We start from the raw sequence: 72,089 nt of genomic DNA on the forward strand, positions 1-72,089 counted from the left end.
GCTCCACTAGTGAGGAGAGTAAGGAGAAATTATAGACCATATAGTATGATTAAGAAGGAAGGGTAATTGAATAGATTAGGGAAGACTCTAAACCTTGAGAGATAGCATGCTCACAAGATAGACCCCAACTAATCTCATCAAGTGTAAGAGTTGCGACCAACACAAAGCTTGAGGATGTAGATGAGGAAGTAGTAGCACTAGCCTACTTGTGGATCATTGTGACCTCCCACACAACATGCACACTTGATGGAGGGAGCTGACACCAATATCTTGATGCATGAATATTGGACTGCATTGGTTCAACCCCAATTGCAACCAACCAATGTGCAAAATTGTGCCCATTTGGGGGGGCAATCCTACCCACTCTTAGGAAAATGCAAATTGATGGTTTCTAACTAAGAATCTGCCACTATATCTATGTGTGACCAAACAAGTAAAGTGTTGGCAAGGAAACCTTGTTGGGATGAGAGTTCGAAAAACAAGTTCATTACAGTGTAGACTATGACTTGTAGCACATCCACCTTGCCATCGGGCATGTTAAAATTGTAACAACTTTTAGCAAGAGCACCACGGTTATCCAAAATCTTATAGTGCTACTGATAGCTAAACCTATTGACCACCTTAAGGAGGGGAGTGGTGTGTTTTGACATGCTTCCATAGTGCCTAACTTATCACATCAAAGGACCATGGGCCGAACACGCAAGTGGATTCCCAAGCATAAACCACAATTTCACAAATATGAAGCATCACGTGTAGGTAATTTCCATATCTCTTACTCTAGGCCTAAACGGTGGAGTTGGAACTCCCATAGTGCACATGCGATTAAGCAATGCTGGGTTCTGAAGGCCTTGTTGCGAGCCCAAGGATACTATGAGGGTAACAACTCACTGTGGTTGGCCAAACTCGCGAATGCTAACTTGGATCCCTGATCTCAGGCCCCCAATTGAAACAAGGGAGGGGAGGAATTGAGACAGAAGTTGCTCAATCCTTGAGCACTCGAATGGTTTACTGACCTAGAGTCCAAGTGCAACCAAACATCATCTTGCCTAAAGGCTCTAAGATAATCACCAAGACCCTAGGCACCTATGCATCAATAGAGTTGCAACCCTCACAATCCAAGCCTAGCACACCCACTATGGATCTTCCCTAGTGGAAGGGCCCCAAGCCAACCTATCCCGCCCAACTAAACCCAAACCACCAAAACACCTTAAGCCGCTGCCACCATGATGGTCTATCCTTGAAGTGGCATCCAACATGGACATGGCCATAGGGGATGATTTGGCCACATGCATTTGACAGAGGGATTCAACTTTTAGACTGTTTGCTAGAAGTTATGAATGTTTAGACCTAGGTCTACTTGACGAGCCTATAGCAATCGAGGTATGTTCCTTATTGTGTTCTTGGGAAGACTATGAATTCATCGTGTTCCTTATCGTGTTCTTGGGAAGATTATGAATTCATCTTCACTAAAACTTCTGCTATTGCAAATGAGATGATTAGAGATGAAATTTCACGAGAGAAGGCCAAAAGCCAATGTCTAATCACATCTTATAAAAAAAGAGAAATTCCCATGCCACTCCAGGAACTCTCTAAACTTCAATGGCTCATTCCAATTTCATGCGAAAGTGGTATACTTTGCACCTTTCATGGGCCCAAAAGGGACATCAAATCATGACCAATGCAGAGCAAAGATATGCCATCAAGACCTCAGAGTACAACCCAACCTATGTGGCCTCCACCTCCTTTAGGGTGTTGGCCATAACTAAGAATTAGCCCTTAGAAGACCATGTCATCCTTCACCCATGTTTGGATAAGTTCTAATAGAGGAGGAACTCCACCTTGCAAGTTGACTCAACTCAAGTGACCTCTTAATTGACGTATTGACGTACATCACACAAGTAGGGATTTGTCCACAGGATTTGGACCATTATGCAACCCTTGAATATAACCCTAAGTTTTACAACTGGTTCTTGAGATAGTAAGACACACCATACATACATTGAATTCCCATACACCTTGATTCCCACAATCCTAGGAAGGATTTTCATCTTTCCAGGGGGAAGGGGGGTAATGGATGAAACTCAAATGATGAAAACTCAAAATGAGTATTGAATTTTTATAAAATGAAAGAATGAAGGTATGGTTGACTTATGTGTGAATTCTTAACTTGCAGGTTATATTCCTCATTATATGAGAGTTTTTACTTTCAAACACTCATCTGTCTAGTCAGCTTATTTTTTGTGCAAGAGTCACCCTTTAAAGAGAACTAATGGTGAATGTCGTGTGGTGACATGAACTTAAATGGTAGGACAAGAAGGTAAAGCCAACAGGTTTCCCTTTTCGGAGGAGGAGCATAGAAGATATGGGCTAGGCATGGAAGTTAGGGCATTCAACCAATTAAAGTATCATAGCATCCACAACCTTGAAGGAGTGGTGATAGAGTTGAAGAGGCGGTGGCCCAAATGGTGGAACAATGCAACTTTACCAAGTACATGGAGAAGATGGGACAAAAAATAGACCACAATAAGTGCACTGAATTCGGAAGGACCTTCGATGTCCAAAGGAACAGTGGCATAGTGATCATTAGGCAGGGTGAGACTTCTAGAAGTGTGGTAGTCCTCCTTAGCCCAAAAATTGTAGAAAAGGCACTAGGGTTAGTAGAGAAGCCAAAAAGAAGACCCAAGAGGGATGTGTATGGAATGTTAGGAATGAACAAGAAAAGGGTCTACACCAATGATGGCATCAGCCTAGTAGATATCTCAAATGTCACCATTTGGCTGACAGCCAAGATGATCCATACACTCTTTTCAAGCCAAAGATACAATGCTCTAATGAGTGGAATCAGGGTGCCCTTAAACCTTTAACGATTTGAGAATCTTTCAATAATTGAATCTTTGGTTTCCCTGCTTCTCCTTGTGTGGTCACTTGTTGTCCTACAAGATTCAAGAATGTGACTTGGCCCTTTTCACAATGAATATGAGTGTCATTGGGAATTAACCAGTTCATTCATAACAAGCACTCATAGGTTACTAGATTTATCACTCTGAATTGCATGTTGGTCGAATTTCCACCCAGATTAAACTCCACCTTACTCATTTATTTTGTTGAGGAAACTTCTTTTCCATCAACTAACTCAACTATTAGCCTAGGTGCATGCATTGTGTCTATGCCTAGTTTTCTAGTACACCTTGGTGATATGAATGAATGTGTGCTTCCACAGTCAATCAAAATTTTAAAGGGTTTACTATTATAGGTTTATGGTGTTTGAATCACTAAGAACTGTCAATTTGGTCCCTTCTTGTTGAGAGAGGTGTGAATTCTCGCTCTCTCCATGTCAGTTTCCAAAGTGGAACCTTTATCATCTTCTACTTCCTTGAGGGTTATGCCGACAACTCTTCCTCTAGCTGTGCCTGTTCGTGGCTCTGGTTGTTTTACAAAACTCGCATTGACATTCATTCTATTCGAGTTTTGGGCATCACCTTTGGATGTGGCCAGGTTCATTACAATAATAACACTTGAAATTATCTTTATTACTGCTAGTAGAAGGAATAAAGTTTCCCACCATAGATGTTTTAGCCTTCTTGCTATTAAGAGATTGGAAGTGACCTTGGGCTATTTTGCATAGCCCCTAGAGATATTTCTATTTTGAAACTTATTATTCCAAGGCTTATTGTTTCTTGGTTTGGAATGGAGTTCCTGTACAATTGGTCTTGCTCTTATCAATGCGTCTTGGAGGTCAGATGGATGCATTGCTTCTTCAAGCTGTGTGTTCAGGGGATCATCCAATCTGTGGCAAAACTTGGATACTTGTTGCACAATATCCATAGATAGTGCATCCTTGAGAAGTGTTACAAACTTTGAGTAATAGGCTTCCAATGTCATTCCAAGTTGCTTTAGACCAAAGAATTCATTTATGTTTTGCGTGCAGTATGCTGGCGAGAGATACTGGCCTCACACAACATCCTTTAATATGCCCCAACTAACACGTGCTTCAGAGATTCCTTGGTCTTTACACCATTGTTTCCACCAAATTCGGGCTTCTCCTGTTGATTTTAACTTGCTGATCATTGCTTGATTATTTGGGGTAATTCCAGTAGTAATGAAATAATCTTCCATGGACTCGACCCATATTTCTGCTTCAACCTCGACGTATTTGCATTGTCCATCAAACTCAGGTGGTTTGATTTTCTTAAGCACGAACTTCTTTTCTTGGATCTCAGTAGCATTAAGGGTAGGAACAATTTCCTGTGTGGTATCATAAGATTTTCTCTAGTCAGCTCTACGAATGTTATCATACAATTTGGTCATATATTTTCAAAAAGAGAAATCATTTCAAAAGGATAGAAATACTTTATATTAAATTTTCAAAGAAGATTACATCATGATAGAGTTTTTCGAATTAACTTAAGGAATCTAACCATGGACTTCACATATATCTACTGACTCGTAATTTTTAATTGCTAGAATGGTAACCAATTTCATATTCAATGGATAGAAAAAATAATTTCTTTTTCGGTAGGGGAAAAAATACATGGTTTATTTGGGATGACTAGTTATTTGGGAGAGATAATTTTCCTAATGCAATCTAAGCATGGCATTTGGATACATCCATTGGGTAATAATCGAGCTTTGAAGAATGGATATCTAAAAATCGATACTTTAAAGGAAGATCAGGAAGTCCATCTTTGACGTAGTTGCGACGTTTAGAGCAACCAACAACTATAATTCGGTCCGCTGGGATGACCTTTGTTGCTTCCTCCTAAGTATATCGATTTAGTTTAACCTCCTTGCCTCTACTGAGTTGTATTCACTCTGGCTTCTTGGAATAAATAAACCTTCATGACTTTAAGGTTTTCCATCCATCTTATTCCCTTTAAATTGGTCTGAAGGAAGGCAAAATGGTTTGCATCAATATAACAATACCCAATCTTTGTCTCTCTGGGTAAGATTAAAAAAACACATATCAACAAGAGAAAGGGGAAAACATTTCACATCTTAGGCTACAATTACCTAGTTTTTTATTTCTTTTGGCTCTGATACTAGTTGTAACATACCTACCTTGATTACGTGGCGAGTAACGTTTTACTAGTTGCCCAAAGTTTACCTTCGAGCCGTCGCCATCCGAACTCTAACTAGAATGATCGGATTTTGTTTGGCTGTTAATCCTAGGTCTACCCTGCAGGGGAAGCGTCCTGTCGTTAACCATGGAGAACTGACTTGAAGATTTGTAATTGACCTAATAGTCAACTATCACCAACTAACTTGCATCCAGAGGTGTCCTTTGAGAGGGTTCTTGTCTAGAAGGAGTGACTGTCATTACCCTTGGTTCATGGAATACAACACTTTTTTCCAATAGAAGACTAATAATCTATGAAATCCCAAGCAATGCTCTGGCACAGCTGCCGTACCTTTCCCCTAAGATAATTTACAATTTGGTTCTAAGAATAAACCCTAGGTAAGTCAGCGGCCCTCCCTAGAGTTTCTTCCTAGCTTTTTTTTTTGGGAAACCTCTCGGCCAGCCAATCGAGACCACCCTACCATAGGACTGGATTTGTCGAGAATCCATCCTCCCGCTTCCCTCTATGAAGTTTCTTAGTTATCTAATTACCTACCACATTATGTGAAACATATAAAAACAACTTATTTAATTGAAAATCCCTTTATGCACAATTTTTCGTTTGCATAATTTACTCACGGACATACAATCACAATAAAATAATTTCATTTATTATATTCCATAATGTGTGTTCTCTTACCCATATAGGAGAAAAATTACAATTTCAAGTGCTACCTCATCCGACACATTTGGACGCCACCAAGATCAAATCCACCTATAGCTAGCATTTTTAGGTGTCCCAAGTAGAACTCGAGCCATACAGGAGACCAAATAGTTCCTAGGTGTGTAAAGGATTTACTAGTCAGAGCCCCCCTGGCACCTGTCCACCTCCTACTTAATGTGATCCCTGTTGGGAGACCTCTTGCCATCGGAGTCGGTCCATGCTTCCACGACAGTAAAAACATCCCTTCTTGGTATGGAGATTCAGCACCTATCCTTGGGGGAGGTATAAGACTCCTCAATTTTTATCTGTTCCAATGCTTAATTCAATTAGGATCTAATCTAGAAAATCGTAAACAAGATTGATGTCTTTAAGTAATTATAACTTCAAACAATCATGCAACTTTCAAGTGATGATTAATCTCATAGCAATCAACCTTTGAAATTCACGTAGTGAGCTGTTCCCCTTGGAATTTAACTAGGGTATGTAGATTTTGGGGTCTCTAAATTCTCAGTTTAAGGTTTATGATGACATTCTTGTAACCCAAGTTTCTTGGCGTTAAGTTAGTTTCTTCAACTTAGATATATTTCTGATCTTTAAAATCTTCTATCAAAACTTCTAGATTAAAACTATATCCTTGATTAATTTCTTCAGGGTTTCATTCTTAATAAATTCGTCTTGAAAAATTCCTCATGATTTCTCTTTTCTAGAATTTCGTAGTTTTTCTAATAGTTTCTAGCCTATAAGTTGTTCTAATAATTTACCAAGTGAATACTCTAAGATCGTAGTATTTCTTAAGAGACTTATCTTATTTCTATTTAGTTCGAATAGAAATTTTTAGAAAAACCTGTGGTATTGCAATTGGTAAAGGGTTATTATCCACGCTTGTGACTCCATTTTAGTGATTCTCATGCTTGCAACTCCAACCGTTGTTTCCATGTTAGTAGGTTCACTCGCGATTCCCGATTTTGAATTTTTTTTCTTCGGGGCCATGATGGATATATGATTCATAGAAGAAGAAGAACACAACAGTAATACTGGCTAGCAAATGTGTAAGACTCTTGATGATGATGATGGCTATTGCGGGATTCGATTATGTAGGCCTTGTGCATGGTTCTTCTTGCCTCATGGAGAGCAATACTTCTCTCTCTCTCTCTCACCTTGGAAAGTAAGGTTAAGGACAAGAGTAGCTCTTTTTCTAGTATAGAGCAAGAGCGAGAGAATAGGTACGATCTCTCTCTCTCTAGTAGATGGAGTAGGGATGAGAGTAGAGGTATGACTTCTAACCAGACTGATAGAGTAGGATAGAGTTCTTCAGTGTCTTCTCTTCTCGGATTAGAGTAGAAGAGGAAGAGAGGCCTTCAACATATCCCCTCCTTGGGTTGAATGGAATGATGTCTCCTCGTCTCACGGAATAGAGTCCTCCTTCTTGATCAACATCTCATCCTTGTCAAGATTGCTCTTTTCCATCTCCCTGGTCATCCCCATGCCCTCAATTTATAGTTTTGCAGGGGGGGTTGTTGATCAAAAGCATGATTATTTTTTTATGTGTGATTTTTCTTTTTGGGGGGGTGTTATTACCACGATGAGGAGGATGCTGTTGATATTCACAATGATGTTATTGTCGTCGTTCGGCCGTTTTTCATGAAAAAGAAAAAAAAAGCTTACGTAATATGCAAAAATGTATTATGTAAGAACATTACAAGGCCTTTCTTCTAATTGATTTGCTTTATGGGGAATTAGTACGTCAAGGCCATTTTCACTCTTTAAGTGTGAAACTAACTGTAAGAGAGGGGGACTTAATAACGGGGAAATACTAGCTACACTGGCTGGTATATAAGGTGAGAGAGACTTAATTTTTCATTATCAAATAATTAATACAAGTCTTCTTTCTCCTTCACCTTGCTCTCCAAGCTTCCATGTCTTCTCTCTCTCTCTTCCTATCTTTCTCTCTCCATTTATAGTCTTTCTCTCTCCTCGTACTTGTCTTTCTCTCTCTTCTGCTCTTCTTCTTCTTCTTCTCTGCAGTATTCCCTCTCTTCTTTCTCTCTCCCACTCCCTCTCCTTGACAATTGGTATCAGAGCTTAGGTTCTTGGTCCCAGTTAGTCCTTCATTTTACCTAGTTACAACTTTGGCAGCTTGGACCAAGTTTGGAGGAAGGAAGACCGACTTTGGCAGCTCGTTGGTCATTTTTGGCTCATTTTGAAGGTAAACTCTTAGTAACTGTGGTCACAGGAGTTAGAAGAAAGTCTAGTTCGGTTACTTTTCAGGGAGACTCTTCTCTCCCCCCCTTTCTCAAGCTTCTTGCAAGCTCCCATGGAGGAAATCAGCCCCAAACTTTGCTCTTCCTCTTCCATGGAGTTTACCTTTCTTTCCTGGGGTTCCTTAAGCCTTTGATCTACAGGGCAAGTGGTGGACGTGCTGTGTGATACCTCCTCTCCCCTCCAAGCAGCTCCCTGCATTTCACGGTGCAAAATGTGGGCTGATTCCAGGGCCAAAATGAAAGCACAACAAGCTTCCTCTCCTTCTTGGCTCTCATTCCCAGCTTCTTGCAGGTCATTTGGGCAAGATTGAAACCTCCTTTCTCATCTTCTTGGACTTCTCTTCCATCTCAGAAACCCTAATCATATGCAGTCCATGGCAGCCATGAAAGCTTGGCATCAAGCTCAAGAATCTTGAAGATTTTGGTCTCTTCTTGGTCCCGGGGGTTCACTCTTCAAGCCTAGCTCAAGATTTGGCCATCAAGAAGCACAGAAAGAAGATTAGAAGCAAGATTTGAAGACATGCATTTGTGGGCAGCCATGGCTATGGAAGTAGAGCTTCAATTTCATCAAGAGCTCTTCATGGTAAGGTCTTGAGTCATCCTATCTCCAAGCTACAGCCACATTGGAGCTCATTCTCAAGATTTGAAGGCTTGCAAGAAGGCATTATGGAGTGCTCATTTGGGAGGAATCCTTCTCTTGATTGGTCTATGCAATCAATGCCCTTCCCCCATTGAATAATCCTTCTCCCCCAAGCTTGAATTCATCTCTTCTTGATGGAGCACAACCATTTTGGAGCTATGGAGCATGCGGGATCAAATTGGAGATCTCATGAAGGACTGAACTCGCATTAATGGCTGCAATCTTCATCAAACAACACAAGGTAACCAATTCTTGGCTCTCATTCTCTCCCATTAAGCCTCTTATTGAATTCTATCCACTTGTTTGAGAGGATGCATGAGTCCAAGTACGTAATAGGAGTCCCAAACATTGTATGCATACTGAATGTTAATCTCAGTCATTCTCATTTGATCCTATGGCATTGGAATGGATTTTATTCATACTGAAGCTTCATTGAGATTATACTTTTGCTTACCCATAACCCGTTTGACTTCTTGTGAATTGGTTGAGCCAAGAATTGATTAATAAATCCATTGTATAAGAGTGAGTTGGCAGTGAGTCACTGCCGGTAAGCTCTCTATCCCTATTCCCAATTCCAATTCCATGCACTTCATGAAAAGCGAAAATTTCCATTCCTAAAATGCATCTCATGCTGGGTGTTTAATAATAAATGTGTGCCATGTTCAAGAGCCAGGCGAGTCGAAAGCAAAAGAGGGTACCCTTAAACCCCCTTCCGATTATGACCCTGAAGGGGTGCACAACCCAGCCCGGGGGGAACTTTGCCCACCTCCCAGTGATCTGGAGCCCAAAAATCATTTGCAGGTGCAGGTATTTCTTGGGAAATTGAGAAATTGACTTGGCATGATGGAAATTTTGATGACTATGGCATGACACACTCTTGTGTGCATGGGATGCATGATTGTACTTCAGCAAATGTATCAACAAATGTATCTTTAGATACACATGCAGCTATGAATGTAGTGATTTATGGGAATGTATTGCTTCACTTGGATTGAAGATGGATATATGTATCATGGGATACACCTATGCAGTCATATATGCAGTAAGGGCAGTGGTTATGCATGTATGAGAGCCTATTTTGTTGGATATGGTCATGGGAATGCTTAGTCTTATGCTCAGTAATGCTGAAGTGATACCAAACATGCTAAGGGATGCTAAAGTGATGTATGACGCCAAGCAAATAGTGAATCCCACAGTGCAATAGAAGGGGAACCCAATTTCAGCCCTCTTGTGACTATTTCAAGGTGCTGTAGAGAAATTGCTTGCATTTGCAAAGGTGTTGCCACTCCCAAGAATTGAGGTGCTGACCTTGGAGAGTACCCTCAGGCCTTTCCAAGAACCCCGCTTAGTTCTGGATACCCACTTGGAGCATACCAAATACCTACAGCCCAAAACAGGCCTTTCCTAGGTGTAGACAGGGTGCTGGAATGCACAGAACAGTCCCACATTTCTGATTACAAATTTTTTTGTATAAAACTTGAGAATGCGTGCCTATGCACATCTCAAAGAAGGCATTGTTTCCTCTGTTTTGAACCAAAAATTAGGTCAATCGAAGTTGTCTAGCTCTAGTTATAGACAAAATAGTGACAGGTGGTCTCACGGGACTGCACCTAGACATGGCGGGTAACAGGGGGAAAAACAAAGCAAATGAAGATGTTTAGCAACAAATAAGGGATGCACACACCCCAAGGGATGACACCAACTTTGAGGTTGAAGAGGAAGACCTCTCTCATGCCATGGGAAGTCTTAGTGCACTCAATCATACCCTCAGTTCATACGAGACTAGACATGTGGAGAGGCATAGGGAAGTAATGAAAGGTCAAGCTCAAATGGTGACAAAGATGTGCCAAATGACCTCTACCATGGAAGCACTTGTAGCCAAGTTTTCAATGTGGATGGATTCCCAAATGAAAGTAAAGGCAAAAGAGGATAGACCAAGCATGCAAGCTGAAAGAGTGACCATCCCATCTGTGAATGCAGCATATGCAAGTACCCAAGGTATTTTGGGAAGAACGGGCATTCCCAACATCAGCTTTGAGCAAGGAGAGCCCTCACAAAGGCATGAGGAGCCCATAAACAATGGGATGAGGAGTAACATTCAGCCACCACCCGTGCCCATGCCACCTATGCGTGCTCAGCCATCATTTGGAAGGAATCACTTAAACAATGGGTCATTTCTTGGCAACCCAATGGATCAGCCCCACTTTGGGTATATGGGACAGTCCCTCAACCATGAAAGGGAGTTGAGAGAAAAAACCATTTTCTCAAAGCTTAATGGCCAATCGTCCTCCCCGGCTGAATTATAAGAATGGCTCTCAAAGCTTGAAGACTACTTTGACATAATGCTAAGAAATGACGATCAAAAGATACACTTTGCCATGATACACTTAGAGCGCTTTGCCCACACGTGGTGGCGGTACATAAAGAGGGACAATTAGCAGCTTGTTGAAACTTGGGATGCATTCAAAGCTCTTATGATTCAAGTCTTTGTATCTCTGGTTGAGAAGGAGAAGCTTGCAAGGGAATGGTATGGCTTGGAGCAACGTGGGATGATGGTGCGTAACTACACAAACCAATTCCTCAATCTCACAATGTATGTTGAGTCCATTAGTGATGATGCAAAGCTTCACAAGTACATTTATGGTTTGGATCCATAAACTCTCGGCTGATGTTTCAGCCCAAAGTCCATCAGATTTGTTCAAAGCTATTGAGTTGGTTGAGAGGTACTCTCGTAAGTAATGCTGAGATGCTTCATTTCAGCATGGATAGCAAAGAGGGGCATCTCAGCCACTGTTTGGGCAGCAAAGAGGACCTATGCAGTCACATTTTGGGTAGCAAAGAAGTGATGTAAGGCTCGGGCAGTTTGGGGCAGGTTATGTGGTGGAAATATGCCATTCAGCACCCCGAAGATCCCCACATAACCCACCTTTAATGCCTCTAGGCAAAACAGTAATTTCAGGATTGCAAATCAAGGAAGAGTTGAAGATAGACAAGGGGACAGTAGGGGTAAAAATGCTTCAGCTTTTGGTGGTCAATGCTCTATCCCAATGGACCTCTACAAAGAGAGGAAAGAAAAAGGACTTTGCTTTAAATGCAGGGAAAAGTATACAGCCGAGCATGCATCTAAATGTGCTTATAGGAATGCAAAAGCAAGGGTACATAGCATGTTAGTCTTTGATGAATTTGATGAGGATCATGAGGATGCAAGTGCCTTTGCAATCACTGCCGAAAATGATGAGGTTGAAGAGGAATGTGGGCAAGAAGAATTCTTTGACCTAGCTGACACCTTTCCATTTGACCCCGACGGTCATGTAGATGTAAACTTGGGTGATAAGAATGGTTCACATGCTATTGCCACTATTTTTACTATCTCCCTGGATGCTTGGACAGGATCTAACAGCCCCAACACTCTTCGTCTTCAAGGCAAGATTCACGGGAAAGATGTATTTGCCTTGGTAGATAGTGGTAGCACACACAGTTTCATAAATAGAGCAATCATGGACATGCTGAAATGTTTTGTCTCTGATTTACAGCAACCAATGAGGATGCAAATGGCCAATGGGAGTGAGGAAATTAGTACTCATGTATGCCCAGCTGTACCTATTTAGCTTGCTGAAAATTATGAGCAAAAAGTGGATTTGATTGCACTCAATATGGGGCCGATAGACATTGTGTTGGGCTATGATTGGCTAAAAACTTTGGGCACCATTTCCATGGATTTTTCAGTGCTATATATGCGGTTTTTCAGGGCTGGACAGCTTGTTCACCTGCAAGGAATTAAAAACAGCAGTGAATTTCAGCTTATTACAGTCAAACAGCTCAAGAAAGAGTTCAAGAAATGCTCCCAGATTTTTGTGCTGCAATTAAATAAGAAAAATGTAGATCAGTCCCGAAAAATGCACGATAATTCAGCCCTTAAGGCTCTACTTGCAGAGTATGGTGACTTGTTTTAGTTACCTACAGCATTATCTCCCAAGAGAGCGGTTGATCATCCCATTGATTTGGAGCCCCACTCCAAGCCGGTCAATAAACCCCCTTACAATTTGTCCAAATGTGAAAGAGAAGAAGTGGCCAAGCAGGTCAAGGATTTAGTAGATATGGGACTCATTGAGCCTAGCTCATCCCCTTTTGCATCACTTGTCTTGCTCGTAAAAAACAAAGATGGTACTTTCAAGATGTGCATAGATTACAAAGATCTGAATAAGATCACTATAAAGAATAGATACCCTATTCCTAGGGTGGACGACCTGTTAGATGAGTTGAAGGGAGCTAAGTATTTCACAAAGATTGATTTGAGATCCGGCTACCATCAGATACGGATGCGTGAAGGGGATGAGATAAAGACTGCATTCAGGACTGATCGTGGGCTCTATCACTTCTTGATCATGCCCTTTGGCTTGACTAATGCACCAGCCACATTTCAGAGCCTCATGAACAAAATACTTCAGCCTTACTTATTCAAATTTGTATTGGTATTTTTCAATGGCATCCTCATTTATAGTTGCTCAAAGGAAGCTCACCTTATGCACATGAGGCAGATATTTGATATACTTAGACAGCATAGACTCTTTGCTAAGGCAACAAAGTGTCCATTCATGCAGACTAAGGTTGAGTACTTGGGACACATTGACAGTGAGGCAAGCATTAGAGTTGACCCAAAGAAAGTACAGTGTGTCAAAGATTGGCCCACACTTGCAAATACTACCTCTTTGACAGGATTCTTGGGTCTCTCCTCATTTTACCACAGATTCATTTAGTACTATGCCGCTATTGCAGCCCCTCTCACTGTTAGAATGAAGAAAGAAGCATTTTTCTGGGATGCATTAGTAGATAGAAGCTTTAATCAGCTGAAAGATTTGCTTATTTCAGCCCCTATCTTGGTATGCCCTGATTTTTCTAGGGAATTCACCATTCAGTGTGATGCCAGTGGGAGAGAAATTGGTGCAATCTTGCTGCAAGAACATGGGATCATAGCTTTTGAGAGCCGAAAGCTAGCTGAAAATGAGAGGGTTATGAATGTCTATGATCAGGAAATGCTGGCCATCCTTCATGCCATCAAGAAATGGCATCATTATTTGTATGGCAGCAGGTTTAGAGCAAAAAGCGACCATAGAGTACTCAAGTACTTCTTGTCTCAGTCAAATCTGACTCCGAAGCAGAGGAGATGGGTAGCCACCTTACAGAACTATGACTTTGACATCACCCACACTCGTGGGAAGGACAATGTAGTGGCTGATTCCTTGTCTAGGATGTGGGCGTGTAAAGTCTCTGCTATCATGAAGTTACACAATACATGAGCTTCAAGAGGCTTACCTATTAGACACTGATTTTAGCAATGTATTCCAGAAATTAAAACAAGGACAATGTGTGGAAAACTCTTCGTATTAGCTGAAAAATGGGCTTTTATGGTATAATGGCCGAATTGCCATCCCTCATGCTTCCCCATTCAAGTAGAAAATCATGCAGGAGATTCATTCAGCCCCTATAGCTAGTCATTTGGAAGTCTTTAAGACCTATGACAAAATTGTTAAAAGCTTTTACTGGAAGGGCCTTTGGAGAGATGTGAAAGACTTTGTCTTGGGCTACATGCCTTGTTAGCAAAACAAGGACACCACCTTAAAACCAGCTGGTTTACTTCAGCCATTGCCTATGCCTGAAGGCAAGTGGACACACATCACTATGGACTTCATTATCGGCCTACCAATGACCAAGAAAGGTTGGGACAATATCTATGTAGTGGAGCCCCGAGAGGAACACCAAGGAAAAGGGAATTCTCTTGCAAGAAAATCTATCTTGTAACATCAACAAGCTTGTTTATCATATTTCATATGATCACAATGAAGAAAAGAACACCAGGCACAACAAATCTTCATACAGCATCATGTAGATCTCCCACAGTTTTTAATAGAATCAACCATATTCTTCAACATCTTCATAAAATCCATCAATAGAACAAAGAAAGAAAAGGAATACACCATCTTGGAATGGAAATACATCACATAGTATTCATCTTCAATATCTTCATAGTCTTCTCTCTCAATCTCTCATATACAATCACTCTGTTTGAGTAAAATTGGCTATCTCTGACTCTCTCTCTCTCTCCATCAATAATACATCATGTCCTCACTACAATCTCTCAAAAATTACCCTCAATAATCCCTCTTAGGTCGTGGATACCCCTCCCAAGAGGTATGTCTGATATGAAGAGTCACCAGAGCCACTACAGTGTCTTTTCATAGCTCACTACTGTCACTTCACTCTAGTCTTCACTTGAGTCTTCAGCAGCTACTTCTTCCACTTCTTTAAGCTCTTTTGCACTTGTATTCACCTCTTTCCAAGGCTAGAAAACTTTCCCAAAGTTGCACATACATTCCACAGAACACTTACAGAAGCATACAGAACAGTCTACAGAACAGTACCAGAACAGCTACAGTACAGAACAGAACAGAAACAGAACAGAAGCAGAAGCTCTACAGAAGACCTACAGAAGGTTACAGAAGGTCATCAAAACCACATAACTCATTCTCAAATCATTCCAAACTCTCACAAACCATTCAATAAGCTTTCTCAATATCTCAATCTTCATCAATCAATACTCCATCCCTCTTTACAGAAGATAATCAGAACAAAACAGACCAAAACAGAGCAAAACAGAAGGTATACAGAACCAATCAGAACCTATCAGAACATCACAGAACCACCAATAAACATCTTGATCTTCCAAAACACAATCATTATCATCCAAAACATTCTCAAACCACTTCTAAATCAATCAATCATCTCATAAAATCACCCATTCAGCTCTCAAAAACAACAAAAATCAGCCAAAAAACAAGTCATTTCAACACTCAACATATCCCCACACTTAATAAGGAAGCGTCCTCGCGACCCAGGAAAAAGGGAATACAAGCTCATGGAAAAGCTCAACTTTGATCTTCAATAGCTTGTCACAAAGAATCCATCCACCACGACCCCAACTTATAACCTGTTTCTAATATAAAAATACAAAGAAAGGAAAACTCTTTATACATTAATACCTCTTATCAAACTAAAAAAAATCACAATAAATTTTGTAAAGGATATAAAAGTTTGCTTCTTCTTCATCGGCATCTGCTTCAATTCTCCATCCACGAACCCAACACCACAATTTTCCAAAACGTAGCTCGTGCACGAAATCCCATAGGAAACCACCACGTTCGTTTGACATAAATGAACTCACAACACAAACACTAATATACAACACAACCATCTGAATGACTCCTTCAAAAAGAGAGTTTTTCATTAAAAGCTTCCACCATACATTGGAAAGGTATCAATGAAGATGATCCCTCTTAAAAGATTGACGTTGTCGGAAACGATCCATAGATAAGGATTCATCTACAAAGTTTTTAGGAGGATTTTGAAAAAATTGGAGACAGCACATCCTTTCCAACAGGACCAGGTATCTGCTAGGCAAACAAAGGGCATGAAAATACAATATCTCCAGCTGCTGGGAATCAATGCTAACATTGACATTCATGCACAACTTTGGAATAGGCTTTGAATCATTATGAGAGTGCCTATGCATATACGCCAGGTACCAAGCAAAGTGAGCAGTTAATCTCACTGAGGGATCTGCAGACTGTGAATACTGTTGGGCAAAATGAACATAGTTTTGATAAGCTTGACTGGAAGCTGTCCATTCTCCTGGAATTACTGGCCAATTAATCTGCGGTCCTGTAAGGCAATCATCCGAACTCCATCCCCTTCTTCTGGAAATCTGATTATCAAACCCGTCACAGTCACTAACCAACTGAGGTGGTTGAGATATGGAAGTGCTAGGAGAGGGTAGTGGAATAAGGGAAAGTGGATGTAGGGAAGGATAGGAAAAATCATAAAAGGAAGAAAAGGTTAAAGAAGGAGTGGTAGAAATTTGTAAGGAATCACTAAGGAATGGTGTTAACTGATAAATAGGAAATGTGGAGGGTACATTAATGGAGGGAGAAGGACAGGGTGGAGAAGGGGAAAATACCCTATCCTCAATAAAGGAACAGTAAGTGAAAATAGAAATTTGAGGGAAAGGTGAAGGTGGAAAAAGAAGTGGTAAAATAATTGTGGAATTAGACTGACAAAGGGAAAGATATATAGTATAGCGGTGAGCCATTTGTTGGTAATAGAGGAGGGTAGGAACAGAAGGTCCTAAGAGAGATCGTCTATGATAGGCATCAAAGAAGGTAGCATCAAATGGATTATGTTTGGAAAGATAGGTTAAGAGATCCATCCTCAGTTGGTTAGTACTCTGGGCAAAGGTAGGAGCTGTGTTTTGTCTTTGATTTAGGACCACCGAATCAATCATGGGATGCCACGAATTATCCTGACAATCAGCTACTTTGGAGGAATAACTTTGGAACATATCAGCTATGCGCAACTCCAAATGATTGACATACAAAACAGCCTGTAAGACCACATCCCCCACATACCATGCCATATCTACCTCATCTGGAATTAACAAATCTCCTCGGAGATACATGTATGACATCAACATGGTATCTGGCGTGACAGAATCTTCAAAGACCATTCTGACTACCTCTGTCAACAACTCAGCAGACCAAGCCCCACTCCAGCCATCCTCTGGAAAAGGTAAATCCATCGTGGAAAGCTTCATGTAGAAGACCAACTTCTGTAAGTGGTAGTGGACAAAGAAAGAATGGTCTGGTAAGACATATTCCTGAAACTGCTCAAAGTTAGACCATAACAAGTCCATTTTGGACTGCAATCTTTCCACTTTATCTTGGAATAGAGGGCACAAAGTAGCCTGTCTCTGAAGAGCAGCCAAGTCCTGCTATGAAAGAGAAGGAATCAATGAAACAGGAGGGCTTGGAGGAACAGAGCGGGACTTTGCCAGTTGATCTTGCAACTGCTGGATTTGGGAGGCTTGGTTGGCCACTGTGTCATTAGCAGTCTGTAAAGCTGAAAGCTTGTCATCTAAGATAGCTTGGAACTCCGTCGCTTCCCTGGACATCCTCTCCTTCTCCTCTAAAAGGCTAGTAACTCGTGACTGAGCCTCGAGTAACTAGGTCTTCAATGAAGAAATCTCATCGCTTTGGGTGGCAACCAGTTGGGTTTGCTGTTCCATTTGCTTAAATAAATCTGCTAGGGTATCCTTAGCAGAAGCTAACTCAGATGTTGCCTTATGCAACTGGTCTTTAGACTGCATGAGCTCTTCATAGAAAGATGCGTACAGCTGTTGAACACAGGCTGTCTCACTGACAACTCAATGGAACTTTGAATATCCTTGCAGAGGAAAGGAATGGCATCTCCTGAGACGAGACTGTTCAGGGAAGGAACTGAGATCTCCAAGGATCCTTCTCGATGTGCTCTGAACAGGTTATTATAAGTGAGATACCCAGGGAGTTCACTGCCAGAGGTAGCAGGGATAGGAACTGAGGGAAGTACAGAAGGGGCTTTATCCGCTACCCTCTTCAAGCGTTTGCGCTGGATGACCAGGGGAGGCGGAGAATCATCATCCTCTATGTCAATGGGTTCTGACTCTTCTAAAGGTGGAGGAGGAGGTACTGGATCTGATGGAGGAGGTGGAGGCACAGTCTTCTGTAAACCTGAATAGGTCAAGAAGGCAGACAAATATGATCCATATGTAACATTGGTAACATTACCCCTGGTGACTTTAACAAAATGCTGATCCATTTTAGTGAGGAGGTAAGTGCTCCAATCAATAGCAACTCCTTTCAGCACCATCCTGGAAGCTATGAAAAGCTCCTTGGACAAATAATGGGATGGCGTTTTGGCAGGCATAAACCTGTCCTGAAGGAACTGACACATCGTCTTCCATACGGGATCAGTGATCATAGAAAAGGAAACTCCTGAAGAGTTTATCACCTTCTTAACATCAAGGATTTCCCTTGTCTGCTTCTGCAACAGCTTGAGAATCTCTTCATTAGAGAAGAGCTGATGAGTGGTCACAAAGGTTCTCCTTTGGAGGGAAGAGACAGAGCCTTCCCTAAGCCTCGAGATGTCAAAGTCATAGACATTCCTTGGACTAATCCTGTCTTCTTGCTGTAAGAGGCCAGGAACTCATCACATAACGACGGATCCTCTAGAAGCAGTGGAAAAGGAGTGGCCACAAAAGTAGCAAGTCCCGCCTTCGTGAGAGGCTCAAAAGTAAGTAGGGAAGAGTAATCCCTACTAACTAATGGGACGTACTGGATAGGGGGAGGAGCATGAGAAGGCGCCATTCAGATGGTTACACACACACCACAAACACAGACAATCAAGGAGAATGCTTGCAAAGCAACAGACAAAAACCAAGGATAAGAGAATAACCAAATAAGAAAACGTGACTCGACCAACTAACCCCAAGCAAACCACATCCTAGAAAAAATTTGACATGACCTTGAGACATATGCGACCGAAAGCTTCATGCGATGCATCAGACAAACACCCAGAACCCCGTATCAGGCAACAAAATAAAAAAAAAACTGCATACCGTACCCGTAACCGTAACAAAGACAGGAAACCAAAATAAGACCACATCCGACACATATCAATACTACATCTGTGATAAACCAAAACTGGACCATGGAAAATAACTCTAATGACTGCGCATACCCATCCCACGAAACGGTTCATTAAAAAGGGGAATTAAGTGCAGTGAGGGGGGAATTAATTTAATGAAGGGTTGATTTTGATAAATTATTAAAAATGGGTGAATTTTTATTAGGTGATAAACCTTAGCAAGAAAACGGCGGTTCCTTATTATAAATTAAATTACCAATTATTAGGTGAAGCGATGCTTTTATTCGATTCCCGGACTGCGATTCTCGACTGGGTCTCTAAATGCAATTCATTGATTACAAATTAAGGTGATGTGGAGCACTTTTTTGCCAGCGCGTGCTCATGTGACGGATGGTTTATTTTAATTAAAAAAATTAAAGTGCCTCTTTAGCGCACGTAGCGCGTGCTAAGTGAACAGCGGGTTTATTTTAATTTAAAAAAAATATGTGTGTGTTGAGCGCGAATGCGCGTGGAAACTGGGGTGAATAAAGAATTCATTTTAACAATTAATTTGTGATTAAGGGGGAAATGAAAATAAATAAAGCACATAAAATAAATACCTAGAATGGGTGTGTATGTAATGCAGAAATGCGCACGGAAGAGTCCCCCAAAAGAAGTGAATCTAGTAAAGGAAAAGTAAAGATCACTGATGAAACAACAACGACCACACCTTAGCGGATGGGTTAATTTGGTTTTTGTGGGATTTTGATTTTTATTCGTAGTTTTATGTTTATTTTTTATTTTTTTATGTTTTTTTGTGTGTTAATTTAGGATTATTTAGGATTGAATAAATGGAAAATGAGCAAGGGAGGTGAGGGGAATTTTTGAGAATTTTTTTTAGAATTTTGTACTATTTGTAAATGAATTTTCTACATTTATTGGCAATTTGGGGGTTAAATGAGAAAATATTGAATTTTCAGAAATTTTAGGGTGAGTAATTTCCAGCGGAAAAATTCCCAAAAATGGGCAAAAAGCAAAAGGAATTTTTTGAATTTTTTTGAATTTTTTTAATGGAAAAATTAAGTGAGAAATTAATTAAATCACATAAATCATGTTAATCAAAGAAGTCAGTTAGAAATAAGTCAGTTAAGTCTGGTTAGTGTGGGTAAGTCATGTTAGGCTAGCTAAATCAAGTCAAGTTAGGTTAGTCAAGGGAGGTTAGTCAACTAGGTTAGTCAACTAGGGGTGGGGTTAGGGTTAGTAACTAGGGTTAGTAAACTAACCTGACTATGATTAGTTAAAACTAACCTAGCTAGGGTTAATGTAGGGTTAGGGGGTGGGGTTAGGTTAGTTAACTAGGGTTAGGGTTAGTAAACCTAGTTAGGGTTAATTTAGGGTTAGGGGGTGGGGTTAGGTTAGTTAACTAGGGTTAGGGTTAGTAAACCTAGTTAGGGTTAATTTAGGATTAGGGGGTGGGGTTAGGTTAGTTAATTAGGGTTAGTAAACTAGGTTAGTCAACTAGGGGTGGGGTTAGGGTTAGTAACTAGGGTTAGTAAACTAACCTGACTATGGTTAGTTAAAACTAACCTAGCTAGGGTTAATGTAGGGTTAGGGGGTGGGGTTAGGTTAGGAACTAGGGTTAGTAAACTAACCTGACTATGGTTAGTTAAAACTAACCTAGCTAGGGTTAATTTAGGGTTAGTTGAACCTAGTTAGGTTTAGGTTAAACTAGTTAGTCCTAGTTAGGTTAGTGATTAACTAACCAAGGTTAGTGACTAACCGTAGTAGGGTTAGTGGAGGAGGTGGTTAGAGGAAGTGGTGGTGGTGGTGGTGGTGGCGGCCCGACTGTGGCATAACTGGCGGCGGCGGGAGGGAGGCCGCAGGCGGTAGCGCAAGGAGGTCGGCAGGGAGGGAGTCCGCAGGCACGACGGCGACTGGCTGGGGCGCGACGACGGCGATGCGGCGACGGCGGCAGTCCGGGGGGCGTCCGAACAGGCGGGCACGGCCGAACGGGCGGCGCGGCGGCTGGGGCGCTTCCGGCGGCAGTCCGGGGCAGGAGGGCGGCAACCGACGACCAGAGGCGACGGCGAGGAGGGCTGGAGGCGGTCCGGCGGCGTCTGACAGCGCCTGGGCGTGGAGACGACGGCTGACGGCTTTTGACGGCGGCGACCTCACTGCGATGGCGGCGACCTGCACGGGAGGGAGAGGAAGGAGGGGAAGGAGAGGGGAGGAAGGAGGAGAAAAGGAGGAGGGGGGGAAGAAGGAGAAGCGGGTGGGAGATGGAGGAGGACGCAGGGAGAAGGGGGAGAGGGAGGGGGTTGGAGGGAAGGGGTGGGCGGTTGGGGGGAAGGGGTGGGCAGTTGGGGGGAAGAGGTGGGCAGGGTAGGTGGTCAGGGCCCAAGGGGGGTGGGCAGGGCCAAGGGGGGGTAGAGGGTGGGCCAAGGGGGTTAGGCAGGGCCAAGGGGTTTAGGCAGGGCCCAAGGGCGCATACCCCCGTCCCGCGCACGTGCGCGGGGCGGGGTAAAAACATTTGCCGTGACGGAATTGAAATGACGCTGGGATGACAGGACGGGTCATGCGGACACGACCGGGGCGCGTGGAGATGCGTAAAATCGAAAAAAGGGCGCGTTCACGTGCAAAACGGACGCGCGAATACACGTAAAAATAAAGAAAAATTAATAACTCCCAATCCGGACATCAAAACGAAATAGTGTAAAAACAAAAAGTGGGCAGGACGACAGGGAGAAAACAAGAAAAATATGCGATGGAGATTCCGGGAGGGGTAAAGGGCGGTCACGTGCAAAAAACAGAAAAAACAGACCACAAAATGCAATTAAAAATTAAGATCGAAAAATCCCTGCATCGGAACGAGGTGGAGAAAAAAGGAACACTGTGCAGAAAGATGTGCCCGACAATCCTATCACATCGAAACATAATTCCGATGGAGATAAGACGTGTTCACATGGGAAAAACCCAAAAAAAAACCCAAAAATGGGATCAGAAATTAATATCGGACTAAACGTTCACCGGAATGACATGCAGTAAGAAGGAAAAATGTCCGCAGGAAGGAGTGGCATAGGGTGATTATGTTAAACTGCAGTTCCGGTGGAAGTAGGAGGGGCTCACATGCGAAAAACTCTAAAAATACGCCCGAAAAAGGGTGGAGGAAAAAGGGTGGAGGAAAAAGGAAAAAGGTGGGGGAAGGCACAGGGGACACGGCTGTCAGATCAGATTGGAATTCCGATGCAAACAGGGCAGGTTCACATGGAAAAATAGCAAAAAGACGCAGGAAAAAGTCTTAAAAAACCGGAAAATTAATAATGGACAAACCGTGTATCGGAATGATGCGGAATAAAAAGGAAAAATGTTAGGGGAAAATTGGTGGTCAGGGCTATGATGTCAGAGCATGATTCGGAAGCAAGAAAAGCGCATTCACATGGAAAACCGGCTAAATTGCGCAAAATGCTTCAAAAATTAATAACTTGAAAACCGTGCACCGGAAAAGGGGTAGGTAAAAAGAAAAAATGGTCAGTTCAATGGGGGGAACATGGCTATAAGGGTGGATTGGGACTTTGGTAAACGTAGGGTGCATTCATATAGTAGGACCTCAAAATCAAGGAATAATGAGAAACGGCAAAGGAACAGCCCCAAAGGTGGGTGGAACATAACCGGGTGGGTGGGAAGGGATCCCATTAGGGTAAAAGCAAGTCATGGTATACATGCATGAGCAGGGTAAGGCATTTGCAGAGGATATGCAATGTAGACGCGCAGGGACGTGTCCCCACACTTAAGACCTTAATGGATAGGGTTAACCGAGCAACAGGGACCTAGGACCACGCCATAGACCATCCACTAACATCCCCACACTTAAAACATGACCTTCACGAAGAAACCAAAGTGTAGGGTTAGAAAAACTTGCCCCGTTTCGTCAAGAATCAAGGTTGAGTGTCGACGGCACGTCCAGTGTGGTTGTCGGCGCTGGAGGGACCAAGGCATCTTCTCGGCACACGTCCGTCATGGAAGGGACCACGCAGCAGCACCCAGGGAGGTAGCTGATGGAAAGAATCGCAGGAAATTCGTCGATGATGATGAGGGATACTACACTCAACTCACAATCACTCAATTGGAATGAAAGAACAGTCATTCGCCCCATGACTAATATCACTCGAGGAAGAATGATTAAAACCCATATCTCATACCCGGTTGAGGAATTGACAAGGGGGGAATGGTGCAGAAGGAGTATGCCAGGGTGCACAATTGATGGTGCATTAGTGCGTCCAACCCGTCTGGCATAAGTGCAAGGAGGAAGGCAAGGGAGCCTTACAGTGCAATGTACAGAACAAGGTGGCGTGTCTTGTGTTGACGGTAAAGACCCATCCCGTGGGTGCACTGGGAAACGGGAACATACCTGACTCCAAGTGTCGTAACGTCCCTCAATCTCACCTCTCAGTAATTGATTGAAGAAACTCCAGTCACACTCAGCCCACCCTCTGTCTCACACTCTGTTGATAAATACAGAAGGGCAGCCTTTTCCTGAAACCCATTGATGTAATCCTCACAGGCACTTGTGCAAAGATTGTATGCCTTGTGCGCATTTGATGGTGCAACTGTGCATCCCGCCCTGTGCCGGCATACGGTGCGAGAAGGAAGGCAAGGGAGCCTTATGGTGCAGTGCACAGAACAAATCGTGCGTTGTGCATTGAGAGGCCCATCCCGTGCGTGCAACACTTCATTCACACTTCTCACCTCTCATTTGATTTGAAGGGAAAAGACTGGTCTCTCGCCCCACCCTCTGTCTCATGCTCTGTTGATAGATACAGGAGGGCAGCCCATACTCACATCCCCATCCGGTTAGGATGAAAGCTCACATCACTCGATTGTTTGTCGATGAAGATCGCGTCATCAGTTGTTGAAGAGGCGTACCCAGGGAGGTAGCCATCAAATCGAACGTTGTGTTGGATAGGAACATGTCGTCTGCTAGAGGACAGGTAGTCACTTTACAGAGAGACCCAGGACACAGCGTACCAAGGGAGGTAGCGTTGGAATTGGATCCTAGGGATATCAATTAATGAATCCACTTTCTGTACTGCTGGGTGTTACCACCTTTTCCATAGTCAGCTTCTCGCCCAAGGGTGTTTACCACATTTTCGTGGAACGAGGCCTGCTATGACAAGGAATTGCTTCCTTTTCTCTCATAACAGATTTGTTTTTCTTGTTTTTTTTTCTTCTTTGGTTTTTTTTTTTCTTATTTTCCCCTATTCCCGAGGGTGTTTCCACCTTTTCTCGAAGAATAGGTCGGCATGACAGGGACCTAAGTCCTTTTCTCCCATGACCGATATGTTTTGTTTTTTTTTTTTCAATATTGAGCAAGGGAATGGTAGAAAGACCATTTGTCAGAACCCACCTCGCCACTGTCGCTGGTGGAAAATAGAGGATAAGAGATCAAGGCTGGAAGGGGGTTTTGAGGGGACAGTGGGTTGCGTCCACCTCATCAGAAGTGGCTGAAGAACGGCTATCAGAAGTAGTATCATAACAAGTACAGTGCCGTGCCAACGAGGGAAAAGATCAAGTGACCGTAATTGTCAAAATCCCCAAGGAGGGAAGTACTTCTTCAGGCGATATCCATTGATCAGGAAGGGATCATCAGAGGCATCAATGGTCTGTACTTGGACAGAGCCATTAGGGTTGACTGCAAGTACCTTATAGGGGCCCATCCACCAATGTTGAAGCTTGCCAGGAAACTTACCAAATCGTGAATCATAGGCTAGGACCAAATCACCTTCTTTGAACTCCTTGTGCTTGATGAAACTGTCATGGTAAGCCTTGCGTTGAGCTTGCATGGCTTCCATGCACTGTAGAGCCATCCTGCAAATTTCGTCCAAACATTCCAAGTGCAGGAGACGACGTTGCAGTGAATCATCCTCCCCCAAACGCTCTTTGATAGCCACTCTCAAAGAGGGTAGTTCTAGTTCAACAGGAAAAACAGCTTCTGTTCCATACACCAACTGGAAAGGTGTCTGTCCCGTTGCTGCTTTATGGGAGGTTCTGTACGCCCAGAGGGCCTCTGTAAGTCGATCATCCCAATCACGACGATGTGCGGCAATTGTTCTTGTCAAAATCGAGCAGAGGATGCGATTGGTGACTTCGACTTGGCCGTTGGCTCTAGGGTAATAAGGAGTGGACTTGTGATGGCGGATCTTATACAACTCTGTCAACTCTTCCATGACTTTGTTGAGGAAATGAGTGCCTCTATTACTTACCAGCTCTAAGGGACTGCCAAAACGGGTGATGATATTCTCGTACATGAACAGGGCCACACTGTTACCATCGTCCCGCTTTAGGGCTTTAGCTTCACACCACTTGGTAACATAATCCGTACATACGAGGATGTATCGGTTCTGTTTCCTTCTGGTAGGAGGATCGATTGGACCGACGAAGTCAATGCCCCACTTCTCAAACGGCTTCAAAGGAAGGATAGGTTGCAGTGGCATGGCACTTGTCTTGGTGGGTTTCCCCATTCTTTGACAAGCATCACATCTTTTACAGTAATCATAGGAATCTTTGTGGATGGTAGGCCACCAATAACCTGCTAGCAGAGCCTTCCTGGCTGTAGCTTCTCTTGCAAAGTGACCTCCACATGGCTCATCATGGCAAGCCTTCAGAACAATCCCAATCTCTTCTCCTGCAACACATCTTCTGAGCACTTCATCTTTGCCTTTCTTGTACAGTGCACCGCCTAGCAGGGTGTAGGGGGCTGATTCTAGCATGAGCTTCTTCCTTTCCCGACTAGAAATACCAGGAGGGTACTGTTGGGTTGCCAGCAGATTGGCAATGTCTGCATACCAGGGAGTTACAGTCTCTACCAAGAATAGGGAAGCATCAGGGAGGTCTGGATCATCCTGCTCCTCGTCTGCAGTTTGTGGGATACGCGACAGATGATCAGCCAGAACATGGGAACGACCAGGCTTAGTAATCACCTCAAAGTCGAACTCCTGGAATAGAAGGAGCCATCTCATCATTCGTCCTTTCACATATGCTTTGTTCATCAGGAAGGACAGGGCCTCATGATCCACATAAAATTTAAAGTGGGTAGATAGGAGGTAATGGCAAAACTTCTCTAGGGCAAACACCATTGCCAAGCACTCCAGCTCGGTCACTGTATAGTTCCGTTCCCTATCAGTGACTTTTCGGCTTGCATAATAGATCGGTTAATCCAACTTCGAGGAGCCCTTCTGGCATAGGACTGCGCCTAAGCCTTCAATAGATGCATCAGTGTGTACATGGAACTCTTTCGTCCAATCAGGAGGTTGCAGAATGGGTGCCTCTATCAGACACTGCTTCAGAATGTGGAAGGCTTTGTCACATTCTTCCGTCCAAGTAAACTCTGCATCTTTCCTCAGAAGCTTGTGCAAGGAAGTTTCCTTTGTCGCAAAATGGGCTATAAACCTTCTGTAGTAACCCACATGGCCTAGGAATACCCTCAACTGTTTGAGGTTGGTGGGTGCTGCCAGAGCTGCGATCTTTTCAATCTTTGCAGGGTCTGTTGATATCCCTTGTGCAGAGACAATGTGGCCCAACAGGACTCCAAAAGAGACCCCAAAGATGCATTTGTCGGGGTTGAGGGAAATCCCATACTCCCGGCATCGGTCAAAGCATTGCTCCAAATGTCCCCAGTGTTCACGGATCAAACTATAGACACAGAAGTCATCCAAATATACCTCAATAAAGTCGTGCAGATGATTTTGAAATGCGGCCATCATGACTCGTTGGAAAGTAGCAAGGGCATTGCAGAGCCCAAATAGCATCACTCGGTAAGCGTAGGTCCCCCATTCTGTGGTGAAGGTTGTTTTGGATTGGTCTTCTTCTGCGATTTGGACTTGGTTGTATCCGCTGAATCCATCCAGAAGGGAATAAAGCTCATGTCCTGCCACTGTGTCCAACAGTTGGTCTGTGAAAGGGATAGGAAAGTGATCCTTCTTCGCCTTCGAAAATCCACACATATTCGCAATTTGCCATTCTTCTTGGGTACAACCACGATGGGTGAAACCCATTCACTATTTGCCACTGGATAGATGAACTCGGCTTCCAGAAGCTTGAGCAGCTCCGCTTTCACCAATGTGGAATAATTCGGATTCATTCGCCTCTGTCGTTGCCGTACTAGCTTGGCATCAGGCTCCAAGTCAATATGATGTTGACATATTGTGGGATCAATCCCCTTTAGGTCTTTGTAGGACCACGCAAACACGTCCAAATTCTCTTTCAACAAGTTGTACAAGGTTGAGAACTCCTCTTCTTGGAGGTTGCTACCCACCTTCAAGTGGCGTTCAGTGCCTTCAGCATCCACAAAGGTTAACTGCCTTTCACCTTCTACTTCACGGATGAAGGTCCCACGGACTGCTTCTGGGTACAGATCCGACTTCTTCAAGGGAGTGGTGTCCTCTTCTGATGTCCCACTAGAACCAATTTCTTCTTTTGGTGGAGACTTAGGTTGCTTCTTAAGATGTTGGAATGGGATTAGAGCCGTTTCGGGTTTGGTTTCAAGATTAATTACCTCTTGGCTTGAAGACTCCTCTTCTGAAGATGACACATCCAGGAACGTCACATAACAGGGACCCTCTGATGCCTGTTGGATTGGTGGGACTGGAACTTGTTGGCACGGTGCATCATCATCATCTTTCTTTGGCAAGGATGGGTTAGGACGGCAGGAGCCACTGCTAAAAGATGGCTTGTTCTCCTTAATCCATTTCTTATAAAGGTTTTGCATATGAGAAGATCCATTTACCATACCAAATGGTACCATCACCATTCTGTCCCATAGCATGAGCTCGTCTGCTTCTGATGCTTCTGGAACTTCTTCCTCAAATGTATCCTCTTCAGGTGGGATAGACTCTTCCGTTTCTCTTTCATAACCTTCTTCGTTCATTTCATATCCAACCTCTTCTATCTCTGTCTCTGCTTCTGCTTCTGCTTCTGCTTCTGCTTCTGCTTCTGCCTCTGTCTCTGTCTCTGTCTCTGTCTCTGTCTCTGTCTCTGGCTCTGTCTCTGTAGGAGCTCTGTAACAGAAGAACAGATTCTCTGTTTCCTCTCCTGCCTCTGTCTCTGCTGTGGCCATGTAACAGGGAGAGCAGTACATCCATGCTTCTATCTCACTGTCAGAAGTGATTTCAGAAGTCATGCCCGGTTCAGGCAGGAAGTATTCACCCATTGATAATGGCTTTGCATCTGTTGGAAGTCGGCTTACAGTATCCACTGTTAAGGAATGTGCCACTGTTTTCTTGGGAAGTATCTGTTTGACAGCATCTTCGTCTGCTGATGTTCCATCCGCAACCTCATTAGGGGAGTCAGAAGATAATTCCAAGGAGGTGGATCCATGTCCTTTTTGAGAACCATACAGTTTCAGCACCACTTTGTTGGGTCCTCTACCCAAGGTCAAGGTTCCTTTGAACCAATCCGTCCTTGCTCGGGCTTCAAAAAGCCATGGTCTGCCCAGTAATAGAGGATAAGATGTATCATAAGAGTTTGGCTTCACCACCAAATAGGTCAGCCAATAATCTTTTCCAGCCACTATAGTCTTCACATATGGGAGAATGCCCAAAGGCTTGATTCTACTCTGATCCGCCAGTCTGATGAGCCATTGGGTTGGTTGCACACCTTGTAAGCCTAGATCCTTCATTGTAACATCCGTCATAATGTTCACTGATGAACCACCATCAATCAGTGCATTTGCGATGAAGCAGCCTTCTATCTGTTGAGATATCGAGCTCCACTCGTGATACGCCAGGGTGACCGTTGTGTATTTATGTCACCGACTTGTCAGTTGCAGACGCGGTTGGTACACCGCCCATGAATAATAGCTACATGATAGCTATCCTTATCTATTCTAGTTCGTGGCTCAGTTAGTATGCCACCTTAGTTAGTTGAGTTTGGTTTGAGACCCATATATAGGGTTCTTCTATTTCTTTGTACTTGAGTTCTTTTGGCTTACACAACTAAGAAGAGGAAAACTGTTTTCAGCCTCCACCCTTGTGTGTCTTCCCCCATTGTGCAAGCAAGAAAGCTTCAAGCGAGACTCCTTCCTTCTCTCCCACAATCTTGACATGGTATCAGAGCCTTGTTCGTGGTAAGGAGCTCAAGAAAGCAAGCCAAGCTCGCGGTGGTCTGGTAAGAGGAGCAGTGTTGCTTTCATTTTCTGTTTTGGGAGCAGATCTCTGCAGGTAGCACAGTCGGAAAGTGCAGGAGTGCATTGTCTCAGGTTGAGACGCCCTTCGCGGTGAAGCAAGAGGGCAGTATATGCTACGGGGGCGGGCTGTAGCCCTTGGCGACCTTGTTTTTTTTATTTGAGGCCATTTCGGGGCCTGTTTTGGAGGCGGAAGTTTTCTGCACGCACTCAGAAAAAGGCCCAGTTTTATGCTGTGCAGCCACTGTTCTACAGGTCGGTGAAAAGTTACTGTAAAAATTGCATTGTATGCTTGTGCGCAGAGACATTGGGAGTTTCAGAATTATCCTTGGTTCCTGTTTATGCAAAATTGTCACTAGGAAGTGACTGTGTGGTCAAATACCACTTTCGCCAGTTTTGCAGATTTGCCCTTGTGAGGGTGAAGCTGAGTTTTTGTAGTGACAGAATTTTTTGCAGCGTTCTGTAATGGCGTCTGACTCTCTTTCACAGATTGTAACTGAAAAGCTTGACAAGAACAACTTCCAGGCATGGAAGTTTAGAATGACGAATTTCCTTATGGGAAAAGGATATTGGGAATTTGTTGCAGGAAATGAAGAAGAACCAGTTCTTCCTGATGTTCCCAATCAACAGCAAATGCAGGCATTCAAAGCATGGCATGAGAGAGCCAGGAAAGTTATGTACTGGCTGTCAATCAGCATTTCAGACTCTATGATTGTGCATATTCAGGATGCAAGTACGCCAAAGGAGGCATGGGATACTCTGTTAAAGATGTATAGCACAAATACGCAAGCCAGGAAAATGCAGCTCAAGCAAGAGTTGCACAATGTGCAAAGAGAAAATATGAGCATCAACGACTACCACATGAAGGTGAAGAAGATTGCAGATGCACTTGCTTCCATTGGATCGCCAGTGGAAGATGATGATTTAGTTTCCGTGACCTTGAATGGTCTAGGAAAGGATTATGCACAGTTTCGGACATCCATTTCAGTTCGTGAAAGATTTCCTGATTTTGAGGAGTTGATTGCTCTTCTAATTTCTGAGGAGCAGAGAAATGGTGGTGCATCTTCTTCAGGAGGAACTTCAAAAGAAGCTGTCTTCTACTCAAATGCTGGAAGAGGTAGAGGCAGAGGTAGAGGAGGCCGATTTGGAGGCCGTGGTAGAAATCAGAATATGCAGCAAACTCAAGAAAACCAGTCCTATGGAGGAGGACGTGGTAACTCTAGAGGCAGGGGGAGCCAAAGAGGTCGTGGTGGATGGCAAAGAGGTCAAAATGCAAACAGTAATGTTGAATGCTACTACTGTGGTAAAATGGGTCATATGGCTAAAGACTGCTATAAAAAGCAGAATGACATCATGAATGGAAAACTGCAACAAGGGAATTATGCATCTTCTAGTAGACAGGGTGATGACAGAAATGAGCATTTGTTCATGGTGCAGCACATGAACAATTCTGTGACAAGTGCAGAAGAAAGCAATGATGTATGGTATGTTGACTCAGGTGCATCAAACCACATGACAGGTCATGCAGAATGGATGGAGGATGCAAGGAAAATGGAAAAACCAGGATTTGTGGAGACTGGTGATGATACTACACATCCTATTGTGCAGATTGGAAAAATTCCCTTGTCTATGCAGGATGGGAAAAAGAAATACCTATCCGATGTATTTCATGTCCCGAATATCACCAAGAATCTGGTTTCTGTTGGTCAAATGGTTGAGCAGGGCTTGCAGGTCAGATTTAATCCTCATGGATGCTTTGTTGAGGATATGAAAAATAAAGGTCGCTTGATAGCAAAAGGAAAGAAGAAGGGCAGAATGTTTACATTGGATGCAGACATGTCTGAATTGAGTGCAGCAATGTTTGCACATGGGACCGGTGTAGTTGCAGATATTGATATCTGGCATAAACGCATTGGTCATGTTAATGTACAGCGACTTAAATCAATGCAGGCCCAAAATATTGTTGCAGGTTTGCCGAAATTCAAGGTTGCAGAAATGCATAAAGTATGTGAAGCCTGTCAATTTGGAAAACAGGCAAGGAAACCATTTCCTAGATATGTTCAAGAGAGTAAGAAGCCATTGGAATTAATCCACTCTGATGTGTGGACAACTAAAGCTGCATCTCTTGGAGGCTGTCATTATTTTGTCAGTTTTATTGATGACTATAGCAGAAAAGTTTGGGTGTATTTTATGAAAAAGAAAAGTGAAGTTTTTGGGCATTTCAAAACTCTTAAAGCTATGGTTGAAAAAGAAACAGGCCTGCAAATAAAATGCCTAAGGTCAGATGGAGGGGGAGAGTACCTCTCAAATGAGTTTGCAAAGTTCTTGCAGGAGCATGGCATAAAGCAACAATATTCATGCAGTTATACCCCACAAAAAAATGGAATTGCAGAAAGGAAAAACAGGCATATTGGAGAGGTATCTCGTGCCATGCTCAATGAAAAAGACTTGCCAGATTTTTATTGGGCTGAAGCAGTTGCTACAGCAGTCTACATAATGAACAAAACTCCCACTGCAGCAATACATGGAATGACTCCAGAGGAGAGATATACTGGTAGGAAACCAGATATTTCTCATTTGAAAATTTTTGGTTGCATTGCCTATGTACATGTGCCAGATGAGTTGAGATCCAAGTTGGATCCAAAAGCTGAGAAGTGCATCTTTATTGGTTACTCTCTGCAGCAAAAAGGGTATAGATGCTATAACCCTTCTACTCGTAAGTTTACAGTGAGCAGAGATGTTGTTTTTGATGAGATGAGTAGCTGGTATAAACCAGTAAATGTGATTGATGATGTAGATGCACAAAATGGTAATGCTGCACAGAATTCACAGCAGCAGTCACAAAATATTAGTGGACCTGGAGCGTCCTCTAGCAGTGGTTCACATTCTTCGCCATGGACAGGCAGATTGAGATCAGGAGAATCTTCTCAAAGCAATGCAGATAGTGGTATGCAGGTATCACGAAAAGGAAAAGAGAAGGTTGATCAGCCCATGTTTGATGTGAATGCAGGTCACTCTTATGTGGATGGTGAATCCAGTGGCTCAGAACAGAGCATTGATGATGAGTTGGGTATCCCTTCTATTGTTACACCTGGAGTAAGGAAGACCAGGGATGTTTTGAGAGCACCTGGGAGCGAACCTACTTTGCGCAGGTCTACGAGAGCTAGGTATCCTGTGGATAGGCTGAAATATGATGGATTTACAGCCATTCACTATGCATATATGGTCAAAGTGATACAGGAACCAGAACCCACATCTTTTGAGCAAGCCATGGGAAAAGAAAAATGGGAGAAAGCCATGGATGAAGAAATGGATGCCTTGGAAGAAAATGCTACATGGGAGTTAGTACCTTTGCCTAAAGGTAAGAATGCAATTGGCTGTAAGTGGGTTTATAAGGTGAAGCACAATGCAGATGGTTCTGTGAACAGATACAAGGCAAGATTAGTAGTCAAGGGGTATGCACAAACATATGGCATTGACTATGAAGAAACATTTAGTCCGGTTGCAAGGATGGCAACCGTAAGAGCAGTCATTGCTATGGCTGCATCAAAGGGATGGTCTTTACATCAGATGGATGTAAAGAATGCCTTCTTGCATGGTGATTTGCAAGAAGAGGTATATATGGAGCATCCACCAGGTTATGTGCATGCTGTTCATCCTGAGTTTGTTTGCAGGTTGAAGAAAGCCTTGTATGGCTTGAAGCAAGCACCTAGAGCATGGTCTGACAAGATAGGATAGTATCTTGTCACTATTGGCTTTCAGATTTCCAAGGCAGATTTCTCACTTTATGTGAGAAAAACAGAGAAAGGTATTATGCTACTTGTCATTTATGTTGATGATTTGATTATGACAGGTGACAGTGATGAAGATATCCTTCATGTGAAAATGCTATTGAAGCAGAATTTTGAGATGAAGGATTTGGGAGAGCTGCGTTATTTCTTGGGCATTGAGGTGATTAGATCACCAAGTGGGATACAGCTCTTACAGAGGCAATATGGATTGGACATGCTGTCCAAATATGGGATGACAGGCTGTAAGCCTATTTCAGTTCCTTTGGAGCAGAATGTGAAGCTAAGCACAGATGCAGGTGAGCTTCTAGAAGACCCTACTATGTACAGACGCATAGTAGGAAGTTTGATTTATATGACTATTACCAGCCAGATTTGAGCTATGCTGTTGGATTGGTAAGTTAGTTTATGCAGGCTCCAAGGAAACCACATTTGGATGCGGCTAGACGCATACTCAGGTATGTGAAGTCCACATTGCAGTATGGACTATTTTATGAGACTGGGGTTCAGATACAGTTGCATGGATACACTGATGCTGATTGGGCTGGTAGTATTTCTGATAGGCGATCTACCAGTGGATATGTGTTCTCTTTTGGGAGTGCTGCAGTCACTTGGAGCAGCAAGAAACAGCCTACAGTTGCCTTGTCGAGCACAGAGGCTGAGTACAGGGGTGCAGCAATGGCTGCATGTGAGGTAGCTTGGTTGCATAAGCTACTTTATGATATGCATCAGTCTACAGATGGGCCAGTTGTCATTTATTGTGACAACATGAGTAGTATACACTTGGCAAATAACCCAGTCTATCATGCTAGAACAAAGCACATTGAGGTGCATTATCACTATGTGCGAGAGAGGGTTTTACTAGGTCTTATTGATCTAGTTTATGTCAGCACAGAGGATCAGGTAGCTGACATATTCACGAAGGCATTGGGCGCAGAGAAGCTGCGCAAGTTCAGAGACCTGCTTGGTGTGCAGGAATTGGGATTGAGCTCGAGGGGGAGTGTTGAGATATCGAGCTCCACTCGTGATACGCCAGGGTGACCGTTGTGTATTTATGTCACCGACTTGTCAGTTGCAGACGCGGTTGGTACACCGCCCATGAATAATAGCTACATGATAGCTATCCTTATCTATTCTAGTTCGTGGCTCAGTTAGTATGCCACCTTAGTTAGTTGAGTTTGGTTTGAGACCCATATATAGGGTTCTTCTATTTCTTTGTACTTGAGTTCTTTTGGCTTACACAACTAAGAAGAGGGAAACTGTTTTCAGCCTCCACCCTTGTGTGTCTTCCCCCATTGTGCAAGCAAGAAAGCTTCAAGCGAGACTCCTTCCTTCTCTCCCACAATCTTGACACTATCCACACGCCAGTCTCTGGAGTACCCAGATCTAGGAAAGTGTTAGCCACATCCACTTCTTTTACAGGCTCTGGAGCCTTGTTGAGCTTTGTTGCTGTTGAGGGAGCAATCCTTAAGCCACATCTTCTTGTCAGTATACTTTTGAACCTTTTCCGGCAACTGGGAGACAACATCAATAATTGTCGGAATGTGAGATTTGGTCTAAAGGTATCTAGATCTCTAACTAGATCGTATTCCTTAATAGGATCCACTGGCTTCTCTAACCGATTAGGGAATGGGGCAACACCCATTTTCATTTTCCCTCTTTCTTCCATCAGAGGAATTACAGGAGCTTCTTCTGCCAATTGTGGCACTTCCTCCTCTTCTGTCTCCTGGACCTCTGGTCCTATCTCTGTAACTGTCTCTGTAACTCTCTGTGGCACTGTAGTGCTCTGTACGGCACTGTTAGGCTCTGTTCTGTTCTGTTCTTTTGGTGGAAGATTGAACTTCACTGTTCTAACAGGAGGGTTATTTTCTTTCTGGATAGGTGGTTCCTTCTGCTTTGCACGCATGATGGCAGCAACTTCCAATTCCACCAAATTGGAGGTAGGCTCTTGGGCCTTGGCTGGACTATCAGTAGCACTATTTTTCACTGGGGCTGGGCTTGGACAGTCTTTTGCAGTGTGGCCTTCTCCTTTGCATCGACTGCATAAGGGCTTGTAATCCACTGACCTTCGAGGATTTGGACAATTTGGTGAGATGTGTCCCTTTTCTCCACATCTGTAACATTCCACTTCTGATCTCTGACCACCGCCAGACTGTCTTCCTCTGTAACTTTGAGAGGGAAATCTTATGGGTCCGAAATTAGGACCAAACTCTCTAGGCTTGGGTCCAATATCTTGTGTTGTCATTTTGGATTCCAGCAAGTTAAATCTTGCGTCTTCTTCCTTTCTTCTCCTATCATGCATCTCCTTCAGAGAGCAAATGTCCTCTGTATGGTTCTTCCGCAAACAGTAGGAACAGAAGGCTCCAGGGATGGTTGGTTTTCGTGTACATTCAGTGGCTAAATGGCCTGCTTGATGACACTTACCACACCAAGTGTTTGACTGCATCACATCTCTTCTTGCTCCTGCAACGTTGGATATGCTCGCTGTGTTCACTTTCAACGTCTGTAGCTGCTCTGTAATCACATCCATCAACTCCTTTTTTATGTTTGCAACTGAGTTGGATAAATAATCCTTCAAGCTTTCTCCTCCTGACGTACTGGCAGGAGGGTTTTGAGGAGTCTCTGTAATCACTGCATAAACGGGTTGGGCTGGTACAGAGGGGTCTCTATTCTGGTTCTGATTCAGAGCTCCTGATTGAACTGTTGGCTGTTGGCTCCAGTTGGTAGGATTCCACTGTTGTTGCTGATTTGGCAGTGAGGAAATTGGTTGGGACCATTGTTGTTGTGGTTGAACCATCATTTGAGGCATGGATTGTGGCCACTGTGGATTTGGTGCACTGTACTGTGATACTGGGGGCATCTGTTGGTAAGGGTAGGGAACAGTCCCTGGAACTGCATTTGGTGGGTACATCATTCCTGGCATCAGAGGAGGTAGGACTCCTCTTCCTGTATTCATTGCTAGTCTAGCTTCCACCTCATCATACAGTCTTGCACCTTCTGTTGCAGCTTGCAGGGTGGCTGGTCTTTGTAGCTCCACAAACTTACGGACTTCTGGTTGTAATCCTCTGAGAAACACCCCCTTCTGAATGCCATCATCTAAATTATGGTTAGCCCATCTCTTCAGGATGGATTCCATTCTTGAGACATAAGCTTCCACTCTTTCTCCAGAGGACTGACTTAGGTTCATAAATTCCTCTCTCATCCGCTCTTCAAAACCTTCACGCCTGAATTTAGTGAGGAAGGCCAACTTCAGGTCGTCCCATGTGCCAAAAGTTCCTGTTGCTTGTCTCTCATACCACTGAAACACCGCACCCTTGAAAGTGGCGGGGAATATTGCTAACCAATGCTCAGGGGTTCTGGCATTGTTAGCCACACATGCTACCATAAACTCTGCTACATGAAGATCGGGGTCTTCATTGTACTCTCCCTTAAAAACTGGCAATGGAACTACATTCGCTGGCCTGTCGTTAATATTTCCAGGACGGATCTGGCTTGGAAGTGGACCTCCAGCAGGAGGAGTAAGGGCTTGATGTGCCATTGGGACTTCTGTAAAGAGTTCCGCAAGGGCGTCAAAGGCGGCTTCTGCTGCAAGCTCGCTCTCCGCTCTGATTCTTGCTTTCTCTCTTCTCACGTACCTCTGGACTCGTTCTAACACTTGCCTTTTTATTGCGTCATTCATCAGGGGGTTGGCTCCACTATGTTGTTAGTGCTCCACAGAGGGTTAACAGAAGGCTTCAGTCTCTGGAGGACTCTCTTGCCAACATTTCTTCTACTTCTTTCTTTTCAACGTCCCTAAATTCTGCTTTCATGCCACTGCACAGGGGAAGGTATTCGGTTCTGAAGGTGTCAAAATGCATACGTCTGAGCATGGTGGTGGTGCCATCATCATAGTAATGCCAGCTTCTGATGGTTTCAACAGTGTATGTTGTGAAAAACACTCTGTCTACCAACTTCCAGTGGGTTGCTAATTGAACAAACAAAAGATTGTCAATACACCAAGCATCCCATGTATCTTGCTGTTGAGCATCCACGAACAAATTCCAACTTTTTTCCTTCTTGTCTTTGTGAACCTCTACAGACCAAGACTCCTGAAGCTTCTTCACAATCTCCCACTTGATGTTGTCTGGAAACTTTTCAATAAATGCCAAATCTTCCATGGATGGTCATTCTCTCTGTTTCTGCTCTTCAGTTCGTTCCCAAAAAGTTTTCCACCAAGATGCAAGTTTCTGCTGCTTCAACAGGAAGAGGAAACTGTCCACCACATAGAGCATGCATCATGATGGTGATGTGTTTCCGCCATTGTGGGATGAACTTCTTGTGGAAAGTGGCTTTGATTATGAGAAATTCCAACTCTTCGGTGGAAGAAGGAATTTTACAAACATCCATTGAATTCTTCTCTTCTTGGCAATGCCATTTCCTTCATTTTCAGCCTCTTCTAGTGCTTGTTGATGGCAAGTTTCCCCGGCTGCGCACCAAAAACATGGAGCCCCGAGAGGAACACCAAGGAAAAGGTAATTCTCTTGCAAGAAAATATATCTTGTAACATCAACAAGCTTGTTTATCATATTTCATATGATCACAATGAAGAAAAGAACACCAGGCACAACAAATCTTCATACAGCATCATGTAGATCTCCCACGGTTTTTAATAGAATCAACCATATTCTTCAACATCTTCATAAAATCCATCAATAGAACAAAGAAAGCAAAGGAATACACCATCTTGGAATGGAAATACATCACATAGTATTCATCTTCAATATCTTCATAGTCTTCTCTCTCAATCTCTCATATACAATCACTCTGTTTGAGTAAAATTGGCTATCTCTGACTCTCTCTCTCTCTCTCTCCATCAATAATACATCATGTCCTCACTACAATCTCTCAAAAATTACCCTCAATAATCCCTCTTAGGTCGTGGATACCCCTCCCAAGAGGTATGTCTGATATGAAGAGTCACTAGAGCCACTACAGTGTCTTTTCATAGCTCACTACTGTCACTTCACTCTAGTCTTCACTTGAGTCTTCAACAGCTACTTCTTCCACTTCTTTCAGCTCTTTTGCACTTGTATTCACCTCTTTCCAAGGCTAGAAAACTTTCCCAAAGTCACACATACATTCCATAGAACACTTACAGAAGCATACAGAACAGTCTACAGAACAGTACCAGAACAGCTACAGTACAGAACAGAACAGAAACAGAACAGAAGCAGAAGCTCTACAGAAGACCTACAGAAGGTTACAGAAGGTCATCAAAACCACATAACTCATTCTCAAATCATTCCAAACTCTCACAAACCATTCAATAAGCTTTCTCAATATCTCAATCTTCATCAATCAATACTCCGTCCCTCTTTACAGGAGATAATCAGAACAAAACAGACCAAAACAGAGCAAAACAGAAGGTATACAGAACCAATCAGAACCTATCAGAACATCACAGAACCACCAATAAACATCATGATATTCCAAAACACAATTATTATCATCCAAAACATTCTCAAACCACTTCTAAATCAATCAATCATCTCATAAAATCACCCATTCAGCTCTCAAAAACAACAAAAATCAGCCAAAAAACAAGTCATTTCAACACTCAACATGTAGTTGTGGACAGACTCACAAAAGCAGCCCATTTCATTCCCACAAAGACTCAGTATAATGCTTCTCAAGTAGCCAGCCAATTCATGGAATATGTTTTCAAATTACATGACTTACCATAGGTCATTGTGCATGACCGAGATGCTAAGTTTATGAGTAACTTTTGGCGGGCAGTTTTCAGCTCTATGGGCACTCAGTTAGCCCTTCCACTGCTTACCATCCACAGACAGATGGTCAGATAGAAAGGGTTAACAAATGGCTAGAAACTTACTTGAGGCATTTTTGTCATGATGTGCAGCATGCTTGGGACTCATGGTTGCATTTGGCTGAGTTTGCCTATAATAACTCTACATATACTAGCATTGGAGTTTCACCTTTTGAGGCCCTGTATGGCTACAAGGTGCCCCTTCCTGTGGTTATCTTCAATGATCAAATAAAGCCACAAAGCAAGGAAGAATTGGATAGAATGTAGGCCTTACTTCAGCAGTGTAAAGCTAACTTGAAGAGAGCTCAAGATCAGATGAAGCTTTATGCTGATGACAAAGGACGGGATGTGGAGTTCCAAGAAGGGGATTTGGTGCTCTTGAAAGTGCCTAAGTCTAGATATGCCTCCCTTAAAGATGGGTCCAGCAATAAGTTGGCACACAAGTTCTAAGGACCATATCGGATTATCAAGAGAGTGGGAGACTTGGCATATCGATTGGCATTATCCCCATCTATGAAGATCCATAATTTCTTCCATGTGAGTCAGTTGAAGTCCTTCATTGGCTTAGCAGTGGACCATGTTGAGGAACTCCCACCGATAGATGAAGAAGGCATCATTCAATACATACCCAAAAAAGTCATAGGGCAAAGGGAAAAGAGGCTTTGCTTTCGCTCGATCATGGAATACTTAATTAAGTGGCAAGGTTTACCATTCAAGGAAGCTTCTTGGAGGCCATCTTCAGTTTTGGAAGAGTTCGCATACCTTTTAGAAGTAGATTTGGCTGAAATCTAGCTAACTATGGCCCTGTTTTCTCCGAGACTAACTATAGACAACACTCCGTTTTAAAGCATATTTTATTCTATACTATGGACAGCAATGCACACCATACATGGGCTGAAAGTACTTCTCAAGAGCTCCATTTTGATGTCTAGCACACCCCATTCGGAGCCTCCCACAGAAAGTTATGACAGATTCACTACAACAGGGCCCTGTAATAAACAACTTGTTGTCCACTGTCTGCAGCTCGCATTTACTCTAGATATTTGGATCAAGACTCATGTTTATAACTCCCCAATAAGGCCCATGTATCGTACATACCCCATGACCTATCATACACAATAATACCTCTTCATTCATCAGTATGCCCTTGTAATAATGCAGTAGAGTAGTACTCTGACCGGCCCCTCCCAGTTACCACACATGCCCAAATTGTTTTTTAGGGCAAAAACCTTCGGGTGGGGATGGAATGTAAGAGAGGGGGACTTAATAATGGGGAAATACTAGCTACATTGGCTGGTATATAAGGTGAGAGAGACTTAATTTTTCATTATCAGATAATTAATACAAGTCTTCTTTCTCCTTCACCTTGCTCTCCAAGCTTCTATGTCTTCTCTCTCTCTTCATGTCTTTCTCTCTCCATTTCTAATCTTTCTCTCTCCTTGTACCTGTCTTTCTCTCTCTTTTGCTCTTCTTATTCTTCTTCTCTGCAATCTTCTCTCTCTTCTTTCTCTCTCCCAGTCCCTCTCCTTGACACTAACACCTTGAAGGGCATATGCGTCTTAGGACAAAATATGTTTGCAATAGATTTCTGCTCAAGCCTTCCATTCTCATCCATAAATCTATAAAGGGATGGACATTTACAAAAATTGAAAACACACAAAAAATTCATCACAATCATTTGTTCAATCAAAGTAGTTGCAATGCCTCGAAGTTAGCGAGAGATAAAAGACTAAAAGTTCATCCATCGTAGGGGGTGGCATCACCACAGGGCCCTCCTCACTCACTCTATTATTATCCATCCTCACTATCATAGCATCATCCATAGGTTGCGACACACCCTTAGGCATGGACCTCATCTCAATAGCACCTCTGTATGATGATGGGCATCCACCCCATCCCTTGGTGCTTGTCATGCACACTCTAATGCACTTTCACATATCAGCCTCTCAATGACCACGTCTACCAAGAGGCAACACAAATTACACATAAAACATTCTAGAATGTGTAATGCTACCACTACTCTCACATATCAAAATCACTTTTACAATTTTGTAGCCTCGTCTTCACCCACTCCATGATTATGAATGAGCAACATTCTTTTTCCTAGAACAAAGTGTGCCTATACCTATTCCGCAAAACCAACTTAATTAAGAATAGTAGATGCAACCGATTTGATGTTAAAAATTGGTGTGAGCAGCTTGATTCAAAGAAATACAATGTGAACCTAGTTGGTAAGAAGTTGTGGTACTATGGAACTCTCAGGGTGATGGGTTGTTTGAGCATGGTGGGATATCATACTATTGATATGCCTTAAGGTTGTGACATGGGGGAGTGGGCTAGCATGATGCCCTAGGTGCAGTGAGGGTGCAATCTGGATTTCTATTTTCTTAAAATTTTTCCCATTCATTTCATGTTTTTTTTTTGATATAATAAATGATCTAATTACAAGTGATAGAGTGAGAAAAGACACATCACTTAAGAAGTGGCATGTGTTAACCCTACTGCAAAGAAAGCAAAAAGAAAATTAAAAAGACACATAAAAAAGTGCAAAAAGTGGCTCCATTGAAGAAATTGGAGGAAAAAAGGCTAAAAGCACAAGGGTAATCTTAAAAGTTCAAGGCAAGCATAAAAGAGAAAAGGCGCATTTCAAATATCAAAGCACACTCTAAATCTTTGTAAAAGAGTGCTAGGCTCCTTCCTGTGCAATTTGTAAATTTAGATGGGCATGAGTAAAGGCACAATGCAAATAGGAAGGGGATAGGAAAAGAGGACCTAGGAAAAAATGGCCTCTCATGTAAAAAAGGGATGGGCACCCAAAGGGGATTGGGGTTGTGTATAAAAAGGCAAAAGTGAATGAAGAAGCTCATTCTTGTGTGGCCAAAACTAGCTCTCTTCTTCTTCTTGTTTTTGCTTGCTTGAGCTTGTGCTTGAGAGAGGGAGTGAGAGAGTGAGTGTGTGAGGGTGAGGGACCATGGTGGAGAAGCTCTCTATCTTTTCCTATTTTCTCTTCCCTTCTCTTGTCTCGTGCACGTGACAATGGAGCATGTTGCATGGAGCTTGAGGATCAAAGAAGAGGTATTTGATCTCCTTTGCAAGTAAGTTTTTCTATTTTTTGGATTTAGGTAAGTAGGTTGAAGTAGTGTAAGTGGTTGCTTGTAATGTGGATGCATTTAGATGAGGAAAAAACAAGGAAAATAGAGAAACATATAGTAGGGTTTTTGTTATAATAGCATGCTCGAAATAGGGAAAAAATAGAAAAAAGGGAGTTTTAAGGCATTAGGATAGCAAAGAGAGAGAAGGGGAAGTAAGAGGGAAAGAGAGAAAGGGTTTAAGAATCCAAGAGGGCAGAGAGAGGGCTCTCATTTGTGTGCATTTAGTAGAGAGAGAGAGAGAGAGAGAGAGAGAGAGAGAGAGATAGAGAGAGAGAGAGAGAGAGAGAAAGCTACAAGGTAGGAGCACAAATTTGTTTATTGCTTCGTATTCCTGCATCCTCGAGCCCTACATGTTGTTCAAAGAGTAGAGAGAGAGAAAGAAAGGGAAAGACTCCATATCCATGAACCTTCAGGCTCTCAAGCTCATTCCTTCATTTCCACACACTCAACTGAAAAGCACACACACCCTACAAGATAAAGTGACCTAGTGTAAATGTAGACTAGACTGACTAACTCTAGTCACGTCACTGACTGACTACTAACCCGACTTATTTAATGTAGTCACATGTAGACAGCTGCGCACACTAGCTGTCATAGATGTCGGTCATAGATGAAGACACACTGACGGTGAGCTTGATTTCTAACACTCCCCCTCAAGCTCAAAAATAAAACTCAAATCATCTGCATCACTCCAAGTAGCTGTCTAAAGTGAATGAACTTATCTTTACCAAGTGATTTGGTAAAGATGTCTGCTACCTGGTCTTTAGTTTTCACATGCTCCAAGTCAATCTGATCTCCAAGTCAATGTGTTTTGATCTTGCATGATAAACAGGATTGCTTGCTAACATAACACTGCTCAAATTGTCACAGTACAGCTTGACTTTGCTGTCCAAGTGTACTCCCAAGTCATTCAGTAACTTCTGTAACCACTTAGCTTCACAGGCCGCTAAGGCCGCACCACGATACTCTGCTTCCGTACTGGACAATGCAGCTGTAGGCTGTTTCTTACTCTACCAACTGATCATGCTACTACCCAATCCAAATGCATAGCCACTGGTTGACCTCCTGTCATATGTGCAACCAACCCAGTCAACATCAGTGTACCCCATCAAATTTCCCATATGCATAAAACAGCCCATGATCTGTCGTACCCTTTACATATCTCAGAATTCTTCTAACTGCATCCAAGTGTGGTTTGCGATGCTTCTGCATGAATTGACTGATCAGCCCCACAGCATAACTCAAGTCAGGTCTAGTGATCGTGAGATAGATCAAGCTGCCTACCATCTGTTTGTACATAGTAACATTCTCAATCTCTGTCCCAACATCAATCTGCAGCTTGACATTCTGCTCCAAAGGTGTATCCATAGGCTTGCAATCAGCCATACCATATTTTTGTAACATGTCATGAGCATACTGCTCTGTAGCAGCCATATGCCTCGAGGTGTAGAAACAACCTCAATCCCCAAAAAGTATTTCAGCTCTCCAAGGTCCTTGACCTTAAATTCAGCCTGTAAACACGTCTTTATTTCAGCAATCCCATTTTCATCATCTCCTGTAATGATTAAGTCATCAACATAGACAACTAGGAAAACATAGCCACTATCTGTCTTCTTCGCAAACAAACTATGATCAGCATCTCCCAATCGGAAACCATGTTGCTGTAAATAACTGCTGGTGCGAGCATTCCATGCTCTGGGTGCCTGTTTCAACCCATATAATGCCTTTTTCAGCCGACATACATGTGCTGGAAATTCTGGATGTACATAGCCTTCAGGTTGTTCCATGTAAACCTCTTCCTGTAATTCTCCATTGAGAAATGCATTCTATACATCCATCTGCCATAGTTTCCAGCCTCTAGCTGCTGCCAAAGCAATCACAGTTCTAGCTGTAGCCATCTTTGCTACATGACTGAAAGTCTCCTCATAATCAAGACCATACTGCTGCGCATACCCTTTTGCAACCAGCCTGGCCTTATATCTTTCCAATGATCCATCTGATTTACATTTTACCTTATACACCCACTTGCATCCAATAGGTGTTTTGCCCTCAGGCAACTGTACCAAATCCCATGTACAATTTTCAGCCAAAGCTGAATATTCCTCATCCATAGCAGCACACCAATTCTCATCTGAAACTGCCTCATCAAACTTACTTAGTTCTCTAAAACCTGTTACTTTCGTCATATAAGCATAATGACGGGCTGAATATCCAGTGTAAGTATACTTGTCAACAGGTCGCCTGACCCTCTCTGATCTCCTGAGCTGTGTCTCACTGTGAGCTTGCCTCTCATGAGGCAGCACATATCGGCTCTGTCTAGCACCTGGCGTCATAACAAACGGAATCCCCAATTCACTATCTAAGCTGTCACTGCTAGATGAATCATAACCTGCAGTGAGTGGACCTGTTACATCTTCAAAAACCTTTTCCTTTCCCTTATCTGTTCTCCCCCTCACTGACATATCCGTGTCAGTGGATGCAGTAGTGCGACTCCGTAATCGTCCTATCCAAGGACTCACTGTAGATGATACATCACCTGTCTGACCAGTCATGGAAGTACTCTCTGCAGGATTATTTTCAGCATGACTCATACTGGGTGAGCCATCAGTAGGCACTGCAACAGGATTCCCATACCAAGATGCTAACTCATCAAATACCACATCTCTGCTTATGAGTGTCTCATGCGTAGAAGGTACATAACACTTATAAGCTTTCCGTTCCTGTGCATATCCAATAAACACACTTTTCACTGCCTTAGGATCCAATTTCTTCCTCTTCTCATCCGGTATATGCACATATGCAATGCTGCCAAATACCTTCAAGTGTGAAATATCAGGTTTATGACCATACAGCCGTTCATATGGAGTGACATCATGAATCCCTGGTGTAGGGGTTCGATTCAGCATATATACAGCAGTCACTACTGCTTCAGCCCAATAACCATTTGGCAGACATTTTTCATTCAGCATAGCTCTAGCTGACTCCATCAAAACCCTGTTTTTCCTCTCTGCAACACCGTTTTGCTGCGGTGTATAACTGCATGTGAGCTGTCTTCTGATCCCATGTTTAGCAAGATACTGATCTCAAACATGATATGTAACAGCCCAATTCATTTTCAGCATGTTTCTTGAAGTCTTTGAATGCATCAAACACATCATCCTTATGTTTCAAGATATAAAGCCAAGTGTACCTGCTGAAATCATCAATAAATGAGACATAATACCGTGCACCGCCAAAAGAAGCATTATGTGAAGGACCCCAGACATCAGAGTGCACCAACTGTAAAGGCCTAGTGCTGTTTTTTACATGTCTCATGAAAGGAAACCGTGCCTGCTTCCCAAACTGACATGCAAGGCATCATGACCAAAATCATCATACTTGAATTTAGGTAATCCAAGTACTACTTCTTTCTGCTGCATAGATTTCAGCTTTTGTACATTGACATGTCCGATTCTCTTGTGCCAGATCTCTACATCTCTGATGGCACTCTCATCATGAGCAAACATAGCTGTTTTAAGTTCAGGAATGGTCGCTTCCAAAGTAAACATCTTGCCATCCCTTCTGCCCTTGGCAATTAGCTTGCAGCCATTTCCATACTCCTCAATGAAACATCCATCCTTGTTAAACCTCACTTGCAGATTTTGTTCTACCATTTGACCCACAGACAACAAATTCTTTGTTATGGTCGGTACATGTAAGACATCATGCCCTTTATGCTTTATGTCATGTTGGGTATCATCCCCAGTACATACATGACCATGTGTACCTGCAACCATCTCATCAAACCACTCTCCATGCGGGGTCATGTGGTTTGATGCACCAGAGTCAATGTACCACCTGTTATCTCTATCATGTCTCGATGCATTTTTAGATACATGCTGCATGGCAAAGAGTCTATCAACTGAATCATCATGAGCACCACTGGAAGATGCATAGTGCCCATGCTGTCTGCCCTTTGCCTTCATATCTCCTTGCTTCTTGTAACAATCCTTTGCAATATGCCCATACCGGCCACAATAATGGCAGTCCTTGTCCCTGTTGGACTGATCAGACGACTGCCATGAACCAGAACCACCACCTCTACCTCGGGGTGATCTCCCCCTGCCTCTAAACCCACCAGATCCACACTGGCCTTGTGTATTTGCACCATGCAAATTACTCTGGTGCTGCTGCTATCCATAAGTATTACGAGTGTCACCATGACCTCGAAATGAACCACGACCTCTAGATCCTCTGCCACCCTGGCTAGAGTATAACACAGTGTCTCTACTCTGAGATGCACTAGAACCTATATTCAAACCAAGTTTGACTTCCTCATGCAGCAACAAAGCAACTAGCTCTTCCCAACTAGGGGACTCTTCTCTGACAGAAATGGAAGTGTCAAAAGCTTTGTACTCTTTGCCTAAGCCATTCAAAGCAATAGCAATCATATCATCTTCTGATGCACTTGAGCCAATAGTAGCAAGTTGATCAGCTATGGTCTTAATCTCCGTGGTATACGTCTGGATGCTCTTGTCATTCCTAGACATGTTGTTGAACAGTTGTTTCAACTGGATCTTTCTTGCATGTGTCATGGTTCCATAATTTTTCATTAGTATGTCCCAAGCATCCTTCGGAGTCTCACATCCAGTGATTTGAATTACCATAGCATCAGATATACATAAGGAAAACCAATGCAGCACCTTGCATGCTCTTTCATTCCATAGCCTGTAGGCTCTTTTCTGTTCATTTGTTGGATTGTGTGCAGGCAACTCAGGAGCAACTTCATCTCCTGTACATAAATCCCAATAACCTCTGCCAACTAGAAAGTTTTTCATTCTGAATTTCCATAATGTAAAGTTCTTATTATCCAACTTCTCTCCAACTATCTGAGTGATATTGTCAGTCCCATGTGCATTAGCCATGATGCAATAGACTGTCTATCAAGTGCCTGACTCCCTGCAGTCTAATAAGTATGAGTCCATAATAGTTTATGACAGTTTTCTGTAGTAAATTGCAGAAAAAGACCAGGGTATTTCAGCCCACTGACACCCCAAAACAACCCTCAAACAAGTGGTCTCAATTGTAGATATAACTGTCAATACATAAGCTATGTGTTTGCTTCAGCTTAAGCTTCTGTAACCTCACTGCCAGGGTACATACATGCAGTCTAAAAACTGTAAACTATGAGTAACTAGCAGCAATTTCAAGTCCAAAACTGAGTGTGTCAACAAATTCAGTTTCAGGTTGCAGTCAACCAGAATTCAGCATACCAAGCTCCAAGCAGCTCCAAAATGTCTTTTGACCATGTCATACATTTACTTTGTAGTGGCAAGTTCAATACATGAGCTGTTTGTAATTAACCAGGACAGTGTAACTGCATTTACTTCAGCTTCAAAATTCAGTTTTCAATGATGCTCATTGCTTGCTTCAATTCTCCATGCATTCAGCATGTATAGGCCAGTTCATATAGATGATGGAACCCCCAAGATGACCTGTATTGCTTCAGTAATGCACAGTACTTGTCATTGACTGTGTATGACAGTTTTCAGCCTGTCATTGATTTTCAGATCTGAGTATTCTAAGCAACTGTGTATGACAGTTTTCAGCCTGTCATTGATTTTCAGATCTGAGTATTCTGAGCAAAAGATCTCAGCTCCAAGACATTTGATCCAATGTATACATGCTTTGACACATTCTTGTGCTCGAAAGATGCCTTTTGAGTGTAGTACAAGGCTCCTGTGTGTCAGTAATGACTGAATGCATGCTGTCCATTCATGTTTACAGCAGTTCAGAAATGATTACAGGTCTGTGTCTGTCACTCCAGCTCATAATAGAGCTCCCACACAAGCATTGACTCCTTGCACACTTCAAATACCTTCAATAGTGAGCATACATGCTCTATGAACCTTGTCCAGGTTGCTGTCTAGGGCGCAGATTTTTAGACCAGGGGGCGCAGATTTTTCAGGCACAGGTTGTTGTCCACTCAGATCAGCAGGCGCAGATTTTCAGATACAGGTTGTTGTCCATTCAGATCAGCAGGCGCAGATTTTCAAATACAGGTTGCTGTTTTTCAGGAGGCAGTCCACGATTTTCAGACACAGGTTGCAGTCCACGATTTCAGGACACAGGTTTCAGGAGGCAGTCCACGATTTTCAGACTCAGGAGGCAGTCCAGGATTTTCAAAAGGCAGTCCACGCTGATTCCTTCCTTTGACTATGGCTTCATTTGCAAGTGTCCAGCTTCTTCCTGATTCCTTACTTCCATCTCCTTTGCACTGCAAGTTGTCATGCCCACTCCCACAGCCTCATGGATGAAGCTCTGATACCATGTTCAAAGAGTAGAGAGAGAGAAAGAAAGGGAAAGACTCCATATCCATGATCCTTCAGGCTCTCAAGCTCATTCCTTCATTTCCACACACTCAACTGAAAAGCACACACACCCTACAAGATAAAGTAACCTAGTGTAAATGTAGACTAGACTGACTAACTCTAGTCAGGTCACTGACTGACTATTAACCCGACTTATTTAATGTAGTCACATGTAGACAGCTGTACACACTAGCTGTCATAGATGTCGGTCATAGATGAAGACACACTGATGGTGAGCTTGATTTCTAACACAGGTATGCTTTTTTGAGTGTCAACTGATGCTTTTCAATCCTAATTAGGATCCTAGTTGCATTGTTAGGATAGGCACTAGGAGTATTTGAGGGATTTTTCATTGTTCTATAACCTGGCTGCTGCACTCAGATGGATTCCACAGTCATCTGAGTCCCGCTACCACTCACACAATTTGATGGCCATCCACTTGGACTCGGACAGTCTGAATCGGGCATTTGGACATAGAGTCCACTCAGACACTTGAATAATGACATTCAACCTTAGGTAGTCAAATTCGGACACCCCAAAATATTCCACTTGGATGCTCACATATTTGGCCTCAGATAGCTGAGTTCTAGGCCACTTGGACTCGGACAGTCCACTTTGACTTAGACAGGGCTACTCAGATGACTCGAACGGTCTGAGTCCGAGGGCACTCGGACACTATCACTTGGATGAGCTATAAAGAACCTTGATTTTGGAAAATTGGACCCACCCTAGTGAAAGGTGAGAAGGATCGAAGCTTGCACATAAGAGCTATGGCGGGAGAGCAAGAGCAAGAAAGAGAGAGACAAGAAATGGAAACTCCAACAACCACAATGTGTGGCTGGGCCTTCCTTTATTCAAACTGTCACTAAAAGAATAAAAAATAAGTGAGTGTGACGGGCACTCGCCACCTGCAGTGTACAGTGGCGGGTACTGTCAGTGTAGTAATACATGGACGGCTAGGCGAAGGCACCTTTACCCCCCACAACCTCCCACTTAAAGGAAAATCTGTCCCAGTGAGAGAGAGAAAAAGGAAAAGACATTACAACATGTACACATGTACAACAGGATGAGGAAAAAGACATCATCTCATCCAATACCCATCAATCTCCCAAGGAAGGCAAAGCGCTCTGTAGTGAGGCTCTTCAGAGCAAGTCCGCAGGATTCTGCTCAGTCGGAATTTTGACAAGGTCAACAGACCTATCCTCAATGACCTCGTGAATGAAGTGATACCTCACCTCAATATGTTTTGTATTTGCATGGAAGACCGTATTCTTGGCTAAGTGAATGGCACTCATAGAATCCAAATGCAGTGTAGGCATAGCATTTGTCATACCAAGGTCTGCAATCAAACAGTCTAATGAGATAGCCTCTTTGCAAGCCTCTGTGGCTGCAATATACTTGGCCTCTGTAGTAGAAAGGGCCATACACTTCTACGCCCTGGACATCCAAGAGATAGCCCCTCCAACATAGGTGAACACATAGCCAGAAGTGGACCTTCTATTATCTGCATGTCCTACATAATCAAAGTCAGTGTACCCCATGATTCCTCTATCCTGGCTCTGCCATAACAAAGACACATATCTACTATGCCTTTCAGGTACCTCATGATACCCTTTACAACATCCCAATGTTTCTTGCTAGGTGTAGCCATATAACGTGCCGCAAACCTAACTGCAAAAGAAATATCTGGAAGGGCAGCTATCATGGCATACATAAGACTGCCCACGGCTGATGCATAGGGAATCTTGGCCATCTCGGCCCTCTGTTCATCTTTCTGTGGACAATCGACCTATGAAAGCTTCACATGAGAAGATAATGGACAGCCAATAGGCTTAACATCCTGCATGCGGAAGTACTCAGGGAATTTATGAATGTACTCCCTCTGTGACAGATAGAGTAGTTCCTGAGACTAATCGCGCATAATGCACATACCAAGTATATGAGAGGCATGTCCTAGATCTTTCATCTCAAAGCTCTTTTTGAGCTGAGCCTTAAGAGCATCTAGCTCCTCATGAGCTATCCCTGCTAAAATCATGTCATCCACATAGAGTACCAAAATCAGTAAAGAACTATCACGGGCTTTCTTTGTGTACAAGCACGGATCCATAGCGCTGCAGCTGTAGAGGATTTAATCAATGAGGTGTGAGAAACTCAGTTGTCCTTTTGTAATCCTTAATAGAGTGTGAGACAAGGGGGGGGCTAAGAATGATTGATTTTTCCTTCATCAACTAAGAGGTGTGGATTGAGGAACGTTTTGATACTTGGAGACATGTATGTTCTCGTTTTCCTATGCACACATGGGATGGGCCTCCTCCACCATTACTATACACCTCATTCTATTTGGCACATCATATGATGAGGCTCCCTAACCTTCCTTCTTGGACCTATGCCAAATGGGTTGGGATGCATTGATCACCATCAATTGTGCACATTGGAATCCTCCCTCTGAACCATTCCTTTTGTCAATTTCTAACCTGAATGTGAGTTATGAGCTTCCATAATTATTCTCCGAGTGATGTGAGTCATGGGGCGAGCGACTAATCTATCGTTTCAACATGAGTGACTATCGAGATCGAGTAATGGATATCTCACCACTGATAACCTAACTATCTCCTTGGGTGTTTCTATATGTGGTCCATGCCATGCTGGAAGAGTGTGATGTGGTGAGCTGTGGTACCTCATATCGACGACTATAACTTTGCAAGTGTCTACAATGGTTTACCTCAACCATCTGCAAATTGGGCCAAGTTTTTCTTAAGCTACCCCTTTTGATTACACAATTTGGTCATGTTTTAAGTGTAGGGATGCATGGGTATGTATTGTGATCAAGTGTTAAGCCCCTGTTGATTAGTCAATCCGATCTATTAAGGTCTTAAGTGTTGGGACACGTCCCTGCATGTCCACTTTGCATACCCTCTTGGAAACCTCCTTATGAAATGTTTTAAGCATACCATATCCTAGTCCTCCCCTAAAAGGTCCCTTCTCCACCCATTCGTCCTATTTTCACCCCATCTTGGGGTCGTTTTTTGTCAGTGTGGCTTTATCCTTCGTTTTACAGTTTTTCCATGTGAATGTCCCCTCAATTTACCAAAATTACAATCTGACCTTACAACCATGTTTGTCCCCTTGAACATGCCACTTTTCCTTTTTATTGCCCCTTATTCCAAGCCACAGATCATGAGTTATTAATTTTTAACAAATTTTTAATCCATTTGATGTGTTTTCATGTGAATGCATATTTTTCGCTTCAAAACAATGCTTTGATGATACATTCCTGACCTATATCTTCCCCTTGACATTTTTCCATTTTAGTGCTCACCATTCCAATGTAGGGTTTGTCTATTATTAAAATTTTTGTATTTACGGGTATTCTTGCTTATGTTATTAGCTATTTTTCCATGTGACATTCCCTTAACCACCTTAGAGTTTGATTATGATTTGATAACCTTGTCCAGTTTACTCCCCTACACAATTTACCTTTTTATTCCATCTTGTTTCGGCCCATCGATTTTATTTTATTAAAATTTCAGCATGTTTTGTGCATATTTTTCCTATTTTTCCCATGTGAATGTCCCCTGTTGCCATTGAAATTGTATTCTGACTAGACAACCCTATCCCACAAGCTTCCCTTGACATTTTTTCTTTTCATTTCCCTTCGTTTCGATGCACAAATTTTCTCACATTAATTTTTGACTCTGTTTTTTTTTGTATTTTTTTCATTTTTTCCATGCGAACCTGCTGCCCTACCACCCCCAACATGCATTCTACCTTACTTGTTATGTCTACCACTTTCTTGTGGACATCTTTTGTTTTCATTCTTCATGGTTTGGACTATCACATTTTTTCGACTTCATTCCAGAATGGATTTATTGTGGACTTCATTTGAGAAGTTTTAGGAGTTGTTCCTCCAGACCATTATTTCTTTGTCCATTATCAACAACACAAGCTGGCTTTGTATATCAAGCTTTCAATGATGGATTTTCCTCTTCTAGAGGATGGTTGGAGTGGATCTTGGTTTGTTAATTTATTGATTGAGGTGGCTAGAATGGTTTTTGAAGACTCTATGACTACAGACACTATGTTGATGTCTTATATGTATTTGAGAGGTGATTTATTAATTCCAGATGATGAAGATTTGGCTTGGTATGTAGGGGATGCGATATTACAAGCTACATTATATGTCAGATATTTGGAGTTGCAGATTGATCAAATGTTCCAAGCCTATTCTTCTAAAGTGGCTGATTGCCCTGAAATCTCTTAACAGACAATGATTGACTTTGTGATCCTAAATCAACGGCAAAACAAAGCCTTTGTTCATGTGCAGAACACTAAACAACTGAGGGGGGACCTCTTAGCCCACCTTTCAAAATAAACTCATTTTGATTCATATTTCTTTGATGCTTATCATGGTCAATCTGTCTTGTGTTCATCAGTTCATAGCTTTTCTTATTATCAGTAATGGTCCATAGATATGATGCTTATCTTTCCCTTTATAAATCCAACTCACCAGTTATTTTACCTCTTCTTTTTCAACCTCAAGGTGCTCCTCAAATTCTTATTTTCACTCAGTGTTCTTTTACCGAGGATCGAGTATTTTTCCCTCCTCCCTCTTGTCCTTCCCCATCTACAAATATTCCTTCCACTTTTCTAGGCTATTTATTAACATCCTTTTTAACCAATTCTTCTAATAAGTTCTTAGCTAATCCCTCTTTAGCACATTCATCCTTTTCTCTCATTTTACTTACCCATCCCTTTATCCTCTTTCACTGATTCCTCTTCTCTCTCTTACTACTTCTATCCCTCATCCCCCTGAGTTGGTTAGTGGGTATGCAGGTTTTGACAAGAAGATTCCTAGAAGATGAGGATGGAGTGCAGGAGATTCACTTATCAGACCTTAGATCAATTGGCCATTGATTCCAGGAGAATGGATGACTGTTAGCCAAGCTTTTTAGAACTATCTTTATTTTGCTCAACAACATTCATAATCTTTAGATCCTTCAGTGAGATTGACTACTCACTTAGCTTGGTATTTGGTGTATATACATAGGCATTCACATAATGACCATAAGTCGATACAAAAGATGTGCATGAATGTGAATGCGACTATTAATCCTCAATAGTTGGATATCTTGTACTTTCATGCTCTTTGTTTGCCTAGTAGATATCTTGTGTTTGTGGAGAGGATGTGTTGTTTGTAATTTTTCCAAAATCCTCCGAAGACATTTGTAGACAAATCTTTATCTATGGATCACTTCCATAATCACCAAACCTTCAAGAAGGATCATCTTCATTAATACCCATGAATGTAAATTTTTATGATGCATAATGATATCTCTCTTTTGGAGGTGCCATTCAGATGGTTGTTTTGTGTACATGTGTGTGTGATTGCTATTTTGTTTTATGATGGGGTCATGGTAGTTGGAGATTCAACATTGTTCAAGAAGATATGTTTTTGAATATTCGTGGTGATGATGATGTTGAATGGATAACTCAAGATGCAAAGATGCAGAACCTCTTATATCCTTTGTCATGCTTTATGTTTCCAAGTTGAGATCATGAATAAAGGTGTTTTCCTTTCATTGTAATTCTTTATTAGATACATGTTATAAGTTGGGGTCATGTTTGGATGGTGTTTCTTGAAGATGCTAAAGAAGATCGAGATAAGCTATATTTTGAACTTGTATTATCTTTTTCCTAGGTTGCAAGAATGCTCCCTGATTAAGTGTGGGGATATGTTGACCGTTGAAATGATTTGATTTTTTGGTTGATTTTTGTTGTTTTTGTGGACTAAATGTTAGATTTTTGATGGATTTTGAATGATGATTAGTTGTTTTGAAAGTGTTTGAGAGTTTTTTGGATCAGATTGATTATGATTTGGAAGTTTATGATGTTTTATAATGGAGATATAATGTTCTGACATGTTCTGTTGATGTCTTGATAGTGTCTAATGGGTTTTGGTTGAGTCTATTGACCTTCTGTTTTGCTATGCTTTCCTTTTGTATGAGGGTTAGAATGATGATTGATGAAGTTTGGAATATTTTTGATTGATTTTTGATGGTTTTGAATGATTTAAGTTAAGCTCAAGGCTTTCTGGTGCCTTCTGTAAACCTTTTGTTGAGTGTATATAGAGCCTCTGTTTCTGTTCTGTTCTGTTTTATATGCCTCTGTAAGTGTGATAATGGATGAATATGTAGCTTGGGAAAGTTTTCCAATCTTGGGAAGAGATAAATATAAGTTCAAAATAGCTCAAAGAAGTAGCTATTGAATACTTGAAGTAAAGACGAAAGTAATATTCACATTGATGAGCTACGAAGAGACAGTGAAGTGGCTCTGGTGATCTTTCATATCAGACATAGCTCTTGGGAGGGGTATCCATGACCAAAGAGGGGTTATGAATGATTATTCTTGATTATCTCATTGTACATTTAAGAGAGAGCATGTATTTGAGAGTGTGTGTGTGAAATATAGCAAAATTTATGCAAAACAATGTATTTATGAGTGAGAGATTGTAAGAGAAAGCTATGGAACTATTGAATAAGAATACTATGTGATGATTTCCATTCAAAATGGTGTACTATCTTGTATCTTTGTGGTTTCTTAATGAATTCTATGAAGAATATGAAGAACATAACCAATTTTCTTCAAGTTAAAGCCGTGGGAGAATTGTTTCTATGAAGCTACATGAAGATTTCTTGTTCCTGGTGTTTTTTTTCTTGTTCTGATCATATCAAAGATGAGAAATGTGTTTGTTGATGATATAAGATAGATTTTCTTGTAGTAGATTTTCTATTTTCTTGGTGTTCCTTTTAGGGCTTTAATATTTTTCATGTATTTTTCTTTCACGAAAGCAATAAAAATCCACTTTAACATAGAGATAGGTTGTGAACTGAGGCTAAACCTCATGCCTCAACTCTACCATACATTCACAAATATAAATCTTATTTTTCTCTATTTTTCAAATACAAAAAAGTAAAATTTTCTTATTTTTTGCTATTAGTTCATGGATAACTATTGATATTTTTTTATCTACTAATTTAGATTGACTAATCTTATAGGGAGTGATTTTTCTATCACATTTCAACCCATAGGAACATTATATGCACAACAAAACCCCAAAATTGAATAATTTTCCTTAAACCACAATGTTGCGGGTTTTGCGTATTTACACATAAATTATTAGATGACTAATTTTTATTAAATTGTTAAACATTGCTAATAAATCAAAGCATTGGCAACCAAATACAATCATTTTCAGCCATTTCCAACCAACATTTATCATAAAACAATGAAATCTAGGACTTACTCACAAGATCGCAGCTTATGATGTATATATCTCGTAATTTGAGGCCCGTTGACACTTCCCAATAGCCGTGTTGATAATCTGTCCAACCTTGATCTACGTCCCTTTATGCTCCCGCATGATTGCACGATCAAATTCTTTCATATTAGCCCACCCCTTCTTTCATAGAATCAAGCATGGGAACACACAACAAGAGGAGAGAGGAGAGAGAGAATTAAAAATCAAAATTTCATTTAGTGCATCATATGCCATGTGGAGACAAGCGATTTGAAGCAAAGAATTTGTGCATCTCATGGCCCTCCACTAATCTTGATGATTCTCCTTGCTCCGAAATGCTCCCCATGATAAAATCGATGGGCCACAAAAAAATTTGCGCCCCTTGCTCCCAATCGACATGTTTTTACCAATTGTTAAGGTCTTTAACATTTTTATAATAACCAAGTTACACTTTTCCTATTCACACTGCGGATGAAGTGGTTTTTCCCATGTTGACAAGGAAAACAAGCTCGGATTTGAGATTCGACTGGCTGGTTGACTTCACAACATCGCAATTTGTCAATCTATCACAACATCGAAACCTATCAATCTGTCAATCGATGAACCGAGACTTGCGTTGGGTCCCTAGCATTGAAATCCATCAAGCAAAACTCTAGCTCATCGATCCGTAACCATTTCATTTTGCATGAAAAATTGGTCTTTTATGCCTCTCGTGTTAGTTTTATGCTTCAAAACGAGTTCTAAAAATCCAATTTGATTGTTGACCACGAGATAGGGCGACTCAACTCGTCGGATTCCATGAACTAATTTGCACAAATAACAATCATAAAAAGCATCAAGCTACCACAAAATAGAATACACAACAAAGCATAAGAACAAGTCTCACCCTACCCCTTAACAAAATCAAGGTATGAAAATCCTTAAGAGATAGGCCTAGCATAATCTGACAAAAATCCAGAGCGAGTCACTAACCAATTGCTCCAATACAAATAGGCTAAAAGAACCATTAAAGAGGTCATTCTAGTGGTGGTCTAAACTACCTACCTAACTAGGACAACTAGACCAGGAAATCCTACTAGGCGAGGACTCCTATAGCCTGGTCATCATTTATTTTCTTTTAACACACTTTTCTTTCAAAGTTTCCATACTCAAGCGTGTAAAAAGGAGGGAGCTAAGCGTAGAGTGACCCAAGGAGAACACGGCATCGACCTCATGTCTTGACTTCATACCCAAGAACCTACCAAGCTCTCACAAGGCAACACTTAATTCTTTTCTTTTTCACTCACTTTTGTTTTTACTCCAACCTTCCTTATTTCTTTATTTTGGCTAGCTACTACCCCAAGGAAGACAAGGCAGGCCTGACTCATCTCTGCAGAAACCTAACAAACCTTCACACAGGATTTCATGCCTTGATCGCCAATCCCCAACAAAAAAACATTTCTTCCCAAGTACATAGACATATACAACAGAGAAAAGAAAAGTACTCATAAAGGAAGAACCTCACCTAGACTTGGCCACAAGAAGCTTCTGATGCACAACAAAGGCTCCCTCCAGGTACTTTATTAAACCTATCTAATGCAATCACTAAAAAAAATAACCATTAAACGCACACACACCAAATAGACACATGGCCCTCTTGGCCTAACGAAATAGAACATTTCACTATAGAATAACTGGCCTTCTTGGCCTTATGGGATAATCCAAAAACGACCATTTACGAGCGTAGTGCTGAAACAAACCCTTGGTCCTGATATAACTCAACTAGAGTAGAAAACTGACCAAGGATAAGGGCTCGTCAGGCCCTAAACTAAATGCATTAGGTTATTGGCTAATCCCCTTGCATAAATAGAAAGGGGTTTTTGAAGAATATGATGATAAATAATCCTATGCGTCCATGATAGAATAGGAAGATGCTCAATTGGGATGTGACTCATAACCCAAACTAGCCATCAATGGCCAAAATAGGACGTGTTAGCAAGAAAACCCCAAAGTAGTCATGGGCTAATATTGGAAGGTGATTGTAAGAGCTCCCTTGCACCACAATTGAAAAAGACATCTTCAACAATAACATAATTAGCCAGGGAATTTGCAAAGTGATTCCACTTTCAAAGAACTAACTAACAAGTCATCGGCTAAAAAATATGCAACATATCCCATTTAGTTGATTGATCACTAACTGCGAGTCACCTTTCACCAATAATTAGTAGAGACCACCACATCGGGCTACATTCAGTCCCATAATCAAGGCCTTGTATTTCGCCATATTATTAGTAAAAGAGGGTCCTAAATATACTCCCATTTTCATGACAACCCTACTTGAGGATCTTTAATGATAGACCAACGCTCGCATGCTTAGCAGGCCCTCTAGAAGCTTCATCAAAATAGAAATTAGTGATAGAGGCCATGCCATATTGATCAGCTCACTCATACTTATAATAATCAAAGTTAAGCCGAGAGAGAGAATGTATGATAGTGCAATCCCTCCTTCCTCACTGAACTCGATAAGAATGCTCGTAAGAATACTTTGACAATGGTGGCAGTAGACCTTAATCTCCCACGTGAAAGATCTGTCTTGCCACTCAATAACCTGATAACCTTTAATCCACTAGATCGCTTGACCATGGTGGTAACGCTGCTCAAAATACAGATACTCAAGATACGAAATGATTCTTTCCATCCGATCATCTTGGTATCTACTACAAGTTAAAGCTAAATCATGAAGGACCTATATAGGCACCAAGACTGATGTCAACCCTTACACGTAGTAAGGCTTCATCTTATTAAAGTTAACTTTATTCTTAAACTCTACCCCTTGCAATTCTACTAAAAGGGCTGTAGAACCATTCTTTCCTATATGTACAATTTTATATGGCCCATCCCATTTGGGTTTTAGTTTACCAGAAAATAGCTCACGATGAGCATCATAGTACAACATCAACTAACCCTTCCCAAATTTATATTTCTTAGCCTAAAGGTCATGAAGTACTTTCATTCTTCTCTTCCCTATCTCTTGATGTGATAAATCTGCAACCGAATCTCATCAAGATGTGCAAGAGAAATAAATCTTTCATGTAATGCTCCTATCTCACCCAACAAATGATAAGGAGAAAAACGTACAGTGAGTAGCTCTATTTCCAATGGAAAAACACACTCTTTCTGATATACCAACTTGAACAGGGTGTGGCACACAGTACTCTTGAATGTCATATTGTAAGCCCAAACCACCACACACAATTTCTTATCCCAATCTTGCTTGCTTTCCGACACTATCTTTGATAAGATGCCCACAAGTTATTTATTTATACTCTCAACGTGACCGTTTACTTGCAAATTATATGGGGTAGTTTTATTGTGTTTAATCTTTAGGGCTTCCGTTAAGGCTATTATAACCTTGTTCAAGAAGTGTGTCCCTTGATCGGACACTATCTCCTTAGGTTGACCAAAATAGCAAACAATCTGCTCTATAATGAAATTGGCTATCTCCTTAGCATTATCCTTCATCATTGCTCGAGCTTCATACCACTTTGTAAAGTAGTTTGTCGCTACAATAATATAATACTTTTGCATAGTCGATGAAGGGTATATTGGACCAACAAAATTGATAACCCATTTTTCAAAGGGTAACGTAACTAAAATAGGGCTTAGAGGTCACTTATGATTCTCCTTGACATCATGTCTTTGATAGACATCACAATGCTTAATATAACTGAAAGCGTCTTGGAAGATCAATGGCCACCAATATTTAGCATAGAGAGCTTTCTAGGCAGTATAACCCATCAAGAAAAATATCCTCTACATGCGGAGTCATAGCATTCCTCTAGAATGAATGGTACCTCATCAAGTACCACACATCGGCAATAAATGTTATCCACACCTCTTTGATACAAGATGCCTGCTATAATCAAAAAGCGTAGTTCTTGTTGCTTAATATTTCTTTTCTCAAACTTTGATAGTGCAGCCCTAAATCTCCCTATAGATAGATAGTGCATTATAACTGCATACTAGGAAGAAATGGAAGATGCATTGATTTTGAATAGACCTTTGATGTCACTTCCTTTGGTCATAATTTCCTTTGGCCCCCCGAAATCCATGTGACATTCCACAATCCCCTATAGCTTTGGTGGCTTACTCCTAATCTCATAATCGAACTCCTACAAAGTGATTAACCACTTTGCTAAACAGTCAAGTGGTTGCAACTTATTCATCAATAGTCTAAGTCCATCCGCCCCTTCGTAAAGAATACTACTTTCTCATAGAGAATATAGTGACTAAATTTCTTTGTTGCAAAAGCCATACCAAGGCACAATTTCTCCATATAAGTATAGGTGACTTCATATATCCCCAATTTATGACTAGAAAAGGCTATTGGATGATACCATTTCTCTTCCCAAATTTGGGCTAAACAACAGGTAATACTATGCATTGTTGCTATTGAGAATATATAAAAAAATTCACCTCTTCTAGGTGCTTTTAGGATTGGCGCTTTTGCTAGTTCTTGCTTCACATCCTCAAAGAATGCTTGATAAGCTTCACTCCAAGTCAACAAACAGTTAAAATATAACAAGTTTGTCAATGGTAATGCTCATTCTATCAATGCATTGATAAATCTTTGATAGTATCCCATTGATGATAGATTGTTGTATATCTCTTTTGGAGTGCATAGTGGGTTTGTAGTGACTATAATCTTTATCTTTTTTTGGGTCAATTGCAATACTAGCCAAGCTAATCGCATGGCCCAATAATAACCCATAGGGCATCCCAAGGACACACTTTCTTGGATTAAGATCAATGTAGAATTGTCTACAATGCTCAAAAAATTTCCTTAAAATGATCAGTTGTCTTTCCCTTGTCGTGGTTACTCCCAGGTCATCAATAAAAGACTTTTAAATCCTCTGGGGAGATATCACCAAAGGTCTTATTAGCAGTTTGTTGCCAATAACCTAGTACATTGCATAACCCAAAGGTCATCACATGATACATAAAGGTACCGAAGATAGTGATAAATGTCGTTTTTAGCTTGTCTTCTTCCGCAATAGCCATCTAGTTGTAACTAGCAAAGCAATCCATAAATGAATAGATTTTCCTATCTACTAATTGGTCTAAAATTTGATCAATAAATGATAAAGGATAGTAATCATTAATCTCCTCTCTAAAGTCTATGCAAAGCGAAATCTGATTATTCTTGTTCTTCCTAATAACAATTGGTGAACACCACTATGTGTGTTGTATCAAAAATATCAGGCTAGCTTTTTGTAGTTTTGTCAATCCCTCAAATAGCCCGTCCCTTAGCTCAAAAGAAATATGCCTTAATTTTTGTCGCACACACGACTACCTTTCTTTAAGGGAATAGTATGTACAGCCAACAAGCTGGGAGGAACACCTCTAAGCTCATCATAACTCCAAGCAAAGATATTGCGGAATTCCTGAATCAAGGACACATAGTTCACTCTTTCTTTCAAACTGAGCATGGACCCTAAGTTGATTGTCTGTGAATCATTCATTGTACCAAGGTCTAGCTCAATTACATATGCATCTCTTATTCTCTCCCGAGCCTCTATTGGCTCATTCAAAGTTACTTGATAGATATTCGTTGTAGTGGACCCTAGTTGGATTCGTCACTTGATGACATCTCACTAGCAGATGAAACATGTAATGTATCCCACTCTGATGAGGATAAAGGAACTCTCTCACTTTGAGGAGATTCAAGATAGACATCTACCACTACAGGTTTAGCACCTCAGCCAAAGATCAATTGACCAATGGGTATATCAACTTGATAGTCTTCTTGTAAGATCCATGGCCTAATGTACCAATACTTGATAGCTAAGCTGCCTTACAAACTTGATCACCCTAAAGTCCAGAATGCATTCCACATTAGCGACAGTCACATGAACTTTAGTAATGCACTCTTTAGGTTGTCTTAAACTATCATCAACCATTCGGAGAATTGTGGAGGCATCTTTCTTGATTTCTATTCCGAGTCTCTCTATCAATTCCAAACTCATAATATTGATGGAGGATCTCATGTCCACAATAGCATGATCCACTAATATTCCATCAACATATGCTGCTACCCTTGGACAATGCTTTTCAACATGCTCAAACCAATCATCTCCTACTTGCGCTATTCCAAATGGATCAACAATATGCCCAATGTGAAGAATCTCTTTAAATTCTTTATGCACTCCTAGAGACAACTTAATTAACTATAGGAGGCTTACATCCGGCTTAACTTCACAAAGAGAACTTGCTAAATGAAATTCATGATAATTAGCAAGGTCTCTCTTTTCCTGCCACACCATTCTCTCCTTTGGTCTTTGAATTGAATTTTGTGCCTCTTTCTTCGCAATTCCTTATCCCTCTTGGGGTCGTCTTTACTATCTATGGCTTTTAGAGGTCTGCCTTCCATGTCAAGAGATTAAGCACTTGTGTCTCCTTATCATCTTGCTTAGGATTTTCCTTGACAAGTTTACCTTGTCTTTGTCAATGCCTTTATCCTTTTGACCTCTTATAATAACCTGTAGATTGGAAGCTTTAGTGCCATTGATATATGCAACTTCAATAAGGTTGACTCCACTGGCATTAGGCATCTCCTCTACAATAGCTTTCCCTCTTTGTAGTATTTGTTTTGATCCTTCATATTGCTGGAGATTATTCCTTTGCACTTGATGGTTAACTGGACTTGGCTTTTTCATTGCCTTGTTGGAGAGAACTAATATTTCTCCAATAGGTACCAGCTAAGTGGTTAGATTTCCCACATATATCATATTTAACATTTGAAAAATTCCTAGGAAAATGTTGGCTACCACACCATTTACAGCTAAATCTTGAGGGGGCACCCTCTTCAGGGCGTCAACTCCTTATCAAATTATGCTACTTCTTAAGGAAATTGATATCAACAGTTATTTGCCTATATTGTTCGATGATCATGTCAGTATAGTGCTTTATCATATCATTAACTTCGCCAAGGACATTCGAGGCACTTGACTCATAGCCACATTTGTCTATATGTCATTCCATTGGCCTAATCGCTTGATTAGGAATTGGCTATTGCTTCCATGGAATAACATTAGGGTTATTATTTGACCTCCAATACTTGGTGGAGCCATCTGACTAGCCATAGGCATAATCACACTAGGAGGAGCTGGTGACATAGGCACATTCGAAATCATGCTTCCTCTCCCATTGGGAGTACTCATGGGCATCCTTTGACCACCATTTGTCAATGCCAAAGTATTTCCAACACCTAAACTCAAATTTCTATTTGCCCTAGAGGTATAGGCCACTTGTAATTGCGACTGTACCTCCTTTGCTCGTGTAATAGCCATATGGGTGTCAACAAGATAAACATTGCTCAATTAACTTGAATGTTAAAGTCTAGCCCATTCAAAAAGTACTGCAACCCTGAGCGGTAGCTAGCATAGAAATATAGATTTGCAACTTGTGAAATACTTCAATTTCTTGGCATAACCTCAAACATTCTCGTGAGGTTCTTGACATGTTACATTGAGAACATGCAACTAGTATTGACATCCCCTTTCATGGGAAAAATCTCTTTGAAAGGCCGCAAAGAAGAAGTCAATTGCAGTTATGGTTCCAACTTCTAGGCTGCTGTGATACCATATTGCACCTCGTCCTTTCAAAGTTATATTAAAGAACATCATCAAGTGTCCTTCATCTTGGATTCAATAGTTAAATATTAACTTTTGGAATTCATTGATATGAAGTTCCATGTCTTCCTCTACCAACCCATTAAAAATGGGTAGAGGGAGTCCTAAGGCTGGCAAGTCTAGCATTCCTATTGGAATTGCAATGGGATGCACCATGGTAACCATCCAATTTGCTAAAGGGGATTTAATGATGGGAACTATTACTCCACTCAAAGTGGATTGACTAATTGGAAGAGGGGAAGTACTAGGACTTCTTCTCTTAACGGACTATGTGTGGGGTTAGGGTTGCTAAGACCCCTCCCTTGTAGGGATATTGGACCACTTCTTTGTAGAGAATATATTCTAATAATTTCAGTCCGCTATGTGTCTAGCTCGTTTAACTCTTTCTTGCTTCTGAATTTTGGCTCGATGGTCTTTTTAATCTATCTCATTGCCTTTTTGCATACACTGATAAATTGGTCCCGATTGACCAAGATTTGGAAACCACCACTTGTTAGTGGTTTGAAGCAAAGAACTCGTGCATCTCATGGCCCTCACTGATCTTGATGATTCTCCCTGGTCAGAAATGCTCCCCATGATCAGATCAATGGGGCACAAAATTTTTTTTCCCTTGCTCCCAATCGATATATTTTTACCAATTATTAATGTTTTTAACCTTTTTAAGATAACTAGTTCACACTTTTCCTATTCACACTGTGGATGAAGTGGTCTTTTCCATTTTGGCAAGGCAAATGAGCTTGGATTTGAGATCTGACTGGCCAACTTACTTCATAATGTTGAAATCTATCAAGTTGGCCTCTGTCACACACTTTTTGGCTCCTGAATCATGTAGCTACTTTATAATGCCAAACCTTGTAGGGATTAAATGGGGGGTCAAATGGACTCCGATTGATGAACTGAGAGTCACATTGAGTTTCTGGCATTGAACTCCATCAAGGAAAACTCTTTCATTTTTCATGAAAATTTGATCTTTTACGCCTCTCGTGCCACTTTTTTACTTCAAAACAAGTTTAAAAATCTACTCTCACCAGTCATGCCTTATAATTCCAAGTTTTTTTGTAATATTTAGTACATGCAACACATTAGCTAAGTACTTAGTTTTGCCATCCTACATTTCAAAGGTTTTTCAACATGAGTAATGGGGTGAGCCATATCATCCCATGTCTCCACATAGCCTGAAGACTCTAGATTGCACCTCTCTCTAAAAAAATCTCCATGAGAAGTCATGTGGTTAGAGGCACCTAAATCTATATACCATCTATCATTCTTTAATGAACCATGAGTAGTCATAGTATTCATAAAGTGTTGTATAACAAATAAATATTCATTTCTTTCATCATTATTTCTGCTATTGGATGCATATTTACCTTGCTGCTTTTTTCTATTTCTAATTTCAACCTTCTTTTTAAAGTAATTTTTAGAAATGTGGCATTTCTAACCATAATTCTAGTACTCTCTACTATCAAGAGAATTCTATTTCCTATTAGAATTTGTAATCTAGCCTCTTTGACTCCCCCTTCCTTGGGACTATTCTCCTCTGTTGTGTTGTGCATCATAACCTTGACCACCACGACCACCACCTTGGTCTCTGTTACGACCACTACCTCTACTAATAGAGTAAAAAACCTGTTCATACTTGTTTTTTCTTTGAGAAGAAGAGGAATCTAAGCCAAGGTTCTTCTCCTCAAGTATCAGCATATAGAAATCAAGTTTGCAAAATTGAGGATATCATCCCTTTTATTCATAGATGACCTGAAGCATTTGTATTCATCTCCAAGTTCATCTAAGCATGCATGCACAACATCATCAACAAAAACTGCTGCATTCATAGATCCAGGAGCTTCCACAATACCCTTGATCTTCAAGGCATAATCATTAATGGATAGGTTCTCTCTTTTCACTTGGTTCTTGAGCTGCTATAGCTTTCTCATCTTTGTATTTACTTTGATAATTCTTGCCAAATTCTTCCATGCAATAGTAGGGATTTTAGATTCCTATCATGCTATTTGTGATATTATAGACAAATAACCAATACATGACTTTACTATTTGTTTACTCCCAATCTTTCTTAGTTTTTACTATGTGATACCTTTGCCCTTCAAGAAATTTGTCATCCTACGTAGGATAATTATTTCTATTAAGCTTCTTGCTATTGATTTGGTTGAATCTAACAAATATTTTAACAAAATAGAAAACCTTGCAAAAACTAGAATCTGTAAGCAAGCTAATACCAAGTATACCACAACTAAGCATGCACTCTATCACAATAAGTACATAATGATAATTGCAATCTACAATCTTTATGGAGATGCTTTCAATGCCTGCAACCTAGCAAACACTTGAAACCTTACAGATTCAACATTTGTAGCCTATGTACCTGTAAATGATCGACATAGTTGAAATTGTAGTATATACAAAAACTAATGTCGATACCACTATAGGTCCTGAATGGAGACTGAAATGACCTCATATGCCAAAAATCATAGTGGATAAGCCCAAAAGGGCTTATTTGCAGTATACACACTATTCTTCTTATTCACCAAGTTTCACTACAATCAAAAAGTATAATCCTACCAGCCTCAAAAGCCTCTTATTGTAGCTATAACTTAAGAAAAATTGAGCAAGGTGGAATAGCTTCTTACTTGTTGCTTGCTTACTTACTTTTGTGCTTGAATGCCTTCACCTTAGCCTTCAATTAAGCTTGACTCTAGCCATGGAATGGTTCTAATACCATGAGAATAGATAAGAGGGAAGAGAGGTGAAGAGACCAAGAGCACACGCAAAAGCAATGGAGATTTGAGCATACATAGAGATAGGGCTGAAATCTTTTTCTTTTTCTTTCTTCTTCTTCTACACAAAAGATCTAAGTCTCCAATATGATACAATACTAATATGAAATACCACAACATATGTATATGATGTCACTAAGTGTGAACTCGCTAATAAAAGAAGAGATCACACAATGAATGTGCCATAACCAAGGATGGACTATGTGGGTATAGTCCAGTTATAGAAATCAATGGTGTATCCTCATGTCATTCACCTAACGCACCACTGAATAATATCCTACCACATCACTAAGTTATGTAGTGGATACCAGTTGATGTAGAGCTCAACATCTCAACACAAACCACAGAATGGTTTAGTAGAAAGCAACAAATGCAAATTGAAGAGTATGTGGCTACAAGAGATGATACATTCCATAAGATAATCCATATTGGGAGTGTGCCTTTGGTGACCAAAGATGGAACTAAAAATAAGCTTGGGAATGTCTTATATGTGCCCACTCTCACTAAAAATTTGGCATCATTTGGTCAAATTATTGATCAAGGATTGCAACTAAGGTTTAATAAGTATGGTTGTTTCATTGAGGAGTTCAATAATGGAAAAACTGATAGGCTTATTGCTTGTGGTTAAAAGAAATGTAGGTTATTTGCTTTGGATGCAAGAACTACCATAATTCAAAGCTAACAATGCAAGGAAAATATAAATATGTAGAACTATGATATAGAAGGATTGGACATGTGAATTTGCAAAGGCTTGATTAGATGTAGTCTAGACAAGTGATTTGTGGGCTTCCACAGATTGGATATGTAAATTATGATCATGTATGTGAGGCTTTTCAATTTGGCAAGCAGTCTAAACTCCTATTTCCAAAGAGGGGAAGTGTGACCAAATATCCTTTAGAAATAGTAAATTTTGATATTTTGGATCCATGCCAAAATGTTTATTTGAATGAAAAATACAAGTTATATATCATTTCATTGGATGACTTTAGTAAGATGACATGGGTGTACTTTTTGCAACATAAAAGTGAAGCATTTGCGAAGTTTTTGGACTTTAAGGCTATGGTAGAAAAGTAATTTGGGGGCTACATAAAATGCTTAAGATTGGATAATGGTGGATAATATATGCCAAATGAGTTCTCTTACTATTTGAGAGACCATGGGCTCAAAAGATTGCTCACTTGTAGGTATACACCATGATAGAATGGTGTGGTAGAAAGAAAGAATAGGATTATTACAGAAGTAGAAAGGGAAAAAATGAATTAGATGCACACACCCTTAACTTATTGGATTGAGATAGTACACATTGCAATCCATATCATGAACAAGACAACTATAGCTTTGATGCATCATATATCTCCATATGAGAATATGTATATCAAGACACCTATAGTTGCATACCTTAGGGTGTTTGATTGTGTATGTTATGTACATGCCCTTGATAAATTGAGGGAAAAAATGGAACCAAAAGCTATTAAATGCATCTTTCTTGGGTATCAAGATGAGAAGAAGGACTACAAACATTATGATCATGTCACTCAAGAGGTTCACATAAGTAGGAATGTGAGATTCAATATGAGTCTATCAACCAAATGTTGTAGTTGAGTTGGATGTCTATAAGAGCATTGATTATGATGGGCATGTAAAGAAAATTATAGAAAATAATGGTAAAAGAAATTAGCATGTTGAGGATATGTCTTGATCTCAAGAGCACACAGAAAGTAGTTGCAATTATAGTCCATGGAGTGAAGGTTGAGGAGTCCACAAAAGAGAGCAGACATTGCATAAGGAAATAAGCTTATGGGTAAAAATTATGAGGATGAGTCTATGGAGTATGATTTTGGCATACCACATATTAGAACTCTAGGGATAAAGAGTGCAAGAAAGTATGTTTCACCACATGTAAAAATGATTGAGACACTGTCTAATACACCACAATTGAGGAAATTTGTAGAGTGAGACATCCAGAGGCTCAATTGGTTGTCAGCAAACTTCAAATATAGATTGACATGTAATGGCTTCATGAAGATGCATTATTGTATGCATGGTATTGTATATTCATCATGTTGAGCTTGCTTGTTTGAAGAGATACAAAGATTGGAAGAATGCTATGGATAAAGAAATGGATGCACTAACAAACAAAAACATATAGGATTTAGTTGAGTTGCCTTATGGCAAGAAGGCAATTGGTTGCAAGTGGGTATATAAAGTCAAATGCAAATTTGATGGCTCACTGGAGATATACAAGGCAAGGATAGTTAAAAAAGGTTATACTCAAAATATGATTTGGATTATGAAGAGTGGCTAAGATGAGTACATTGAGATCAATCATTGCATTGGCTTCTATGTATGGTTCAAAGTTATACCAAATGGATGTGTAGAATGATTTATTAAATGGTGCATTGGAAGAAGAGGTATACATGGATCAACCAAAAGGGTATATACATTCAAAATATCCACATTATGTGTGCAAGTTGAGGGAGGCATTGTATGGAGGATTGAAGCAAGCACTAATATGATCTTGGTGTGAAAAAATTACCAAGTTCTTATGTAGCATCGGATTTCTGCAAGGCATGGTTTCTTATTCACTTTATGTCAAACATACAAAATATGAAATGGTTTTTTTGGTCATCTATGTTGATGATCTCATCATTACATGTACTTTAGAGAGAGAAATTGTTGAGGTAAAGGATGGGTTGCACAAGGAGTTTGACATCAAGCACCTTGGCTTATTGAGGTACGTTCTTGGCATTAAGGTGATTTATACTCCACATGGAGTTTGGCTAGTGCAAATATAATACTCATGGGAGGTGCTAGAGAAGTATGGAATGATAGGATGTAAACTAGTGGATATACCATTGGATCAAAACATTAACATGGTTGGACAATATGTGGAGGATGTTACTATGTTCTGAAAGATGATTGGTATCCTAACCTACCTAGCTATAACAAGACAAGGCTTGAGCTACTTGGTGGGATTTATTAGCTAGTTCATGCAAAAACCATGCTTGGATGCACTAAGGAGAGTCTTGAAATATGTGAAGTAGTTACCTTTGGCTTGTTTTACAAGAAAGGGATCAAGCCTACATTGTTTGGCTACATAGATGCAGAGTGGGCAGGAAGTATCATGGATAGAAGATCCACTAGTGGCTATGCATTTGTATTTGGTTTAGCCATGGTAAGTTTGAGTAGCAAGAAGCAACCTATTGTTGCTTTATCTAGTGCATAAGCTAAGTATAGATGTGTTGCATCCATATGTGCCAATTGACTTGCCAATGTGTTATCCACCACATAAATGAAATTGTATGAATAGCAATGTAGATCAAGATCTTAGCTTAAATCAATGAAACCTTTTTGCACAATATAAACTGTTAGAGTTTAACTACAATATATAATGCCTGCAAATAAGAAAGAGGCTTGATTTGTTGGACCACTATGCATATACAATCTATATATTTCATATTTCCTAAATGCATGCATTGATACTTACAACATGGAGGCAAACATTTTGATATTAAAAGACTAGGAAAGTCATGTCATGTTGATCCAAAAATAACCAAAAGCTAGCAAGCATGTGAGCACACGATTGAGATTACTATTATGTAATATGGGGATAGAGATAGATGATGGAGTTGTTATGTATTGTGATAAGTTAGTAGCATTATGTTGGTAAAGAACCTAGTCTACCATGCAAGGATGAAGCATATCAAAGTACACTACCACTTCATCAAAGAGAGAGTTGAGATAAACTTTGTACATGTCAAAACCAACAACCAAGTCATAGATATCTTTAACAAAGCATTAGGTAAATATAAGTTTAGGTAATTTAGAAGTGCACTTGGTATGTTGCATTTGTAAGCTCAATCTTAGCTTGAGGGGGAGAGTTGAGAAATAAATCATAGTCTATGTATACATAAATAAAGTAGAGGCTATGTGTGAAGTGACTTAAAGGTTAGAAGGTCTCTATCACTTTAGAGGGTACTTTGTGGTGTATTAGTTGAAATGAGAGAAGGAGAAGAATGAATATGAAAAAGAAAAAAAAATATTGACCCTCCATATCTTGTGTCATTGCTCTTTCCATTGCGCATTAGGTTGAATTTTAGTAGATATATCCTCTGGCACATCACCATAAAAAGGCCTTAACAAACTAACACAAAAGGTTTTGTGTATTTGCCAATGTGGAGGTAATTTCAGTCAATATGTCACATCTTTGATCTTGTCCAACACCTGGAAGGGCCCATATATCTCATACTCAACTTTAGATACATTCTTTCTCTTCCTTTCATTTTTTAAAGCATGTTTGTGATGATTAACTACCCTCTTTTATTTTTCCTATGATCTCTAAAGCGCATACTTTATCTTTACATAGACTGCATCTGAGTTTTCCACATAGAGGATACTTGGCCTTATATTTTTATCTTTTATCACCAGTGGATCCTAAGTAGTAGGAAGTCAAATTGGGCCTCTTGCTAGGGCTTGTGTGCCTTACACAAGATTGCATTGTTCCTTAAGTGTCTGTTTAACAGGACTAAGATGTCATTTAGGTTACTTCATGAGTATTTCATACTGTGAGTATCATTTCCTTGGGGGGGACTTCATTTCTTGGTTTTGGTCTTGGCCATGGGATCCATGGTTTTTGAATGTTCAACCTTTTCTTTGTTCTCTAGTTGCCTCTTTTCTTATCAAGTGCACTTTTCTATTTTGTATTATTCGTGCATTTGACAAGCTAGGTCACCCTATCCCATGGTTGAAATGAGAGATAATTCAATAGAAAAATTGAAGTCATTTTACAAGAGGTGAGAGAAAATTTTGAAGATTTAAAGCCTAAAAATGTAGAAAGAAGCCCCTCATCTAGTCTATTTCGCAAGGTAATTGAGATGCAAAGCATGTGACATTTTAAAGTAAAAGATGAAACAAAGCACAACAATAAGTTTACTAGTAGCCAAGATATTTGCATAAAATCCACGTGCTTAAATGTGAAATTCATGTAAAATGACCTAAGTTTGAGGAAAAAAGGGTGGGGGGCCAATATATGGTCAATAAGTGACTAATGTTGAAGGGTTACATGCCCAAATATCAAAAGACATAGCCTTTAGAAGCCAAAAAAGAGAAAAAAATGTGAAGAGAGAATGTAGGAAGATGAATGCCATCATGTGCCTCATTGTGTGGATCTTCTCTCCTTAATTTTGAACCAATTGAAGCATTTTATCAAATAAATGGAGCCTATTCATAAAGGGCTTAGATCTTGTATCAATTTCACACGATGAGATAAAGGATTTTAAAATTAAATATTTCAATATTTCTCTCTCCTTGCAAGAATTTAGTATTTTTCTCTTCTCCTTGTCTTTCTACAAAATACTTGTTCTTATGAGAGGGAGAAAGGGAAGTGCGATGTGAGAGATGAATGGGGCATGATAAACAATGATCATGATGCATTGCTAAAGCATGTAGGAGTTTTTTTAAGAGTGTTAATGGGTTGCAAGAGCATCATTGGCCTTGGTTCTTATACAAGGCAACACACACATTACAAGGTGGAAGCGATCTATGAGTAAGTGTGTTAGTTTTCATAGCAAATGATGGTGAGATGAAACTTGTTTTAGAGTGAGAAAAAGAAGGTTAATTCTTAATTTTTAGTCTGCTATTTGTTCGATTTTTTGTGGATAAATATGTAAAGAATAGAGAAAATTAGAAAAAAATTAAAAATCACAAAAATAACCAATAATTAGTGGAATGCTAAGAATGACATTAGGTTTTTGAATATATAAACATATTCCATACAGAACTTCAAAACTCACAAAAATAAAGATTTTGATGTGTAAAATATGTGTTTCAATAGTATGGGATGGCCCTTGGGGGGGTCCATCTTATAAAACATATAAGATACCACATGA

The sequence above is a fragment of the Lygodium microphyllum genome, chromosome 21, assembly GCF_053477565.2.
Source record: "Lygodium microphyllum isolate KBCC chromosome 21, Lygodium_microphyllum_v1.1.10, whole genome shotgun sequence".
Lineage (NCBI taxonomy): Eukaryota > Viridiplantae > Streptophyta > Polypodiopsida > Schizaeales > Lygodiaceae > Lygodium > Lygodium microphyllum.